This window comes from Callionymus lyra, chromosome 18 (genome assembly GCF_982586985.1).
Source record: "Callionymus lyra chromosome 18, fCalLyr1.hap1.1, whole genome shotgun sequence".
Classification (NCBI taxonomy): domain Eukaryota; kingdom Metazoa; phylum Chordata; class Actinopteri; order Syngnathiformes; family Callionymidae; genus Callionymus; species Callionymus lyra.
The window spans coordinates 4,824,789-4,887,397 of record NC_141835.1 but is presented as its reverse complement, the minus strand read 5'-3'; the positions used below and the strand labels follow the sequence as shown (position 1 = coordinate 4,887,397).

Below are 62,609 nucleotides of genomic sequence, written 5' to 3'. Positions count from 1 at the left end.
ATATCATTAAAAACAAAGTTATTTATTTTTTATCGTTTCCACCAGTCGTGCTGAATATTGTTGTTTTCTTTGGTCTAAATCATTACGAAAACAACACAATAAAAAGGGTGATTTGCAAACAAAAACGTTACATTATTGTGATTAAAAAAAACAAGTGTAATTAATTAATTAATCGCCATAATGTGTCGCGATACATGTTGACGTCGATCCCTCAAAACAAATCATGTCTCGGTCGTAAATCAAAAATAATGTTGTTCAAAATATGCCATCGATGCGTCACATCACACCTAGTCCTGTGTGTGTGTGTGTGTGTGTGTGTGTGTGTGTGTGTGTGTAAGACAAGTAGCTGATAAGCAGGGAGGAGAGTGAGACACTGAACACACACGTCAGATCAAACGCACACAAAACAGAATCACCTTCATCCGTGTGCACGACTCTCACAGACACTTATTCAGACTTGTAAAAACATATTTCCTACATCAGCGAGAGTTCTCCTGAATAGACGTGTGTGTGTGTGTGTGTGTGTGTGTGTGTGTGTGTGTGTGTGTGTGTGTGTGTGTGTGTGGGAGGGCCAGGAGGGGATCAGGGGCCAGGATCTGAGACTTGACTAGTGAGTCTGTGCTTCTTAAAACCAACTTTGCCATACCTTCACTCAAAGTGAAGTGACTTAAAGTGTGTAACTTTAATCATCGTCCAGACCAGAAGGTAAAGCTTCAGTGTGTAGTTTTTTTGTGTAACATTTTTCTTTCATCTTGGCTCAGTTTGTTCTTATTTTAGTTACAAAGAACCTTTAAGTTTGAAATGATTATTTCACATTAACTGACTGATAATAATGATGATTAAATTGTGTATTAAATGTCGTTATTTATGGTTCAAATCGATCGTTGTGGAATAAACAAACAATCATATAATTAAAATGTATATGTTTAAATCCCTTTTATAATGAAAAAGACAATTTTATTTTATTTTAAATATGTTGATTATCTTTTTTAAACTGAAAATAAAATATATCTTCTGGTTCTACTTAGGTGCACTGCTTGTTTTATTTTGAAAGAGCAGAAATGTAGTTCCTCCTTCATACAACTGAACTTTATCACTTTTAACGTGAAGCTCAACAACAAAAATCCCTTTAAAAAACGATAGTTTGATTTGTGAACCCCTGCTGGTGGGCGATCTCGTTTTCCTCAGGGGCCACATTTGATACGATCGATGTAAGGGACCATCAAGCAAAAACAAAGCAAATGAAAAAGAGTAAAATCCATAATTAAAATCAAGCCATATATGCTTATATTTTTAATTTTCTGAAATAAAAATATTTTTCTCAATATTTATTATATTAATTTGAAGGACAATAAATACTATCGTCCCTATCGTCAGTTTAAGAGACTAGAAATGAATAATAAGTAAGTAATTTTTATTTGTATAGCGGTTTTCTAGACCAGGGTCACAAAGCGCTTAAACAATCAAAACAATATTCAATAAAGTATATACTTTAAAGGTAAAGATAAAACTGATAACACAACGGCAGTAGAAATAAACACAAAATAAATGTGTTATTTCCTTCATGATATGTGACCTGATCATGAGGGCCACATAAATGCAGTCAAAGGGTCGCATGTGGCCCCTGGACCCTACTTTTCCCAGACCTGGCGTTATTGCTGTGACTTGAATGTTGTTGTTTTATTTTGAAAGGGCGGAAATGGAGCCCCTCGGTTGATCGATTTAACTTCATCTCATCAAACTGCAAGAGAAACATCCCACGTGACAATTGCAACGAGCGGCTCTTATTGTGAAGGAGAAGCGGGGAGTGGGTGCGCTCGTTCTCAATGGCTTGTTGTGGTGGGTGTGTTGGAGCGTGTGTAGGGGGGCGGGGTCAGCAGCAGGAGCGCTCGTGAGGATCTGGTCCGAGCCTCAGTCTGCAGGGAGCTGCAGGAGGAGCTCGAACCAGCGACCTCTGACCGTCCCAGCAGCACCAGTCACCAGACCGGGTCCAGCTGGACCTCAGACTCCAGGATCTACCGGACACTGAAACAAACTCTCAGGATATTTCTTTTTTTTTTTCCAAGTATTTTCTCTTGACTTGAAAACTGCGCGAGATGACCCGGAACACCCGACCTGAGCTCGGTTGAGTCCTTAAGGTGGACTATGATGTTGAGCGGAACCAGCCGGCGGGACGTCGCCGCGGACGCGGCGGAGCGTCAGCGCGCGGTTCGAGAGCGACTGGACGCGGTCGTGTCCGGCATCGGCGAGTTGGACCAGCGACGGCAGCGCCAGGGGGTTCTGGTCCGGGCGGCTCTGGGGCTGCGAGAGGAGTCGGACCAGCAGCCGCGGCCGCTGAGGCGCAGCTCCGAGGAGAAGCTCCTGGAGGAGAACATCCTGCTGCTCCGGAAACAGCTGGTAGGTCCTGACCCGGACCCGGGTCCTCAATCCTAGTCTGGGGCGAGGAGAGGGGTTGGGGGGGGGGGGGGGGCTCAGGTGTGTGCAGAGGTGAAAGGTCAGGGGTGATGGCAAGGTCAGCGGTTTTTAATGAAGAGTCTCGGGTAATAACGCCTTGATCCATTATATTGACCCGACATGTCCCGGGCGTTGAACCATCACTTCATTTGTCAGCGTTAATGAGCAAATGATGCGCGAGTGACGTCACAGAAATCGATTTCCAAGACGATAATTGCATTATAATATTAAACGGATTATTAAGAAGGAGAAAAAAAACTACATTTTTGATGATTTTAAAAGGTCCTAAAGTGGATCCCTGAGGTGTCCCACCGCTGACTCAGTTTACACAAACAAGCGAACAAATTAGTTTTGGTCTTTGTCTGAGGATTAACACACTTCCTACTGTAAAGACAATGATGTCATACATATGCATGTGTGTCAGGGGGGGGGGCAGTCTGACCCAAATTAACACCGGAGTCTGAGCCGCCCAGAGAGGATGCTGGGTAACCGGAGCTCCGAGGTTAACCAGTGACTGTGTGTGTGTCTGCGTGAATCCGAAAACACACGCTATCAATTAAAGAGGTGTGATGTGCCAGCGAGTCCCGAGGCGTCCGAGCGAGAATAAACAAATTCCTCAGCTGTGCCGGGACGTGATTGGTCGAGGGCGGGATGTTGTGATCCAGGAGCGTCGCTCGGCGTTGTCGCGGAAACAAACGAGCCGTCGCAAAGGTCAACGTTGACTGACCTTCTGTCAATCCTGGACGAGACGAGTCGGTTCGTCAAGAACTTGATTGACGTTTCAACAGACGTCTGGTCCGTTCCATGATCTCGCAAAAATATATAAAAAAAAGTTACTTTAAATGTTTCAAAGCGGTGTCAGGAGTTGCATCATGAATTCTCAAATGTCATTTAAACATTATTATAAGTTAATAAAAAAAAAGTTGTATTGTTTCAAAGTCACAAATAATTAAATACATGTAAAAAGTATATTTGTAACTGTAAAGGAAAGTTTAAAGCTAAATGCTATTAGTGCTAGAATTAATAATGCTATATATCGGTATATAAAAGTAAAAATAATGAAGGTTTTAAACTGTTCTACAAAGTGTGTGAAACTTTCAGTTGACAAATGCTATGGATGCTAGCCATAGCAATGCTAGCTGCAGTCATTCTGAGATGAAATAAAACGTTAAATAATTATCTAAAAATAAAATGTATCAAAATATTTTAAACGTTTTAATGGGTTTTTTTTTGTCCAAATGTTTTCTAAAAAATGTTTTCAACTGTGAGTAAGACGTTCAGTTGCTAAATGCTATGGATGCTAGCAATAACACTGCTAGCTGCACTCATTCTGAGGTGAAATACATTTTAAAAAAAAACATTAAATTAAGTCTTCTCTCTTGTCTTGTAGTTGTCCAATCAAATTTTATTTCAACTCCTATATTGATCGAGTTTAGCAAAATGCTATGGTTGTTAGCGATAACAACGCTAGCTACATAGGTGAAATAATAACAATAATAAGGTATAATTTATTAAAGATTTAAGAATATTTTTCCTTTTCTGCACTTTTGCAATAAAATCTTTTTGTACTGGTAGGTCAAATAAAAAAGTTCTCAGCTAAATGCTATGGATGCTAGCAACAGCAATGCTTATTGTAGTCATTCTAAGGGGGGGTGGGGAGTATAATTTATAAATTATTCTAAAAAATATATACATTTTTTCTTGTTCTGAAGTTTCTTTTAACTGTTAAATTCAAAGTTAATTTTAGCAAAACGCTACGGTTGCTAGCAATAACAGTGCTAGCAACTATAGCCTTAATTCTGACGTGAAATAAAAGTATTTTTAATTAAAGATTTAGTTTTTCCCCTCTTGTAATACAGTTGTCGTATCACAAAATACTATTAGCGGAGGAAAGTTGCTATGGTTGCTAGCGTTAGCATTGCTAGCGTTAGCGTTCCTAAAAGATGGCAGAACATTTCGTATAGAAACATCTTAAGACGTTTCTATTTGTTCAGGCTTTTCCTTGAATTTCTCGAACTCCTGTGTTGTTCTCGGTGTTGTCTTGATCTTTGAAGTATGTACTGTTTTGAGTATTGTTTTGATTGTTAAAGCGCTTTGTGACCCTGGTCTCGAAAAGCGCTATATAAATATATATTACTTACTTACTTACTTACTTACAAACATCTAAGCAGTGGCGCCTCTCTTAGCTCCGCCTCTTCTTAGCTCCGCCTCCTCTTAGCTCCGCCTTCTCCTCCTGGACGAACAAATGGAGATTCAGCTGCTGGAAACTGAAGATCAACTTTCAGACTCCAGATCACAGGAGAGGATTCTCCGGCACGATTCCCAGAGGAACAAGAACTGGTAACTCGAATGAGGTTTCGTTTCCCGTGTCGCGTCCCCGAACAAGTCACCTTTGACCAATCAGGAATGGACGCGTCGCGGCCGAAGCTCACGGTTCAGACGACGACGAAGACACTCGGCTCTTTGTTCCTGTCGGTCCAGACTTGTGTTTACGTGTCATGGACGTCCAAGTTTCACATGATCTGGACCAGCATCAGCACCGCGTGTTTCTCAGGCTTCTGTGGGAAGATGCTGGAAAAAGTCTTACATCAGACTTGACTTATCGTTAAGACGTCGGTTGCTACGACGCCGCAGGATCAGACGTTCTCTGGAGGGTTCCTGAGCTCCGAGCTACGCCGCGTCGCTAACACCCGCTCGTCTCATTAGCTCCATGTTGTAGCTTCTCGTCCGCACGTTTATTTCGACGTTTTCATCTCCATATAAGTTAAGATCTCTATGATAAAGTAAGATTGAGCGCCTGATATCTGGCTCCCCCTGTTGTCAGAACAGTAGAATTGCAACCTCCGTCGCAACATTCCGCAAATAAATAGGTTAACGAACGAAAAAGAGAGGTTCTAGTATCTTCTCCAGTATCTTCTAGAACTCTCGTAGTGCTTCAACTAGGCTCTACCGAGGCTTGACTCCTGAAAATGAATCCTGACGATACGAGAGTAAACAAAGTAAAAAGTCACGTGGTGCGGCTTTAAGCGACAGGAAACAGTCGGATTAGTTGATCCACAAAGGATTGAGCGAGTCGTGGAAGTGATGCCTTCACTGACCCGGACGAGCGTTTAGTCGGGTCTGATCGCTGGAATGTTGTTGTCCATGTGTTTACGCTGGAGACTCGTGTCAGTTAGCAACATGGCTAACGCTAGTTCAGACGGTCAAAGCAATAGATCACAATATCAATCTTTATTATGACAAATAACTTTACAAAGTGGAGATTGACTAGAGCAATCATATTAATACACATTATGTATGAACTAAATAAAGATTTTTATTTCGGTTTGAGTGTTAAAATGATGCTAACACGGATGCTAACCCCATGCTAACGGCTAAATGGCTAATCTGAGTTCTCTTGCCAGCGAAGATTTGTTCACATCTGTTAGTGTGACTTTTATCTGGTTAAATTAATAATAACAACACTTTATCTGAAAGTAATGAGGTAATAAATTCCCAGTGAATCACTTTTAAACAAAACCGCGAATAGCTTCAGTTTTTTCCGGGCTGTGGGTGAGGTGCATGATGGGATGTATTCCAGCAGATAAAAGCTGATAGACGAGGCAGCTATAAAAAGATGACTTCCTCCTGCTGGTCCAGTTGATGGTGAAGATGATCGCGACTGTCAGACAGAGGTCAGAGGTCACGCTTTGGTATGAGGAAGGGTTAAGGAGGGGGTTCAGCTGTGGCTCTGGAGGGGGGGGCAGTCAGCTGGTTGATTGACAGGACAAACAGCTGGACAGGCGTCAATTTGTGTTTGAACAAGCTGCCATTCCAGGCAACAGCTGCACACACACACACACACACACACACACACACACACACACACACACACACACACACACACACACACACACACACACACACACACACACACACACACACACACACACACCTATGAAGATACATTAACGGATCCAAACGTCCTCAGATGTTCCGACGTCGACCCAAACATTGTGACCTCATCACTCACTTTACGATGTGTGATCCATTTATTAAGTTAACAAGTTACTGTGAGTTTTAACAAATAACTTTTTTAACCAGTATTTTTATTCTACCCGTCTAATGACTATTAAATCCACAAAGATGTTAGAAAAAGTGACTTTGTTGAGGTGATTAATTATAAAATAAAACATAAAGAGATACAATATAATAAAATAAAACAATTGATTCTTACATTCAAGTTATTAAACTAAAACTAAATAAATAGATAAAACTTTATTGATATTGTCATCATTCAAGGTGTATCTAGTGTTGTTTGGATCACGTTTGTTTCTTATAGTACTGCAATATTTTACGCTCGATTGTCCGTCAAGATTGACTCTTGACTGTCGTTTGAATAAAGGTTCATCAATTGAGCACCTTGGCAGAGGTATGCATTGTTTTAGTGCTTTTTAAAAGTTGCTAACAATTCAACTGATTTACAATCAATACTACGTCCATGTCACTGTGGACGAATGAGGATTTCAAAGTTAATTTGGTGTTTTGTTCACAGCTGGGATTCGCACCAGCAACCTGGAAAAAAAAACAAACATCTAGTTTCTTGATCCCCCCGCGACTCTGTGAGCAGTTGAAGTATCTATAATAAATGAACTGTCGTCGTTCACTGGAATAAATCAAGGACGTCTTAAAGCGATGAAGCCACAGAAGGTTTTAGCACCGACAACCCCCTCAGACCTCAGTGATATATACATGCAGCACTTTATTTATGTTCCTCCGCAGCTCTGTCGCAGGAATGCAGCACATGACCTTCAAGCAGCATAACCTGCATGTTTTCCATCCCACGAGTGTGTGTGTGTGTGTGTGTGTGTGTGTGTGTGTAACGTCCTGAAATAAGCAGTTATTTAAAGGGACATGCTTTCATCGGCTCCTTCTCTTCAGCTGCCGGACTCTTAATAAAAACGGCGGTTTGTGTTTCAGAACTGTCTGCGCAGGCGAGACGCCGGACTCATCAGCCAGCTGCAGGAGCTGGACCGACAGATCAGCGACCTCCGGCTGGACACCGAGGCGTCGCACGACCCGCTGGAGGTGGACAGCAGGCCCAGTTCAGGTGAGTTCGTCTTTTTTATTTTTTATAAAACCAGCGGTTTAAAGAAAAAAGGAAAAAAAAAAAGTGTTTCCCACTGATGAAGGTGTGTGTTCAGGTTTCTACGAGCTGAGCGACGCGGCGTCCGGTTCTCTGTCCAACTCGTCCAACTCCGTCTTCAGCGAGTGTTTCTGCTCCACCACAGATGTTGACGGACGCCTGACGTACTCAGGTACTTTAAGAAGGTTCTTACGGAAGTACATCAGTGCCACAATATTTAATACATTTACGAAGTTGAAACTTGACGTTTATTTATTGGCGTGTTGTTGGTTTCTTAAACCCTTGTGTTGTCTCAGGGTCAAAGGATACCAAAAACATTTTTGTTTTCAGGTCTTTGGGTCACCTTGACCCAGAGACAACAAAAGGGATACCACAAACACATTTGTTTTCAGGCCTTTGGGTCTCCTTGACCCAGAGACAACACAAGGGATACCACAAACACATTTGTTTTCAGGCCTTTGGGTCTCCTTGACCCAGAGACAACACAAGGGATACCACAAACACATTTGTTTTTAGGCCTTTGGGTCTCCTTGACCCAGAGACAACACAAGGGATACCACAAACACATTTGTTTTCAGGCCTTTGGGTCTCCTTGACCCAGAGACAACACAAGGGATACCACAAACACATTTGTTTTCAGGCCTTTGGGTCTCCTTGACCCAGAGACAACACAAGGGATACCACAAACACATTTGTTTTCAGGCCTTTGGGTCTCCTTGACCCAGAGACAACACAAGGGATACCACAAACACATTTGTTTTCAGGCCTTCGGGTCTCCTTGACCCAGAGACAACACAAGGGATACCACAAACACATTTGTTTTCAGGCCTTTGGGTCTCCTTGACCCAGAGACAACACAAGGGATACCACAAACACATTTGTTTTCAGGCCTTCGGGTCTCCTTGACCCAGAGACAACACAAGGGATACCACAAACACATTCGTTTTCAGGCCTTTGGGTCTCCTTGACCCAGAGACAACACAAGGGATACCACAAACACATTTGTTTTCAGGCCTTTGGGTCTCCTTGACCCAGAGACAACACAAGGGATACCACAAACACATTTGTTTTCAGGCCTTTGGGTCTCCTTGACCCAGAGACAACACAAGGGATACCACAAACACATTTGTTTTCAGGCCTTTGGGTCTCCTTGACCCAGACACAACACAAGGGATACCACAAACACATTTGTTTTCAGGCCTTTGGGTCTCCTTGACCCAGAGACAAAACAAGGGATACCACAAACACATTTGTTTTCAGGCCTTCGGGTCTCCTTGACCCAGAGACAACACAAGGGATACCTCAAACACATTTGTTTTCAGGCCTTCGGGTCTCCTTGACCCAGAGACAACACAAGGGATACCACAAACACATTTGTTTTCAGGCCTTTGGGTCTCCTTGACCCAGAGACAACACAAGGGATACCACAAACACATTTGTTTTCAGGCCTTCGGGTCTCCTTGACCCAGAGACAACACAAGGGATACCACAAACACATTCGTTTTCAGGCCTTTGGGTCTCCTTGACCCAGAGACAACACAAGGGATACCACAAACACATTTGTTTTCAGGCCTTTGGGTCTCCTTGACCCAGAGACAACACAAGGGATACCACAAACACATTTGTTTTCAGGCCTTTGGGTCTCCTTGACCCAGAGACAACACAAGGGATACCACAAACACATTTGTTTTCAGGCCTTTGGGTCTCCTTGACCCAGACACAACACAAGGGATACCACAAACACATTTGTTTTCAGGCCTTTGGGTCTCCTTGACCCAGAGACAAAACAAGGGATACCACAAACACATTTGTTTTCAGGCCTTCGGGTCTCCTTGACCCAGAGACAACACAAGGGATACCACAAACACATTTGTTTTCAGGCCTTCGGGTCTCCTTGACCCAGAGACAACACAAGGGATACCACAAACACATTTGTTTTCAGGCCTTCGGGTCTCCTTGACCCAGAGACAACACAAGGGATACCACAAACACATTTGTTTTCAGGCCTTTGGGTCTCCTTGAGCCAGAGACAACACAAGGGATACCACAAACACATTTGTTTTCAGGCCTTTGGGTCTCCTTGACCCAGAGACAACACAAGGGATACCACAAACACATTTGTTTTCAGGCCTTCGGGTCTCCTTGACCCAGAGACAACACAAGGGATACCACAAACACATTTGTTTTCAGGCCTTTGGGTCTCCTTGACCCAGAGACAACACAAGGGATACCACAAACACATTTGTTTTCAGGCTTTTGGGTCTCCTTGACCCAGAGACAACACAAGGGATACCACAAACACATTTGTTTTCAGGTCTTTGGGTCTCCTTGACCCAGAGAAAACACAAGGGATACCACAAACACATTTGTTTTCAGGCCTTTGGGTCTGCTTGACCCAGAGACAACACAAGGGATACCACAAACACATTTGTTTTCAGGCCTTTGGGTCTCCTTGACCCAGAGACAACACAAGGGATACCACAAACACATTTGTTTTCAGGCCTTCGGGTCTCCTTGACCCAGAGACAACACAAGGGATACCACAAACACATTTGTTTTCAGGCCTTTGGGTCTCCTTGACCCAGAGACAACACAAGGGATACCACAAACACATTTGTTTTCAGGCCTTCGGGTCTCCTTGACCCAGAGACAACACAAGGGATACCACAAACACATTTGTTTTCAGGCCTTTGGGTCTCCTTGACCCAGAGACAACACAAGGGATACCACAAACACATTTGTTTTCAGGCTTTTGGGTCTCCTTGACCCAGAGACAACACAAGGGATACCACAAACACATTTGTTTTCAGGTCTTTGGGTCTCCTTGACCCAGAGAAAACACAAGGGATACCACAAACACATTTGTTTTCAGGCCTTTGGGGTTGCTTGACCCAGAGACAACACAAGGGATACCACAAACACATTTGTTTTCAGGCCTTTGGGTCTCCTTGACCCAGAGACAACACAAGGGATACCACAAACACATTTGTTTTCAGGCCTTCGGGTCTTCTTGACCCAGAGACAATACAAGGGATACCTGTAGAAAATGTACGTGTGAAAAATGTCTTTCATTAAGAAAATATTAAATTGCTGTTATTCAATAAAAAAAAAAGTTCAATATTTCAATAAACAAATGATCAAAATCAATGACACAAATGTAAAAATGAGGAAAAGAACCTGAAATGCTCTGAAATTCCTCCATAATCGTTCGTCTGTGCAAACCTTCCCGACGCAAACAGTTAATTTGCTGAAGCACTGAAAGTATTTTCCACAGCTGAACGTTTGCTCGGCTGCCAAACCCGAGAGTTGTTTCAACATTCAGCTGACTGTTTTACCAGAACACGTCTGCTGGAACCTCAGCTGTGGACCTTCTAGCAGAGAAAACTGAACCCTCTTTATTCTTCGATCGTATCGCGACCGAGTCACAACATCTGAGAACAATCTGCTGCCGTTTGCTCACGAGCTGCTCTCTTGTTCCAGATGAGCTCAGCTGTTTGGAGTGTGACGGACTGGTGGGAGGATTCTGTGACGACCTGTCTTTCTCCGGAGCGGTCCGCCGTTCTTACTCGGCTCCTCAGCCGCCCACCACCCTGGACCCGGCCTCCCCGGGGGCCTCCGTCGACTTCCAGTCAAAGTACCAAAGCGACCTCATCAACTACGAGGGGTTCCTGTACCAGAGTCCCCTGCACGCGGTCGCGGCCCAGAGCCCCGTCTATCGCCCGAGAGTGGAAAGCAAAGACATTCCCAGAAGTGGGGATGTTGTGGGTGCACTCAAACCAGATTCCTCCCCGACTCTCGGTTCCGTTTCAGCTCCTCTTGTGCCTCAAAGCTTCTCCTGGCCTGCCTCCCAATCTACTACCCACAAGCGCCTCGACAACTACATCCACGGGCTTCTTCAGCGCCGAGCCCAGCCCATCAGGACGGGCCGGCCGAGGACGAGCATCAGCACTGAACCATCTAAAAGTATTTTGAGGCAGAACAGCATCGGTACCAGGCAGATGTGCGGGCCCGGTTACACTGCTGGTTTAGGAACTCTGAGGGCCTCGGATATTAAAACCTCTTGTGCCGCCGCAGTAGACCACTATGGCTTCTCTTCACCTCAGAGACAGTTCTCGGTGGAAAGTAAAGGCGAGGACCAAGACATCCAGAATGGCTTTCACAGTCAGATCTCAACATTTGACCTGGACGAAGAACATGTTCCCCGAAAGCAGATCGACAAAGACAAGGCCCTCCAGAGTGGTTCTCTGTTGAGAAAGAAAAGCGTGGAATTTCCCTCGGCGAACTTCAGAGACCTTGAATGCCCGGAATCCACTTCCTGCCCCAAAGAACTTAAGCAGTCTTATGTTCCATGTCTGCTCGAGCCAAGTTTCAACTCAACTGCCAAGAAACAAGCGAGTCGTCAAGCAGATCCTGCAAAGAAAAAGGCCCCAAAAGTTTCTCAGAAACAACTCAGAGATGGAGGAGACAGAGGAGTTCCTGAAGAAGCCTACTTTTCCGCTGATCAGTCAAGTGTCAAACACAGCAAGGGTGGCAGGAAGAAAAGTAAGAGTCAGTCGTCACATCACAGTAGAGTTCCATCGGAAACTAGGGGCGATAAATCGAAACACCTTTCGAAGAGATCCTGGATGCTGGAAGATGGAGGCTCTACATACATCAAGGTCTCCAAACGAGCGTCAGCAGGCGGCGCCCGTGGATCCTCCTCCAGGTACAAACAGCTTCCTGCCTCCATTCCAGAGGGGAGAGCTGTGGACCGACATGTGGCATCCGTGCGACAGCATCATCGCGGAAGCCGTCACAATCTCAGCGTCAGTAACCATCATGGACGCGACCAGGTCGTCGTCAAGCCCAAGCACAAGCGGCACGACTACCGGAAGGTGCGGGCGGTCATCGAGGTTCCGCTCAATGAGGCTCAGAGGCGCCACCTGGAGGAGCCACGGAACGGTGAAATGCACAGCCCTTACGCTCTAGTGGCCGCCAGCGACTCCGAGTATTCGGCCGAGTGCGCTTCTCTCTTCCACTCCACCATCGTGGACACCAGCGAGGACGAGAGATCCAACTATACCACCAACTGCTTCGGAGACAGCGAGTCCAGTCAGGAGGAGTATTTTGACGACACGTCCAGCGATACAGAGGAGGGCGCCGGTAGACCGGCCGGGGGCAGGTCCGGGACCCTGAAGTCAAGAGGGCAGAAAGTGTCTCCGGCGGAGGCGAAGGCCATCGTGAAGATCAAGGCCTCTCATAACCTGAAGAGGAAGATCCTGCGGTTCAGATCCGGCTCGCTAAGACTGATGACCACCGTTTGAATGGCGGACACCTTGGGTGACTTCACAAGCACTTCTGGTCACGATCTAAAACCCTTGTGCAACTTTATTGGCAGGACGGTTCTGCACTTCCAATCTTTTTCCACCACGCAAGCAAAGAACAATTCAATGTAAATAAACCTGACGTTCTACGATGTATTGTCATGGTCTTGACGACTCTAAGGTACTTCTTGTTCAGCTCTTTTTTGGGGGGAGGGGACCCCTAAACTCGCGGTTCCCTGCTCATGTATTAGTGGATTGTGGTTTCTTAACACACCAGATTGATCCACCACATGTCAGGGCCGCGTTAAATGCTTGTGTTTATGGTTCAATTAAATCGGCCTTCCTCACCCGACAAGTGCCTCACGTGGGTCACACGACACCTGAAGAGGCCGTTCTCGACTGTAGCGCCTCCCGGGATAACGCTTTCATCCGTTTTTATCTTTCATCGAGTCAAGAGTCTCCGAGCTGCCTTGAGACGTGACTCACCTCCCAAGATTTTCAGCAACAGTTTCATAATCGCTGACCTGGTCCCAGGAGTCTGTTTCTGTGGTCGTTTCTTTCTCAACGGGAACTTTTCCAGGCGTCTAATCCTGCGAGAATGTGGCTCGGAGATAACCAGCCCAATGTTTTCCAGATTGTTTCCATTTCGCTGAGATTTAACGAGCCTGTAGTTTGTATCGCGCCACGGTCTGACCTTTTTATTTCCAGCACTTTTTTCAAGACGAAAACTGACAACGCGTGGTCAACCTAGTTTTGTATTTATTGGACCCGCTGACGAGGCGGTCGCCCTCGTAACACGCCAGAATGTCTTTGTCAACCGATTCAATTTCATGTTTAATAAAAGTCAAAGTGTTTCCTACGGTGTGTGTGTCATAGTGAAGACATATCGTCGATCGTCCGGTCGCCCTCGACCTTCACCATCAATCTTTGGTCAGCGTGAAGGAGATGATGTCGTGTTCTCCTCCATTAAGCCGTGACCTCAGACTACCCTCCAGGTCATCATTCTCAGTTGGAAACGTGTGATGTCAGCTGCAGGTTGTGAAAGCGACCCGGCCACTAGATGGCGCGAGTGAGTTCTCTTCCTCAAGTGGTGCCATGTTTTCTTGAGTCACCTGGTCATAATACCTTTATTTTCTACGATATTAACGATTTCTAAAGGCAACAGTCCAAGAAACGAGGCAGAGTTGTCTTGACCAAGACGGCAAAAGTCAAGTGATCGCAAACTTTACTTCGGATTTCCTGCGTTTTCTTGAAGTCGAGAATTGACACAATTACTCAAAAGGTAACTATTGCAGGGCTTTTTTTCTCGATGTTTGGTTCTAGAAGTCGCCTGACAAGTTAACTCTGAGAAAACAACCTTAAACGGAAGCACCTTCAAAGAATAATTGTCAAATTTCTTACGAAATATTCGCAAAAAAACAAGAGACTTTTATTGCACGAGCAAGACTGAAACTGGAGAGTCCAGACACACTACTGAAGGAAACACAATATGCGGGTAACTACTTGATGCTAATTAGTTTACTCGAAGGTGGGAAATTAGATTGACTCGTTAAGTCTAGGTCTTTGCCTTTTGGCTCAGCTCTTTTTATTCCATAAATGCATCTCTAGAGCGCCGGTTCTGGACCAGAATTGCCGAACGTTATGAACAACACACAAGCTAAAGAAGAGCCATTGGGTCATGTTTGTGTCTTCTCGTTGCGACTATTGTAACAGTTTATTTTGGAGTCTCAACAAGAAGGAGCCTGCAGTTCATACAAAACTCTGCCGCTCTAGTAGAAGAACTCACATTTCCCCTGATCCTTCAAACTCTTCACTGGCTGCCAGTTTCTTTCAGGATCAACTTTAAAATTCTAGTTCTTACTTTCAGATCTATTCATGGTCAGACCTTCCATCAGTGATCTGCTTGGGTCTATGACGTCCCCTGCCTTTCACCCCGTGTAGCTGGGACAGGCTTCAGGCATTCCCGTGAGGGAAATATGTCCAAACGGCGAGCGATATTGAAAGTTATGTGATGGAGGTTCCTGGGCCTCAGTAGTAGCTGGCGTCCGCCGCTCAGCCTCGTCACATGACGCCGAGGGCGAGCGCTAAAGCCGCCGCACACTCGCGCGACTGTTTCAACCTCATTTCGTTTGAACACTCGCCACGGTTGGTCGACTCTGAGTCCACACTAATCACTCGTCCACGCCGGTGTGCGTTTGATCCGAGGGTTCAGACCCAAAATATCTTGTTAATCAGATTAAACCAGATGTTAATAACTTCAGCTGAAGAAAATAAAAGCTTTTATTTCAACTCACAGGATGTGAAGATTATCGGAGTAAGAACGTTTTTTTTTAAACTATATCGTTGATTTAGGTAGATGGATTAAAGTCTTAGTTAGGATGACATTAAAAAAATAATGATAATTAAAACACTTTTGGGCACATTTTGTTTTCAAAGTGAAGTCAAAAACATGTCCTGCTCCAGCAACATAACAAAGATGTCTAATCACGTGAGGTTTTTTGTCTTTTGTTCAAGATCAATAAATAGCAAAACTTAAAGAAAAAAATGTTTTCTAAAGTTCTTAAAACGACTAATTACGTGCGAAACCAATAAATATAGGGTTTCTTTTCTCCTTAAAAACTTCTTAAACATACATTTTCAGAATAAACACCATAAAAATGTAATGTTTGGTTTGTATAATAGTATATATTAGTATATATCAACGACATGTTTTAAAGTGTGCAGGGAAGAAAAGACAAAAGTCAGAAAGAAAAGTATATCAATAAAATAAAATAAATGTAATTTTGTGGGACAAGAATATACTAATACTTTGGTACAAAGATAAAGTTAAAAAAAAAAAAAAATCAATTATAAAGACTGTAAATATGTTGATTAAATATATATTTTTCTATTTTAATGGCGTTCATTTAAGGAAACGGCAACACTTTGACTGAATCTATGAATATTTTGGAAATTTTAAACCAGACAGGGAGTTGCTTATGAGTAAGTTTTATCTTTTATTTATTATCTTTTAGGTTTTTAATTGTGTTTTCTTTTATCTCTACTAAAATGTCACTCAGAGTTATTATCATCGGTATTATTGTGAAAATATTCTGCACTAATGTATTTCCTGTCATGTTTTCTCATGTCTGTCCATCATCAGAGAACAAGTAGAGACTAAAGAAGCTCCAGATATTCCTCGACCTCAATAATTCAATGAAAAGACTGATTTCATCTCATTTGACCCGAATCTTTTCCCCGACACAAGAGCGTCGTTTGTGTTGATCAAACAAGGAATTTCATTGTTTGGACTTTGAAGAGACTCGAACCGTTAAAACTGTTTGACGCCGAAACTTTGTTTGATGTCAAACAAATATTTAGTGTCATTATGAGGACGACAAATCATCGTCGCGTCGGGTCCGGGCGGTTCAGACGGAGTTCAGAACCAGACCCTTCTCAGAACCGCTCTCATAAATAACCTTATGTGACTTTATTTTCATTACATGTTGTGAACTTTTGTTTTATCTGAAAGTCAACAATTCTCGACTCAATGAGCTTCTGCTGCCAAACATCCAATTTGTTTGGTTTTCTCTTGTGTTTTGCCAACAGAACATGAAGATAAATGAGGTTCGAGTCCATTTAAAACAAACGTTTTCATGTTAAAATGCATTTTTTTAAAGAGGAAACTTTATTTGGTTTAAGAGGTAGAAGCTCAAGATCAGAGGTTTTGTCTGTTTTTTTTGTTTTTTTTTATCAGTTTCAGTAAAATGTTTCTCTTTTAAAACAACTAAACTTCAATCGTTTTATTGTTTTGTAAAAATCCGTCTCGTACATCAAAGAATCTTTAATAACAACCATACACTTTAAACTGAAGTCTGTTGTAAACAATAGTACATGTCGATCCACACACATGTTTTTTTATGTTTGTGTTCATCATAAACACAATCATATACACTTCAATTTCAAGAAGATATTGATGCCTGCCTTGGACCTTGGCTCCAGCAGGGGTTTGATTTATGTGACTTCATTCCCGGATTGTTAAAAAACAACTTTTGGACAAATATTTTAAGAAAATAAACATATATAGTAGTATCATAGTATTAAGAACTTCATTTAAACGATACAATTGACATAAGTGCTAATATTAGCACTAAGCTAAGCCAACATTAAACACTAACATTAGATAGAGTGGCTAAGCTAACATTAGAGCTTATATTAGCTCTAATGTTAGCTAGAGTTGCTCAGCTAAACTTAGTGCTAATATTAGCACTAATGTTAGCTAACATTAAACAATAATGTAAGATAGAGTGGCTAAGCTACTTAGCTGATATTTGAATTAATGTTAGATAGACTGGTTAATCTAACATTAGTGCTAATATTATCACTTATAATAGATAGAGTGGCAAAGCTAACATTAGTGCTAATACTAGAACTAATATAAAATAACATTAAGCACTAATGTTAGCTTACATTAGTTCTAATATTAGAACTGATGTTAGATAGAGTGGCTAAGCTAACATTAGTGCTAATATTAGCACAAATGTTAGATAGAGTGGCTAAGCTAACAATAGTGCTAATATTATCACTAATGTTAGATAGAGTGGCAAAGCTAACATTATTGCTAATATTAGCACTTATAATAGATAGAGTGGCAAAGCTAACATTATTGCTAATACTAGAACTAATATAAGCTAATATTAAGCACAAATGTTAGCTTACATTAGTTCTAATATTAGAACTAATGTTAGATGCAGTGGCTAAGCTAACAATAGTGCTAATAATAGCACAAATGTTAGATAGAGTGGCTTAGCTAATATAAGTGCTAATATTAGCACTAAAAATAGATAGAGTGGCAAAGCTAACATTAGTGCTAATATTACTAGCTTAGCTTGATGCTATGTGTTCTCTACTCTTAAGTGTCCTCTCTGAAGACCTTCTAAAAGACCTTCCTCGGCCTCTGTGACGTCCCGGTCTCGCGCTCGATGGAAAAGTTAAAAGAATCGAGTAATAAACTTCTGTCCGCCGCTACTCTCTGTTAGCTCGGATTAGCATCGAGATTTGTATCCCCGGCAACCGTTGGAACGAGCAGAAGAGCGAACGATAAAGATCTCAAACAAACATCCCGGCTCTTATTTTCCCTTCGCTCCAGACACACCTTTGCACGCCAGCATGTGGCCCAGAACTGTCCCGGTTCTGTTCTGCTGATCCGGCAGATCTGCCGCGAGGAGAGCAACACACTCTGGAGACGCACAAGCCATTTGTCTTGTTTGACACCCACAGACGCACACAGTCCCTGCTGCCCTTCATGTGTGTGTGTGTGCGTGTGTGCATGTGTGTGTGTGTGTGTGTGTGTGTGTGTCGTCAACAACACTTTAGTTGAAGCTCCGCGTCTACAGATGACTGAACCCGGATCACCGGTTGAAATCCCTCTCGACAGTTGGAGAAATGTTTCCACGATCCTTGACCTCTGACCTCCAGGAAAGAGGGATGAGGAGCGAGAAAGAGGAGGAAGTAGAAATCCTCTTTGAAGCGTTTGTGTGAACCACGAGCGGATCGGAACCAGAACATCTGGATGAGTCATCAGTTCATGGACGGGAGCTGAAGGACTTTATTTTTTTGTTGCTTCGATGAAGATCCAAACACGACGGAAATAACCGAGACTGGAAATCGACGCGACTGAATGTTTCACCTCCAGAGATGGAGAATCACAGTCGGTCTGCAGGCGAAGACGCCCACACAGTCATTCATGTGTGTGTGTGTGTGTGTGTGTGTGTGTGTGTGTGTGTGTGTGTGTGTGTGTGAATCCTCTGGACACAAACATTTCCAACCACATCTTGAACATGTTTGTTTACCAGAGGCAGAAGCGATGGTCGTAACTCACTGATGTCCTTGTACTGCAGGTGTGCGTCTCCGCAGACACACAACCACCAGCTACACACCGGCTACACACCATCTCCATGGTGATGACGTGGACGTGTTTCCTTTTTTTTCTTTTTCTGTGGAATATAAAACTGTCTCTTTCTTATCGTCTCCATCTGCTAGACTTCATTTCCTCCTCACGCCTGGATTGACGACGGACGAGCTGGTGGTTTTAGAACCGTCGACTTTAAATGTTGTCGCCTTGTGCTCTACTCTCAGTCTCGTCTGGATGACCTAGCTTAACTCGACGACTGCAGAAGGTTGCATGTCTTTATCTCCGCCCCCCACTGGTAGAATGATGCAACTGCGGCAATATGTCATAAAAACTGAAGCGCCTCTAGCTTCACAAGCATAAAGACTTGCTTCCCTCAGTAGTTTAGCCATAATGTAAACAAATGCAACTGCCGTCTCCAACATGCTAAAGTAGTTTGACACCGGAAAAAACTATTCAAGACTAAAGAAATAGTGACAGAAACTCGACAATTCTTCGCCGGTAAACCGCGAGATTGGTTCTGTATGTTTGGACCCGTGACGCAAACACTATGAAAGCTACAAAAGAGTCAAATCCCACGTTGATAATCTAGACTTTTATCTACGTTTTAAACTTCGAATTGTGTTTCTATGTGAACGTATGTCAGAGCAGGACATGTTTGAAAAACGTCTCAAAACTGCTTCCTCGCCCTCGCCAAGCACAGCTCTCCACCTCCAAGGGTTGTTACAATATATATTCAGTTTTTATAATATATATATTTAAATATTTTTTATCTATATATATTTTATAAAACTTAAATGTTGTTCACAGGGAGATGGAAAACAAATGCATTTTAATGTATTGCAGATCAGGCGCCTGATTAGCAGCCCCTGCGAGCTACAGTGGTCTGTAGGTGTCAAATATGACTTTTCTTTAAAATGTTCTTATCTTCAAATCTAAACAAACACATCCGGCCAAACGATCAATACAAAAATACAATTTGAAAAATACTAAATTACAGAAACTTTTTTTTTTTTCGTAGTTACTTTTAACAAAAAGTCATGATGCTGTGATCACAGAAAATAGTGAAACATTTCGCAACAGAGAGAGAGAGAGAGAGAGATAGATAGAGAGAGAGAGAGTGAGCGAGAGAGAGACAGAGAGAGAGAGAGAGAGGGAGAGGGAGACACAGACAGAGACACTGAGAGAGAGAGACAGACAGAGACAGAGACAGAGAGAGAGAGAGAGAGAGAGAGAGAGAGAGACACTGAGAGAGAGAGACAGACACAGACAGAGAGACAGAGAGAGAGAGCGAGCAAGAGAGAGAGAGACACAGACACAGACAGAGACACTGAGAGAGAGAGACAGACAGAGACAGAGAGACAGACTTAGAGAGAGAGGGAGAGACAGAGAGAGAGACAGACAGACAGACAGAGACAGACAGAGACAGAGAGACGGAGAGACAGACAGACAGACTAAGAGAGAGAGAGAGAGGGAGAGACAGAGAGAGAGAGAGAGAGGGAGAGAGAGAGAGAGAGTGAGCGAGAGAGAGACAGACAGAGACAGAGACAGAGAGAAAGAGAGAGAGGGAGAGACAGAGAGAGAGAGAGAGGGAGAGAGAGAGAGAGTGAGAGTGAGAGAGAGACAGAGAGTGACAGAGAGACAGAGACAGAGAGTGAGACAGAGACAGAGAGTGAGAGTGAGAGAGAGACAGAGAGTGACAGAGAGACAGAGACAGAGAGTGAGACAGAGACAGAGAGTGAGAGAGAGAGAGAGAGAGAGAGAAACAGAGAGAGAGACAGAGAGTGACAGAGAGACAGAGACAGAGAGTGAGACAGAGACAGAGAGTGAGACAGAGAGTGAGAGAGAGACAGAGAGTGACAGAGAGACAGAGACAGAGAGTGAGACAGAGACAGAGACAGAGACAGAGACAGACAGACAGACAGACAGACAGAGAGAGAGAGAGAGAGAGAGAGATAGATACAGTAGATAGATAGATAGATAGATAGATAGATAGATAGATAGATAGATAGATAGATAGATAGATAGATAGATAGATAGATAGATAGATAGATAGATAGATAGATAGATAGATAGATAGATAGATAGATAGATAGATAGATAGATAGATAGATAGATAGATAGATAGATAGATAGATAGATAGATAGATAGATAGATAGATAGATAGATAGATAGATAGATAGATAGATAGATAGATAGATAGATAGATAGATAGATAGATAGATAGATAGATAGATAGATAGATAGATAGATAGATAGATAGATAAACAAGTCAAGCCAACATAAGCCACTGTGGAAATGAAGGCAACTGCTGTCTCCAAGCGATGCTGTAGTTTGGTGGCGACGCAGATGAAGTCACGACTGTTAAACACTGAAGCAAAACTAAACGAAATATAGTTTAAATCAACAAAATGCTATAAATGAAGTTTTTAAAACCTGAACTCATAACATGAGATGAAAATATAATCTGAGACAGTTTTGGTACATTTTCATTTACTTTGATATAAATCAACCGTTGGTCAGAATCACAAGTGTCTTGATCCTCAGCAGACGGGTCTCAGTGACCCGACCATTGAGCAGGACGTCAGCATGACTGGCTTGAAGTGCAGAACATTACAAGCCTGCGGTCATTCAGGCGACAAGACGGAGGAGGTTGTCGGGTCGATTCCCCGCAAGTATTCTCCCTCTAATCCCGCCGCTGCTCATGGGAAATGTGCTGACCTCCCTGGAAGACCATCTGCTGAGTCATCATCCGCGGATGTTGAACGACCAGGTCGATACTTGTTCTCCTGCTACGACCAGCTAGCAGAGGTCAGAGGTCAGAGGTCGTCCATAGTGAGGGCAGCGTTAATGCTAATACATTATTATTGGATGTTTTCTAGAACCAACTTATAAGGATGAGATTGTGAGTCATTTTAGTCACAAGATTTCAGAATAAGATTTTTGTTTAATAATATTATTATTTGGTTCATTTCTTTGTAGTTAAATCATAATTATTTATTGTTGTGTACAATAAACTCATATCTAGCATCTGTACGACATGTCGACGCACAATAATATATGAAAAATATATATAAATACATTAAATAAACAAACATAAATATTATTTTATAACAGTATTATTTAACATATGATAACAAATGTCATTATAAAAAAAAGAGGGAAAATAAAGTATAAAATATAAGATAAAACAGGAAAAAGTATTTCTAAAAAGATACAAATACAAAAAAACCCCGCAAAAACATATTTACAATGTACAGTGTACAATAATAACAATAATATTTTAATTTCAATTATTTAATATTTTTTAAATTTGATCTAAATAAAAAAAACGGTGCCTTTTAAATTCATTCGACTGTTTCCTCGTTGTTTTGATACTCAGACATATGTTGCTTTTTTTCTAGTTGAACATCTTTCCACTGATAAAGTGAACTTTTGATCACTTTCACTGATTTGCTGTAACCGTGATTCTTATAGATCTTATTCTGATGCTGGTCGTTGTTAAACCTCGACGTTCATCTGACGAGTTAAAGCTGAATTTATGAATATTTATGAATCAATCTTTTAACAAACACATGTTGTGTTGTGTGTGAAAATACATGATGTGAACCATCATTTCATCATTTCTTCTCCTTCTGCACAGAATAAGGTAAGGTAAGGTAAAACTTTATTGATCCCTCAGGAGAATGAATCACAGTCAGAATTTATTGTCATTGACTTAATTCAAACCACATGAAAGTTCATCATCCAGACGGTGCACATGACGACACATAAGTAAAAATATAAAAGAAGGGTTAAAAAGACGTATAAAAAGTAAGAAAAAAAGATCAATAGAGACGCAGCAGAGGTCAGAGGTTTTATAACATTGTCTCGTTATTTAATGTGTTGTTTTTCTCTCTGAGATGTGAACCAATGTCTTTATTGATCCTTATTTGTGTTTATTCAGTTCAAAAACTGATCCTGAGTCTGTTTGTGTTCGAGGGACCTGAAGCGTCAGAGGGCAACAGGTGATCAGGTGAGGAACAGGTTAGCAAGGGTTCAGGATGTCGGAGGCAGCGAGAGGTCAAGATGTCACTCTGGGTGGGCAGAGGTCAGTGTTGAAGACCCTCCGTAGTCCTGTCCTGATTCACTCACTTTTATGCTATTATATACCTTTAAACTATGTTAATGTGATGTGTTTAAAAGTGCCAGAATTAACTGATAAAAGTGAAAAGGTAAATTGAATGAAGCAATAATTATGTTTTTATTGCATTAAAATACTTTGAATCATGTGAGTTCACAACCGTTTCCGTTGTTCACACCTGAGGAAGCCAACAGGAAGTTGACGCAGAACATCCTCCTGATGTTATCGTGTAGTTCCAGCAATCGTAGGCGAGAAGCTGCTGATGTGGAAGAGATTGACATCATGAAGTCGCAGCAGAGTCGACTCTCACTCACAGACGAAGACATGGCTGCACAGATCCTGCTGCTGGTGACGTTCTTCTCCAACAACATCCTCGCTGAGATCCTCAAGAAAGAAGGAACGCCTCATCACTTCATCCTGGACAAACCCGTTGACTTCTGCTTGATCTCAAGACGGATCGGTGAGGAGAAGGAACTTCTGTGGAACTCTTCACAGGATTATGGCTCCAGGCTGCAGAGAGAAGTTTATTATGAAATATACTCTCTGGAGGTTTCAGACTCGGGTCAGTACCAAGAACAGTGCTGGACCCAGAACAGCGTGACGCAGCAGAGGAACTCCACTCTCCTGGTATGTGACACACGAAAGATGAGGTTTCAACCTATTCACCCTTATGATGGACAGACACTGGAGCTGAACTGTGACGGTGTGGGACCAAACCAGAGTGTCCAGTGGGCTTTACATCAATCTAACCACAGAACAAGAAATTATGAATTAGCTTTAATCGATGATGAAACATCTTCAATGTACAAACTACAGCAGGTGAAGAACAAACCATCTCTTCTGGTAACGTTTGGCGTCAGTTCTGGTTCGTTCTATTATTGTCTGGAGAAGAACCATCAGAGCTGTGAACTACTGGAGGAGTTTTATGTTTCTATTCAGCCAAATCACATTCACAGCTGGGTGGGAGAGAGTCTGGAGCTGAACTGCTCTGACATCAGTGGAAACAAACCACATGTGTGGATCCTTAATTCAGTGACGAAATATGAAGTGAGTCACAACTACACTCTGATGTTTCCATCACTGACCTTGAACCACACAGGTAGTTACACCTGTGATCGCAGTGATCAGGATCGTGTTTATTACGACCTGTATGTGTGTCCTGAGTCTGACCCGCCTGCTGTTGTGTTCTTCACTGGAGGAGAGAACGTGACTCTACAATGTGGCGAGTGGAAACAGCCTGTTGACATTGACTGGTTCATGAAGACAAGCAGTACTGAAGGAAGAACATCACGCTTATATCAAGAACATGAAGAAAGAATCTATCTCTCTGACACGAGCCTGATGATCACTAACATCTCTCTGGAAAACAGCGGAGAGTTCTGGTGTGTGATTATGAAAGACGGAAGTTGTGTGTTCACATGTAAGACCCTTGTAATGTTTGAAGAGCCAAAGGTTGATCACCATCTAGTGAGGTCTGTGATGCTCAGTGTCGTGATCTTCATGATGTGTGTTGTTGTTGTTGTTGTTGTTGTTGTTGTTGTGGTCTGGAGGAGCAGGAGTAGAGAGCAGCTCCCAGTACCTGTGGAGGAAGTGGAGATGTTGGACGTGTCTCCAGCGACAGCAGATGTTCAGCCAGAGACTCTCTGAGGCGTCAACATGATCCACGTGTGTTTGGATGAATCTTTCTTTGACTGTTTGTAATCATTGTGACTCTTGTTTCCTCTTCAGTGTCAATAAAAGACAGTTTTCTTTCTGTAGAGATGAAGTCGCTGAGTGTACATCACATATTATTCTGCCTTTTTTCTTCTTGTTTTCCTCCTTTCTGCTCCTCAGTCTGGTTCTCTACATGTTACTCAATGATGTCTCTTCTCTTTTCAAATATGTTCTCCAGAAAATAAGGTCAATAATCTCCTTTTTAATCTCCTTTCTGATCACAACTGCTTCAATAATGATGTATTTGACACGAGAACGCAGTACATGTTTCTAAATGTCTCTCATCTTTCTGAGCAAAAGCAAAAAAACATTTCTACACTTGTAAATGCAAGGATTTTTAATGCTTTTATTTTGTTACGTGTTCTATTATTTTGAAAACTTTTAACCAGAAGTTGAAGTCGTTGCTTTCCGCGCGAGTGTCAAAAGACAGAAAAGTTTATGTTCATGAGCAGCAACTCTTGGTAACATGAGGTGAGAGACAAAGATGTTCCAGAGAATCCAGTGTCGACGCTTGATAAGGAGAACAAAGGGGTTTTTTTTATGTGTGTTTGTAACATCTTTACCTTTGTTGATAATGTTGTTTATTCTCTTCAAAATAAAGTTGACAGTTAACATCAGTAAAAAGTCTGAAATACGAAGCCTTTTAAAGTCATCATAACAGAGTCACCAGACAAAACCAAACGACTGCTGCATCAATTTAGATATTTTCAGTGGCAAGGCCTTTATTTTTAATAAATAAGTATTAAATTATTCCTCAAAGTCTTTTCTCTTCATTTCATTTCTTCCCTTCCGCGCGCGCAAGTCGTTCATCCAATCATATTTGAGCTGTCACTTGTGGCCTGAAGAAATGTACCCGAGGCCTTCAGTCGTTTCAGAAGTGGCTCTTGTCCATTGAAATCAAGGGCAGCCGAAGGATTGTGTTAACCAATCAGATTCGAGTTAGCGACACAAGTTCAGCGCTTTGGAAGCTACATGCGTCACAGCTTCCACGACACTGAACTTGTTGAGCGCCTTGAACATGTGACACGTTCATGTCCTCTGATTGGATACTGAGACTCGTCACATGGATCGAAGACGATGACGATGAGTTCATTTAACTGTTTGTCTTTCAACACAAGAGCTTGATCTGGTCACGGATATACTTGCAAAGCCATTTTCAAGAAGAACTTTTCAAGAAAAGCTGGACGTTGTTCAGAAAGTTATGCTAACTCCGAGACGAGTCTTTCACGAGTTTCAAATGATTGATTTATTTCCTCCATGAACTACGTGAGTAAATGCATTTTTTTCTAAATAATGTTGCGCTTTATGAGATCAATAGTGGTGCTTGTGTGTGTGTCGCTTTAGCATGTGTGTGTGTCGCTGAAGAGCGTAGTGTGTGTGTGTGGGGGGGGGGGGGGGGGGGGAAGCAGAGAGTGTGTCGTGGCCATGGAAACCACGCAGACTGTAGGGGGAGTGATATTTTGATATAATGCACTTCTGTTAATTTGATGATGAATGTCTTATTGACGTTTAACAGTTCACGCTCAGATCCCTGTGGTGTATAAAGAACCTTAAAGTAGTTATTGAGACGTGGATTCATTCAAACGTGCGCCACTCACGGCCTTTTTGTGAAATGCACGGCTCGCCACTGGATATTTTCACATCAACTTTGTTTTAACTTCTGGAGTTCAAACATCTCTACTTCCATAAAGACTCCGGTGAGTTTGATCTTCTAATCACTAATGCTACTCGCAGCCACTGGGGGCGCTATCTCAAGCTAGCGGGAGTAGAAGTAAGTAATTTATATTTAGCTGACTGTTCATTTGTGTTACGCCTGCGAAAATTCTGACAAAAATAAACTGTGTGTGTCTATCATTAGAGTTGTGGAGCTTTTATTTTGACAGGTGCTCCGGCAGGTAAAGCAGCAGGTGTGACTCCACCTGCGTGTTTCTCTCACAACACAAACACATCACAAACAAATAAACATTGTGTGTTTCAGAGCTCAGGACAAGCACATCAATGGAGAGACACGAAGATGTTCATGGCTGAAGCGTAAACGAAAGCGACCCTCGCAGGAAAAGCGCTTGACTAATAGTCGAGGGAAGCCCGCCCCCTGCTGGGTGGCGGGTGCATCGATCGTCTCAGTGGCGGATGAATCTGGTCTGAATGTCGCTTGAAATGTCTAAATAAACACTATTAAAGATGGATAATTGTTATTATGGTTGGGTCAGGGTTTGAAAATACGTACTTTTATAATAACTGTGTAGTTTAATAGTATTTCCTATGAATTGATTGTTTGTTTTCACCTCACACCAGCCTCGCGGTCGCTCTGTCAGTCATCCTGCTGATTCAGTTTCCATGGAAACATGAGAAAGCATCGATACAGTTCTGTCTCTTTATGTGTGTGTGTGTGTGTGTGTGTGTGTGTGTGTGTTTGTGAGTCAACATGTGATCAACACAGGTGCACAAAGAGAGGAGGATTGATCACAACATTTATTAATGGGTTGTGCAGGCGAGTATTTCGTCAGACATAGTTTTCCACACGGGCAGGTCGAGGCCGGTCGCACCAGGATGGAAGCGTCAGGAATAGACGAGCGTTTGTGACCTTTGATCCACTCAAATCCAGCTCCGGAGCCCGAAGACTCCAGACGTGCATCCTGGAGTCTGGATCGGCTCCAGATCAGCTGATAAGATGTTTCCATCTCTTCACGTCCATATTTTGAGGAGCGCTTGAGGAGCGAGGGGTCAAAGGTCACAGGTCAATGGAGACGGATGAATGTGTTTCCATTTTCTCGTAGACCTTCTGGCTCCTTCAGTTATGACAACCTGGTTGAGTGTCCTCGAGGGGCTTCACACTCTGAGGGACACTTGCTAAAACCTGCTTAAAATGAGGTGAAAAAAAATGTATTTAGTTGATTTTCAACATCACCATTAAAACCTTCTTCTTCTTCTGCTCGTCCAACAACAGCGAGCAGGTGGATCTTAATCCCACCAGCAGGTGACCAGCGACATATGGTCGTGATCGAGAACACAGGGTTGCCAAATACCAGATAAATACCTCGATGGCCTTTAAAGAGATTTTCCTCGACCATTTTTTATTGCAGCTAAAAATGTACATATATATATTTGAACGTAGCCATTAGTCCAGTCCTGTACACCTGTGGAAGAAACACAAAGAGACATGACATAAATTTAAAAATAAAATAAAAATGAAGAAAAGACTCTGGTTATTTGAAAATATATATATATATATATTTCGTCCTACCAGTTTAAAACAGAATAATAAAAAAGCCTGTAATATATTTAATCATCCTAAGACTAAAGTAAAGAGATTTGTTTTTGGTAGATTATTTCTTTGTTGTAACAATGATTCCAGGAAATAAAGGTCACAGGTGCTGCAGATCAGGCGCCAGATTGGCTGCACCTGTGAGCTACAATGACCTGAAAAAAACTAAAAAACTAAAAAACTCAATCAACGCAGAGACTGTTATATTCTGAAAATGTTAAATGTTATTTTTACTTTTTTTTATCAGGTAAAGAAAACAAGTCCGGCCGAGAAATCTGAAAAAAATTGTGACAGAACATTTTCTGCGCAGACAAAACATTTCTTTCTTTATTTCTTAAACGTATTTCTTTGTTGCTATTGACTCTTTTTTAACCTTCAGGTAATTCCAGGTGTCGCCAATCAGGCGCCTGATTTTCTTTATGACTTTTTTAATTTTCACTAACAATTAACATTTTTGTCCTTTTATCCTCCACAGCTAAAGGAAGAATGAGGCGATGACTGAGGACGAGAGGATATAGTGATGACTGAGTATAAGAAGATACAGTGAGTCCAGCAGTTTTTAAAGCTGATGTTTGGACATATTTTTGTTAGAAAACAAATGAAAGTAGTTACGACTTCGTCAAGAGTCATGTGGTCTGTAAATACTACAACACCAGAGTCAAGTACTGGACAATACTACACATATAAACTTGTTACTACACTATCACAACACCAGAGTCAAGTACTGGACAATATTACACATATATACTTGTTACTACACTATCGCAACACCAGAGTCAAGTACTGGACAATACTACACATATATACTTGTTACTACACTATCACAACACCAGAGTCAAGTACTGGACAATACTACACATATATACTTGTTACTACACTATCACAACACCAGAGTCAAGTACTGGACAATACTACACATATATACTTGTTACTACACTATCACAACACCAGAGTCAAGTACTGGACAATACTACACATATATACTTGTTACTACACTATCACAACACCAGAGTCAAGTACTGGACAATACTACACATATATACTTGTTACTACACTATCACAACACCAGAGTCAAGTACTGGACAATACTACACATATATACTTGTTACTGCACTATCACAATACCAGAGTCAAGTACTGAACAATACTACACATATATACTTGTTACTGCACTATCACAATACCAGAGTCAAGTACTGGACAATACTACACATATATACTTGTTACTACACTATCACAACACCAGAGTCAAGTACTGGGCAATACTACACATATATACTTGTTACTACACTATCACAACACCAGAGTCAAGTACTGGACAATACTACACATATATACTTGTTACTGCACTATCACAATACCAGAGTCAAGTACTGGACAATACTACACATATATACTTGTTACTACACTATCACAACACCAGAGTCAAGTACTGGACAATACTACACATATATACTTGTTACTACACTATCACAACACCAGAGTCAAGTACTGGACAATACTACACATATATACTTGTTACTACACTATCACAACACCAGAGTCAAGTACTGGACAATACTACACATATATACTTGTTACTGCACTATCACAACATCAGAGTCAAGTACTCGACAATACTACACATATATACTTGTTACTACACTATCACAACACCAGAGTCAAGTACTGGGCAATACTTCACATACAGTATATACTTGTTACTACAGTATCACAACACCAGAGTCAAGTACTGGACAATACTACACATATATACGTGTTACTACACTATCACAACACCAGAGTCAAGTACTGGACAATACTACACATATATACTTGTTACTACACTATCACAACACCAGAGTCAAGTACTGGACAATACTACACATATATACTTGTTACTGCACTATCACAACATCAGAGTCAAGTACTCGACAATACTACACATATATACTTGTTACTACACTATCACAACACCAGAGTCAAGTACTGGGCAATACTTCACATACAGTATATACTTGTTACTACAGTATCACAACACCAGAGTCAAGTACTGGACAATACTACACATATATACGTGTTACTACACTATCACAACACCAGAGTCAAGTACTGGACAATACTACACATATATACTTGTTACTACACTATCACAACACCAGAGTCAAGTACTGGACAATACTACACATACAGTGCCTTGTGAAAGTATTCGGCCCCTTGAACATTTCAACATTTCGCCACATTTCAGGCTTCAAACATAAAGATATAAAATTTTAATTTTTTGTCAAGAATCAACAACAAGTGGGACACAATAGTGAAGTGGAACGAAATTTATTGGATAATTTAAACTTTTTTAACAAATAAAAAACTGAAAAGTGGGGCGTGCAATATTATTCGGCGCTAATACCTTGTAGCGCCACCTTTTGCTGCAATTACAGCTGCAAGTCTCTTGGGGTATGTCTCTATCAGTTTTGCACATCGAGAGACTGGAATTCTTGCCCATTCTTCCTTGCAAAACAGCTGGAGCTCAGTGAGGTTGGATGGAGAGCGTTTGTGAACAGCAGTGTTCAGCTCTTTCCACAGATTCTCGATTGGATTCAGGTCTGGACTTTGACTTGGCCATTCTAACACCTGGATACGTCTATTTGTGAACCATTCCATTGTAGATTTGGCTTTATGTTTTGGATCATTGTCCTGTTGGAAGATAAATCTCCGTCCCAGTCTCAGGTCTTTTGCAGACTCCAACAGGTTTTCTTCCAGAATGGTCCTGTATTTGGCTCCATCCATCTTCCCATCAATTTTAGCCATCTTCCCTGTCCCTGCTGAAAAAAAGCAGGCCCAAACCATGATGCTGCCACCACCATGTTTGACAGTGGGGATGGTGTGTTCAGGGTGATGAGCTGTGTTGCTTTTACGCCAAACATATCGATTTGCATTGTGGCCAAAAAGTTCGATTTTGGTTTCATCTGACCAGAGCACCTTCTTCCACATGTTTGGTGTGTCTCCCAGGTGGCTTGTGGCAAACTTTAAACAAGACTTTTTATGGATATCTTTGAGAAATGTCTTTCTTCTTGCCACTCTTCCATAAAGGCCAGATATACTTGTTACTACACTATCACAACACCAGAGTCAAGTACTGGACAATATTACACATATATACTTGTTACTACACTATCACAACACCAGAGTCAAGTACTGGACAATATTACACATATATACTTGTTACTACACTATCACAACACCAGAGTCAAGTACTGGACAATATTACACATATATACTTGTTACTACACTATCACAACACCAGAGTCAAGTACTCGACAATACTACACAATATTTTGTATCGTTGAAACTGTATCATATCAAAAGATTGTTTTCAATACACAGCCCAGTCAGTTGGTGCAAAAAGAAATCCAGTAATTCAAAAAACAAAATCAGGAAATGAATAAAAATACAAATTTAGAAATGTGACGTTTATTAAAAAAAAAAAAATCATAAAAAGACGATAGAATAATGCAAAAATAACTATTGTGAAAATGTTGAAAACATCAGTTTGTTTCAGTGGATTCATTGTGTAACTAGACGTGTCTCCTCTTCATCACCAGCTGCTTCCACACAAACCAAGGTCAGCTTGTGTGGGAGTCTCATCTGCTTCTGCTCCATGAATCCATGAATCCAGCCCGTAAACCCAAACACATAAATCTTGATGAATATTCACGAGCTTCAGTGGGCGGAGTCTCCCGAGACCGTCGTTCGAATATCAAACAGTCCGAGGGAGTCTAACGGGTCTCAAGGTGAGGGGTCTGAGCAGCTGCAGGCCTGTTAGTGGTCTTGATCCAGGAGGACCCGCACCTGAGACCCTCATGGTTTAAAGATCCTGCGGCAGAAACATGCGACGATGGAATAACACATCCATATGTGAAGATCTTTGCCTTTCAGCTCAGCTCTTTTGTCACCATAAAAACCTATGCAACCATTTTTGTATACACAGTTTTTTTGTGTGTAGTACGCAGAGTTACTTTTTTAGTACCTGCTCCGCTCTGGTTCCAAGAGAACCGACTGAGAAAGTCACGTCAAATGACTGCCGGACAATGATTGGTCAGAGAGTGACATCACTGGAGTATAGAGCTGCATGATATTGGAAATAAGTGCGATAATGATATTATTGTCTTAAAGTGCGATATCGATATTAATGCGATATATTTTTTCTTTCACCTAAAAATGTAGCCGTAGGAGCGAGTACTGTATTGTAGGTTCAGGGGTTTATAGAAGGAAAACGATGCAATTTTCCCTTTCATTTATTTCCGTGCTTCGGTGCCGACATGATCGTAGAAAAAGTATCACTTCTAACGCTCAGTCTCGCGGGACTTGCATCAGTTTCCAACCAAATTGAGCGACATCAGAGAGGAGCCGCCGGCGCGTCGCGGTATCACCAAAACAAAAATAAATCCACCTCCTTGTACACGCACACATAACACTTTATAACGCTAACAACTTAGCTCGTTAGCATACGGTGAAGACGGACAGGTTCACACTTGTTTATAACACTTTCTAAATGACGCTAACAACTTAGCTCGTTAGCATACGGTGAAGACGGACAGGTTTGTTTGGAAGTTCACGATCTTCTAAGAAAACAACTGAGACGAGATGAAAAGTTCTTACAATATGTTGCTTTAACAAAGGAGGTTGAAAGAGACGAGTGACTGGATCACTAGTGTTTGACTAGATCATAAGTTAGTATTACTTCACTGGATCACTAGTGTTTGACTAGATCAGGAGTTAGTATTACTTCACTGGATCACTAGTGTTTGACTAGATCATAAGTTAGTATTACTTCACTGGATCACTAGTGTTTGACTAGATCAGGAGTTAGTATTACGTCGCCATAGCAACCGAGCCTAACAAGCTGCGCCGCACAGTTCACAGACAGACGGAGACGTAAACAACAACGAGACATAGAAGTACAAATTGACAACTTTACAGAACGTGACACTGATTGGTCGAAGTGTGTATTTAAGAAATGCTTGATTTATACAACAAAAAATGATTATCAATTATCAATTATCGCAGGTTTTCCATGTACGTATCGCCGAGCCAATATCAAGATATTGATATTTTTTCGATATCTATTGTCTCTATATACTCGTCTCAGTCTTAAACTGGAGCCTGAGGCATTTAAAAAACCATCAAATTCAAGAAATATGGTTTGAGGTAAAAGATAATATGAATGACAGATCAAGTGTCACGGACGGACGACGAGGTGGGTTGCCAGGGATCAGACGAGCAGAGAAAGAGAAACAGACACAGAACTGCGATGAGACGTCTGTCCAAGAATGATACTGATAATGTATTACGTCTATTTTTGACATTAAAAGAGTTTATTCTATTTCAGTTAAGGCAGCTGTGTAACATGCGCAAAAAGAAATTATATTTATAAATGTGTTATAATTCCTGTAGAAGTTAAACTATCATTATTAATAATATTTATAATATTAATGTGAAATATAAGACAAATACAGATATTCCCACTACTGTATGTACATCTATAAATTGAAACAAATATTTACCTTCAAAATCTCGTCTCCATGTAACGAGTTAAGAGTATTTTTCTTTCATTTTCTTCCTTCGTCGCACAAACAACATTTTTTTAAACCATATAATAATAATAATATTGCTATTCTTTAAATAGTGAGTCATTTCATATTATCGTCGACATTTTATTTTTTTTTATACGAAAACAACGGTCATGAAACGGTGACAAACGATGCAACAGTGACTCCCGCTGGACAGGAGGCGCAACTACATTCATCATAACCACATACAACGAACAGTGCATTCAAATAAAACGCGTCCCAAGGTCAACGGTAGCTTTGGATGCTGGGAACAGTCGAGAGCTTCTTCAAGGTGCACGAAATAGTGTTTAACGAACTTTTTGTGCGTCACAGTTAAGACAGAGATAATGAATTCTAGCTTTTCTATCGTGTCGCGCAACTCTGACGTCACCGCCGGAACTGCGCTTGGCTCATGTCAACTATATATAATACTCGCGGTGTGTCTGTCATGCTCGATGAATTAATGCAAGAATAGTAACGTAAAAAAACAATATTTAGTTGCATATTTCGTCACGACTGTAAGTAGAGATACATAAAATAAAGGCAAACATAATAAAACTGTGGTATTCTTTCGATAAAACAAATAAATTAATAAAGTTTCTGTAGTATTTCATGTTGAGGCAAAAGATTATTTGACACAAAATTAAACCTGATGCTTTACATTCATGACGCTTTCTCAAAGTACACTTCATTAAATACACAATCTTTGACTCGAGGGATTTTGTGTTTCTTGGTGAATTGAACTGTGAACACGGTGACGAGTAAAAGTACAAATGATGCGATCGTTGCTTCAGTCACGACCAGAACCCGGCTAGCTGGGACGATTCTTTGGAGCGGCCCACCTCGGGCCTGCAGAGGGCCACGGTCCCGTCTCGACTCTGCCCCTCGTCCTGCTGGTCCAGCAGGTTCCTGCGGGGCGGGGAGGGGTCCAGAGGGGTGGGCGGCACCGCCGGGTTCTTCCCGAACTCCAGCGTGGGCGGAGTCTCTGTGCTCGTGGTGTGGGCGGGCGAGTCGCCCTCGCCGAGGCCCAGCTCCCGGCAGCGGAACACGTCGCAGCGGGTGCGGGCGGAGGGTCGGGGTCGCGCCACGAAGTCCAAGGTTTTGGGCCTTTCTGGTGCACAGCGGCGCCGCGGGGTCGGGGGAAAGACCAGGTCCGGGTCTGGAAGACGAGGCACCTCAGGAGGGTCTTCCTTGAATCTAAAGCCTCCTGTGACCAAATAAAGTGGATTTAAACATTTAAAAATTGAAACTTTTTATTATTTTTTTTTAAATCTAACATATAAAGTAAGTAAGTAAGTAAGTGATTTGTATTTATATGGCGCTTTTCCAGACCAGGGTCACAAAGCGCTTAAACAATCAAAACAATATTCAATAAAATAAATACTTTAAAGATCAAGATAATACTGAGAACAACACAGGAGTTCCAGAAAATCAAGGAAAAGCCTGAACAAATAAAAGTGTTTTCAGATGTTTCTTGAAGGAACCATCAGTAGATTCTGATCCACAGACCTCAGAGCCCGAGCTGGGGTGTAAGTCTGGATCAGAATCTACTGATGGAAGGTCTGACCATGAATAGATCTGAAAGTAAGAACCAGAATTTTAAAGTTGATCCTGAAAGAAACTGGCAGCCAGTGAAGAGTTTTAAGGATCGGAGAAATGTGAGTTCTTCTACTAGAGCGGCTCAGAATTCTGGCTGCAGAGTTTTGTATGAACTAAAGTCAGTGATTCACAACCATATAAACCCACCTGAGTTCTCCAAGGCGGATCTCTCGAGCAGAGGTTCCAGAGGAGGAAGGCAGATCTTCTTGATGGCTCCGTCTGACGGCGTGCGCCGCAGGACTCGGGAGGAACACGGGGCTGCTGGGACGTGGGTGGGCGTGAGCGACTGCCTGGTGTTCCTCTTGAAGCTCTCGATGGTCGTGTCGACCAGAGGGTTGAGCGGCGGCGGCGAAGCGCGTCGACGCGTCAGGACCTCCTCGCCGTCCGGACCCGCGGAACCGGACTCGCACATGGAGGACAGGAGGGTGTAGGGCGAGGTCACGGCCGGGTGCGAGGGCGAGGAGGGTTTCATCTGGAACAGACTCCATGTCTGCGGGCTGGTGCATCTCCTCTGACCCACCCTGTGGAAGAAGCCCTCCCACCTGGGCCTGGTGTTCTCCTCCAGGTGTGCCAGGGTCAGCAGGTCGCAGCCGAGTCCCGCCGCCGCCAGAAGAGCCCCGCAACCCAGCAGGACCAGGTCCGAGCGCCGGCCTCCTCCGGGACTCTTCTTGGGAGACGATCCCGGGACCAGACTCTTGGAGGAGTGGTCCTCTGGACCGGCGTCGGGGGGGCAGAGGAGCCCGGGATCCGGCCCCGGGTCGGCGGCGACGTCTTCGTTCTCTGGAAGAGTCACTCACGTTAGTCTCTGATCCCTGGTCCGGTTCAGGGTCACTGGCTCACCCATCTCCACTAGACTGGGCACCCCCGGCACGGCGGGACTGTGTCTCGGGGACCTCCGGAGGTTGGGGGCGCTGCAGGACCTCTGCCTGCTGCCCTCGTGGTGGGGCTTCACGCTGTGGCAGACTTCATCTCAGACCAGGATCTCAAGGTCAAAGGAGGAACTCACCTGTCGTCGGCGCTGTGCTCCCTCTGCGGGCCCAGACCACGAGACCGGCCCGGCTTCCTGGAGCCCCTCCGCCCGCTCTCCTCCTCCTCCAGCTGCAGGTCCGTGCAGCGCCCCCAGACACTGGCGCCCCCTCCTGGAGTGACTGTGCAGAGCCAAGGTTTTAATCAGTGAACTTTTTAAAAAGTTGAAATGTTGTATTGAAATGTGATGTTTTAAGCATTTTATTATTTAACAAAATAATTCAATAACTTTTTTATCGAAAGGTTGAATTTATTTATAAATACTATATATTAAAAATATACAATAATTATTAAAAATAATTAAAAAAAACAATGTTTAAATTTTTTTTTTTTTTTTATAAAAAGAGTTCAATATTCTTATCCTAATAGTTTAAAAAATACATTTTCTAAATTCAATATCTTTTAATTCGTAGTCTTTTAAATTAAATATAATATTGTTGGTATAATAGTGTCAACAAATAATATCAAAGGAGTACTGAGCTCTTGATATTATTATATTACATTTAAAAGGCTATGAATTTAAAAAATATTGAATTTAGAAAAAGTATTTTTGAATTATTGGAATAAGAATATCAAACTAAGTGTACAATTTTTGTATAATGAAAAAACAAAAATTTTCAAAATAAATCATTTTACACATAGAGTTTGATATTTTAATTCCAATAATTCAAAAATACATTTTCTAAACTCAATGTTTTTTCCTTTATAGACTTTTAAATTCAATATTGTGTTCAATATCAGACACGACTAATGGAGCACCGAGCTACTCGATCATGATGATTGACACTTTTATACCAACAATCTTTATATTGAATTTAAAAGACTACTAATTAGAATTAAATCAATTTTTTAAACGCATTTTTGAATTATTAGTATAAGAATATCAAATTCTAACTCTTATTTTAAAAAGCTAAATAAATTCAAAAATGAAATCTTTCTATATAAAAAGTATTTAAAATCAAAACAAAAACAACAATAAATAAGAAAAGGTTCAGCATTAAAATAATGAAGTGAGTAGTTTTATATTTAATATTAAAACATGTGTGAAGGTTCATTAAAATAAAACTTGTAAATATGTGTAGTTTTATATTTAATATTAAAACATGTGTGAAGGTTCATTAAAATAAAACTTGTAAATATGAAGTGAGTAGTTTTATATTTAATATTAAAACACGTGTGAAGGTTCATTAAAATAAAACTTGTAAATATGAAGTGAGTAGTTTTATATTTAATATTAAAACACGTGTGAAGGTTCATTAAAATAAAACTTGTAAATATGTGTAGTTTTATATTTAATATTAAAACATGTGTGAAGGTTCATTAAAATAAAACTTGTAAATATGAAGTGAGTAGTTTTATATTTAATATTAAAACACGTGTGAAGGTTCATTAAAATAAAACTTGTAAATATGTGTAGTTTTATATTAATATTAAAACATGTGTGAAGGTTCATTAAAATAAAACTTGTAAATATGTGTAGTTTTATATTTAATATTAAAACACGTGTGAAGGTTCATTAAAATAAAACTTGTAAATATGAAGTGAGTAGTTTTATATTTAATATTAAAACACGTGTGAAGGTTCATTAAAATAAAACTTGTAAATATGTGTAGTTTTATATTTAATATTAAAACATGTGTGAAGGTTCATTAAAATACTTGTAAATATGAAGTGAGTAGTTTTATATTTAATATTATAACACGTGTGAAGGTTCATTAAAATAAAACTTGTAAATATGTGTAGTTTTATATTTAATATTAAAACACGTGTGAAGGTTCATTAAAATACTTGTAAATATGTGTAGTTTTATATTTAATATGTAAACACGTGTGAAGGTTCATTAAAATACTTGTAAATATGTGTAGTTTTATATTTAATATTAAAACACGTGTGAAGGTTCATTAAAATACTTGTAAATATGTGTAGTTTTATATTTAATATGTAAACATGTGTGAAGGTTCATTAAAATACTTGTAAATATGTGTAGTTTTATATTCAATATTAAAACACGTGTGAAGGTTCATTAAAATACTTGTAAATATGTGTAGTTTTATATCAAGGTTCTCACGCTGGATGGCTCTGAGTCGGGTGATGCCGGGGCTGCTGGGAGGACTGGAGCCGCTGCTCAGCAAACTCCTGCGCCGGTCATGTGACGGCGAGGCTTGAACCGTGATCTTGTGCTGAAAGTCTTAAAAAAAAAAAAAAATCGTTAGAAGATAAAAACTACGATCCAAGATGGCGGAGCAGTTCTACCCGACGGCAGGCTTATCCGGTTCCCGTCCTTGAGCTTGAGGCGGTGACGCCGGAACTTCCCGTGGCGACTCTCCACGCGAGGCTTCTCCTGGTACAGCTGGTGGATGATGATGTTGAGCTCTCGCTCCAGGATGTGGATCTCTCTCTCGGCCAGCTCCTGCTCTCGCCTCCTCAGCGCCTCCTCCTGGCACTTCTGCTGCAGCGCCGCCTGCGTCAGCTCCTCCTCCCACGAGCGCAGCTCCTGCAGACGGAGACGCCACGAGTCGTAACCAACTAACTAACTCACTCACTAACTCACTCACTCACTAACTCACTCACTAACTCACTCACTAACTCACTAACTAACTCACTAACTAACTCACTAATTCACTAACTAACTAACTAATTCACTAACTAACTAACTCACTCACTAACTCACTCACTCACTCACTCACTCACTCACTCACTCACTAACTCACTCACTAACTAACTCACTAACTCACTAACTAATTCACTAACTAACTAACTCACTCACTAACTAATTCACTAACTCACTCACTAACTCACTCACTAACTCACTCACTAACTAACTCACTAACTAACTCACTAACTAACTCACTAACTAACTCACTCACTAACTAACTCACTAACTGACTAACTGACTAACTCACTCACTAACTGACAAACTCACTCACTAACTCACTCACTAACTCACTAACTCACTCAGTAACTCACTAACTCACTAACTAACTAACTCACTAACTAACTCACTAACTAACTCACTCACTAACTCACTAACTAACTCACTCACTAACTAACTCACTCACTAACTAACTCACTAACTCACTCACTAACTCACTCACTAACTCACTCACTAACGTAAACCACTATTATCTCTCAATAATTGAACATATGTAATCTATGTTTACAGTACTGAGTACATGTTCAATATTTTAAGTACATCAGAGTCATCAGAAGATTGTACATTTGAATTTTTTTTTAAATAAAAATGTTGAGTTTTTTTTTAAATAATTGAATTAAATCATTTATATTTTTAAAGGATTTTTTTTTTTTAATTTTTTTAAATAATTATATTAACAAAAAATAAATGTTGTCGTTTCAAGCCTTGAATTATTTAAATATATATTTGTATATTGAAAAGTTGAATTTGTCAAATTATTAATAATTGAATTTAAAAAACAAGAATATTTTTTAAAAATGTATTTTTAAACCTAATGTTATTCTTTTTCTAATAATTCAAAAATACATTTTCTAAACTAAATATTTTTGAATTCTCTTTTAAATTCAACATCAAATTGTTGGTATAAAAGTGTCAATCAAATGAATGCCTTAAAAGGTTTGATGGAGCAGCTCTGGGCTCCATTAGTAATGTCTGCTGACACTTTTATATTGAATTTAAAAGTCTATGAATTAAAAAATATTGAGTTTAGAAAATGTATTTTTGAATTATTGGAATTAGAATATCAAACTCTATGTGTAAAGTTATTTAGAAAATATTCTATACATTTTTTTAATTCATTTTTTAACTAATAAAATATAATCTTTCAGTAAATAACTATATTAAATACAATAAATAAAAAACCAACAACATTTTCATCAAACGATTCAAATATTAAATTAAACGATTAAATATTGTCAAAAACTTCCATAGACAAGCAATTGATTTAAATTCTAACTTTTTGTTCAACAATTCAACCAAATTCATATTAATAGTTAAACATAATGAATTAGTGAAGATGTTATTTTATCTTTTGTTCTTGTAAAATACTTGTAAATATGTGTAGTTTTATATTTAATATTAAAACACGTGTGAAGGTTCATTAAAATACTTGTAAATATGTGTAGTTTTATATTTAATATGTAAACACGTGTGAAGGTTCATTAAAATACTTGTAAATATGTGTAGTTTTATATTTAATATTGAAACACGTGTGAAGGTTCATTAAAATACTTGTAAATATGTGTAGTTTTATATTTAATATTAAAACATGTGTGAAGGTTCATTCAAATACTTGTAAATATGTGTAGTTTTATATTTAATATTAATATATACATTTTTTTAATTCATTTTTTAACTAATAAAATGTAATCTTTCACTAAATAGATATAATAAATGCAATAAATAAAAAAACAACAACATTTTCATCAAACGATTCAAATATTAAATTAAACGATTAAATATTGTCTAAAACTTCCATAGACAAGTTATTGATTTAAATTCTAACTTTTTGTTCAACAATTCAACCAAATTCATATTAATAGTTAAACAGAATTAATTAGTGAAGATGTTATTTTATCTTTTGTTCTTGTAAAATACTTGTAAATATGTGTAGTTTTATATTTAATATGTAAACACGTGTGAAGGTTCATTAAAATACCACTTGTAAATATGTGTAGTTATATATTTAATATTAAAACATGTGTGAAGGTTCATTAAAATACTTGTAAATATGTGTAGTTTTATATTTAATATGTAAACACGTGTGAAGGTTCATTAAAATACTTGTAAATATGTGTAGTTTTATATTTAATATTAATATATACATTTTTTTAAATTCATTTTTTAACTAATAAAATGTAATTTTTCACTAAATAAATATAATAAATGCAATAAATAAAAAAACAACAACATTTTCATCAAACGATTCAAATATTAAATTAAACGATTAAATATTGTCAAAAACTTCCATAGACAAGTAATTGATTTAAATTCTAACTTTTTGTTCAACAATTCAACCAAATTCATATTAATAGTTAAACATAATGAATTAGTGAAGATGTTATTTTATCTTTTGTTCTTGTAAAATACTTGTAAATATGTGTAGTTTTATATTTAATATGTAAACACGTGTGAAGGTTCATTAAAATACTTGTAAATATGTGTAGTTATATATTTAATATTAAAACATGTGTGAAGGTTCATTAAAATACTTGTAAATATGTGTAGTTATATATTTAATATTAAAACATGTGTGAAGGTTCATTAAAATACTTGTAAATATGTGTAGTTTTATATTTAATATTAAAACACGTGTGAAGGTTCATTAAAATACTTGTAAATATGTGTAGTTTTATATTTAATATTAATATATACATTTTTTTAATTCATTTTTTAACTAATAAAATGTAATTTTTCACCAAATAAATATAATAAATGCAATAAATAAAAAAACAACAACATTTTCATCAAACAATTCAAATATTAAATTAAACAATTAAATATTGTCAAAAACTTCCATAGACAAGTAATTGATTTAAATTCTAACTTTTTGTTCAACAATTCAACCAAATTCATATTAATAGTTAAACATAATGAATTAGTGAAGATGTTATTTTATCTTTTGTTCTCACTCAATATTTACATATGCATCAGATTTCAGTCATTTAAAAATTTTAAAAAGACCTTCTCTTTGGTCCTGAGCTGGTCGAACATGTCCTGGATCTCCAGCTTCCAGTCGTCCTGCAGCGAGTGGAACGACTTGTCCGGCATCTCGAAGAAGCCCGACTCCTCGATGGCGGTCAGCTGGTCCAAGACGGCGGCGAAGCTGGGCCGACGGTGCGGGTCCTGACTCCAGCAGTCTGTAAGGGGGGGGGGAAACACTGAGGGTCAGAGGTCACACGAGGGCCGGGGGTGGGCTCACCTTCCATCAGGCGCACGAAGGGCTCGGGGCAGGTGGACGGGACGGGCAGAGACAGCTTGTTCATGGCGACCCCGTACGCCACCGCCAGACTGTCGATGCCCCGGAACGGCACCTGGCCGGTCAGCAGCTCCCACAGCAGGACCCCGTAGCTGTGGACGAGAGACCCGTCAGTCCCCGCCGCAGACCGCCCCCTTTGTCAAGTCTTCTGCCAGTGCCGCGGCAACGGATGCGACCAGAACTCCGGCGACCCCTTCCCTGTGCCCACCTCCACACGTCGCTACCCTTGGAGTAAGTGGACGAGCGGATGACCTCCGGCGCCATCCAGGCGTAGGTCCCGGCCGCGCTCATCTTGGTGGTCCGGTGCCACTCCCGGGCCAGACCGAAGTCCGTGATCTTCAAGGTCTTGTTGCTCAGATCCTCCAGCTCTACTCGCTCCAGGATGAGGACTGCGACCAGCAGGGGGCGCCCACGGTCAAAAGTAATGGGGTGGGGACACGAACGCGAGGGGGGGGGGGGGGGGAAGGGCAAAGGATTGTGGGTAGGATTGTCGGCGGGGCGGGTTCGGGGCAAAAGTAAACGTGTGGTAACGGTTGGATCGAAACAGAAAAGTGTTGATGAACGACAGGAAGACAAGAAAGAGACAAAGAGAGAAGATCAAAGACAGGACAACAGTTGTAAGTACACTCAGTCCGACTGTAGCAGGAAGTGATGTCACAGTCGTGTGTGAGACAGGAAGAGGTAGACTCGTGTGACATCATCACCTCCGGCGAGGAGGTCGTGTTTTTGATAAACGCATTTTTGGTTGATTACCATCTGGATCCAGGAATGTTTTGCGGTACTGTCTGTTGAGAACGCCGTGATGCGTTCAGGGACAAACTGGGATTTTAAGTGAAACATGGTATGGATCGACTCGAACCTTGTTGTTGTTGCCGAGCAACAAGAACTTTAGTTCAACGTTGTTTAAGGCTTGATAAGAAGAAGCTCGTCGTGACTTGAACCTGGTTTTTCCCGACGCCACCTGAACGCAGCGTCATTTCCTGTTTCCACAAAATGCCTTTTGATCAATTTTACGTGGACAAAATATTCAGACCAAAGTAGTCGCTCAAACAGGAAGTGTCTCTCACTGATAATGATTAACCCTCACAGATATTTGTTATTGTTAGAAATGTATATTTGTATTTGTAAGTAATAATAAATACATGTTTTTACAAATATAAATAAACTAAATAATAAAGTTCAGCCAATCAGGCGATCACGTTCATAAAGCTTCACCTGCTTCTGGATCAAAAGTTTCTTGGAACGTCAATCATGAACTTGATGATGTGAACCGACCAATGACGGAGCAGAGACCAGTCACATGACCAAGTACTTTCACTTTGATCTTGTTGAACAGAAATGCTCATTAATTTCTATCTTCTTCAGCTTCTATCATTTGTAAATTTCTATCTTCCTCAGCTTCTTTCATTAATTCATTTCTATCTTCTTCAGCTTCTATCATTTGTTAATTTCTATCTTCTTCATCTTCTATCATTTGTTCATTTCTATCTTCCTCAGCTTCTTTCATTAATTCATTTCTATCTTCTTCAGCTTCTATCATTTGTTAATTTCTCTTCTTCAGCTTATCTTCTTCAGCTTCTATCATTTGTTAATTTCTATCTTCTTCATCTTCTATCATTTGTTAATTTCTATCTTCTTCAAGCTTCTATCATTTGTTAATTTCTCTTCTTCTTCAGCTTCTATCCCGCGTTCATTTCTATCTTCTTCAGCTTCTATCATTTGTTAATTTCTCTTCTTCAGCTTCTATCATTTGTTAATTTCTATCTTCTTCATCTTTTATAATTCGTTCAATTCTATCTTCTTCAGCTTCTTTCATTAATTCATTTCCATCTTCTTCAGCTTCTATCATTTGTTAATTTCTATCTTCTTCATCTTCTATAATTCTTTCATTTCTATCTTCTTCAGCTTCTTTCATTAATTCATTTCTATCTTCTTCAGCTTCTATCATTTGTTAATTTCTATCTTCTTCATCTTCTATAATTCGTTCATTTCTATCTTCTTCAGCTTCTTTCATTCATTCATTTCCATCTTCTTCAGCTACTATCATTTGTTAATTTCTATCTTCTTCATCTTCTTTCATTAATTCATTTCCATCTTCTTCAGCTTCTATCATTTGTTAATTTCTATCTTCTTCAGCTTCTATCATTTGTTAATTTCCATCTTCTTCATCTTCTTTCATTAATTCATTTCCATCTTCTTCAGCTTCTATCATTTGTTAATTTCTATCTTCTTCATCTTCTTTCATTCATTCATTTCCATCTTCTTTAGCTTCTATCATTTGTTAATTTCTATCTTCTTCAGCTTCTTTCATTCATTCATTTCCATCTTCTTCAGCTTCTATCATTTGTTAATTTCCATCTTCTTCAGCTTCTATCATTTGTTAATTTCTATCTTCTTCATCTTCTATAACTCGTTCATTTCTATCTTCTTCAGCTTCTTTCATTAATTCATTTCTATCTTCTTCAGCTTCTATCATTTGTTAATTTCTATCTTCTTCATCTTCTTTCATTAATTCATTTCCATCTTCTTCAGCTTCTTTCATTAATTCATTTCCATCTTCTTCAGCTTCTATCATTAATTCATTTCTATCTTCTTCAGCTTCTATCATTTGTTAATTTCTATCTTCCTCAGCTTCTTTCATTAATTCATTTCTATCTTCTTCAGCTTCTATCATTTGTTAATTTCTATCTTCTTCATCTTCTATCATTTGTTCATTTCTATCTTCCTCAGCTTCTTTCATTAATTCATTTCTATCTTCTTCAGCTTCTATCATTTGTTAATTTCTCTTCTTCAGCTTATCTTCTTCAGCTTCTATCATTTGTTAATTTCTATCTTCTTCATCTTCTATCATTTGTTAATTTCTATCTTCTTCAAGCTTCTATCATTTGTTAATTTCTCTTCTTCTTCAGCTTCTATCCCGCGTTCATTTCTATCTTCTTCAGCTTCTATCATTTGTTAATTTCTCTTCTTCAGCTTCTATCATTTGTTAATTTCTATCTTCTTCATCTTTTATAATTCGTTCAATTCTATCTTCTTCAGCTTCTTTCATTAATTCATTTCCATCTTCTTCAGCTTCTATCATTTGTTAATTTCTATCTTCTTCATCTTCTATAATTCTTTCATTTCTATCTTCTTCAGCTTCTTTCATTAATTCATTTCTATCTTCTTCAGCTTCTATCATTTGTTAATTTCTATCTTCTTCATCTTCTATAATTCGTTCATTTCTATCTTCTTCAGCTTCTTTCATTCATTCATTTCCATCTTCTTCAGCTACTATCATTTGTTAATTTCTATCTTCTTCATCTTCTTTCATTAATTCATTTCCATCTTCTTCAGCTTCTATCATTTGTTAATTTCTATCTTCTTCAGCTTCTATCATTTGTTAATTTCCATCTTCTTCATCTTCTTTCATTAATTCATTTCCATCTTCTTCAGCTTCTATCATTTGTTAATTTCTATCTTCTTCATCTTCTTTCATTCATTCATTTCCATCTTCTTTAGCTTCTATCATTTGTTAATTTCTATCTTCTTCAGCTTCTTTCATTCATTCATTTCCATCTTCTTCAGCTTCTATCATTTGTTAATTTCCATCTTCTTCAGCTTCTATCATTTGTTAATTTCTATCTTCTTCATCTTCTATAACTCGTTCATTTCTATCTTCTTCAGCTTCTTTCATTAATTCATTTCTATCTTCTTCAGCTTCTATCATTTGTTAATTTCTATCTTCTTCATCTTCTTTCATTAATTCATTTCCATCTTCTTCAGCTTCTTTCATTAATTCATTTCCATCTTCTTCAGCTTCTATCATTAATTCATTTCTATCTTCTTCAGCTTCTATCATTTGTTAATTTCTATCTTCCTCAGCTTCTTTCATTAATTCATTTCTATCTTCTTCAGCTTCTATCATTTGTTAATTTCTATCTTCTTCATCTTCTATCATTTGTTCATTTCTATCTTCCTCAGCTTCTTTCATTAATTCATTTCTATCTTCTTCAGCTTCTATCATTTGTTAATTTCTCTTCTTCAGCTTATCTTCTTCAGCTTCTATCATTTGTTAATTTCTATCTTCTTCATCTTCTATCATTTGTTAATTTCTATCTTCTTCAAGCTTCTATCATTTGTTAATTTCTCTTCTTCTTCAGCTTCTATCCCGCGTTCATTTCTATCTTCTTCAGCTTCTATCATTTGTTAATTTCTCTTCTTCAGCTTCTATCATTTGTTAATTTCTATCTTCTTCATCTTCTATAATTCGTTCAATTCTATCTTCTTCAGCTTCTTTCATTAATTCATTTCCATCTTCTTCAGCTTCTATCATTTGTTAATTTCTATCTTCTTCATCTTCTATAATTCTTTCATTTCTATCTTCTTCAGCTTCTTTCATTAATTCATTTCTATCTTCTTCAGCTTCTATCATTTGTTAATTTCTATCTTCTTCATCTTCTATAATTCGTTCATTTCTATCTTCTTCAGCTTCTTTCATTCATTCATTTCCATCTTCTTCAGCTACTATCATTTGTTAATTTCTATCTTCTTCATCTTCTTTCATTAATTCATTTCCATCTTCTTCAGCTTCTATCATTTGTTAATTTCTATCTTCTTCAGCTTCTATCATTTGTTAATTTCCATCTTCTTCATCTTCTTTCATTAATTCATTTCCATCTTCTTCAGCTTCTATCATTTGTTAATTTCTATCTTCTTCATCTTCTTTCATTCATTCATTTCCATCTTCTTTAGCTTCTATCATTTGTTAATTTCTATCTTCTTCAGCTTCTTTCATTCATTCATTTCCATCTTCTTCAGCTTCTATCATTTGTTAATTTCCATCTTCTTCAGCTTCTATCATTTGTTAATTTCTATCTTCTTCATCTTCTATAACTCGTTCATTTCTATCTTCTTCAGCTTCTTTCATTAATTCATTTCTATCTTCTTCAGCTTCTATCATTTGTTAATTTCTATCTTCTTCATCTTCTTTCATTAATTCATTTCCATCTTCTTCAGCTTCTTTCATTAATTCATTTCCATCTTCTTCAGCTTCTATCATTTGTTAATTTCTATCTTCTTCAGATTCTATCATTTGTTAATTTCTATCTTCTTCATCTTCTATCATTCGTTCATTCCTATCTTCTTCAGCTTCTTTCATTAATTCATTTCCATCTTCTTCAGCTTCTATCATTAATTCATTTCCATCTTCTTCAGCTTCTATGATTTGTAAATTTCTATCTTCTTCAGCTTCTATCATTTGTTCATTTCTATCTTCTTCAGCTTCTATCATTTGTTAATTTCTATCTTCCTCAGCTTCTTTCATTAATTCATTTCCATCTTCTTCAGCTTCTATCCCTCGTTCATTACTCGTCTTTCTTGGAGTCCAAACATGGAGAATCTTACTGTTGCTGGACTTGAGGTCCCGGTGGATGACGGGCACCAGGGCCTCACAGTGCAGGTACAACATGCCGCGGGCGATCTGGACGGCCCAGTCCACCAGGGTCCGCGGCGGGATCCGTTTCCCGGCCAGGGCCCGGTTGAGGGCGCCGCCCCGGGCGAACTCCATGACCAGACACAGGTGCGGCTCCTGCAGGCAGACGCCCAGCAGCGCCATGATGTTGGCGTGGCTCAGCATGGCGAAGAGTTTGGCCTCCTGGCGGACGCTCTCCAGGGTCTGCGCCGGGTCCTCGTCCGGGTCGCGCCGCGCCGCCTTCACCGCCACCTCGGAGCCTCGCCACACGGCCCGGTACACTTTCCCGAAGCCGCCGATGCCGATGATTTCCTCCAGCGTCAGCTCGGAAAAATCGATATCTGGGAGAGAAGAGGTCAGAGGTCATGGCGCTCCAGGGATCGGTTCCTGAAGAAGTCGTCGACGACCTCAGGTTTCCCGCCGTCTGTGAGGCAGACCGACCTTGATGAATATTTTAGACGTGAAAGTAGGTCAAGATGAGAAACTTTCTAGCGTCAGGACGATCAAACATCGGCTCTGGTCTAATTTTAGAGTAGATCTTTGTCGGAACAAAAGCTTCAAATCACAGATAATGTTTACTTTAAATAGTGAATCAATAGAAATAAGGATCGTTTTAATTTTGATGCAGTTCTATCAACAAAAATACACAATAAACTGAGTTAAACATGTTTTAAATAAGTTCTAATCTAACAACTTTTCATTTTAACTTTAGAAACATTTGATAAATTAGGATTTATTGCTTTATATTTTTCTTCAATGTTTTTTATTGAAAACTATTCAAAACACTTGTTTACTTTGGTTCATTTTTGTGTTATTAATCATCCGACTACTGGTTGGCAGCAGTTGATGATACAATAGAGTCACACATCACAACAACACACTGATGATACAATAGAGTCACACATCACAACAACACACTGATGATACAATAGAGTCACACATCACAAAAACACACACTGATGATACAATGATACAACACACACACTGATGATACAATAGAGTCACACATCACAACAACACACACACCGATGATACGATAGAGTCACACATCACAACACACACACACACTGATGATACAATAGAGTCACACATCACAGCAACACACACACGCATGATACAATAGAGTCACACATCACAACAACACACTGATGATACAATAGAGTCACACATCACAACAACACGCTGATGATACAATAGAGTCACACATCACAACAACACACACTGATGATACAATAGAGTCACACATCACAACACACACACTGATGATACAATAGAGTCACACATCACAACAACACACACACACTGATGATACAATAGAGTCACACATCACAGCAACACACACACCGATGATACGATAGAGTCACACATCACAACAACAGCACACTGATGATACAATAGAGTCACACATCACAACAACACACACACCGACGATACAATAGAGTCACACATCACAGCAACACACACACACTGACGATACAATAGATACACACATCACAACAACACACACACTGATGACACAATAGAGTCACACATCACAGCAACACACACACACTGATGATACAATAGAGTCACACATCACAACAACACACACACTGATGACACAATAGAGTCACACATCACAACAACACACACACACCAATGATACAATAGAGACACACATCACAACAACACACACACGCTGATGATACGATAGAGTCACACATCACAACAAAACACACTGATGATATAATATAGTCACACATCACAACAACACACACACTGATGATACAATAGAGTCACACGTCACAACAACACACACACACTAATGATACAATAGAGTCACACATCACAACAACATACACACACACACTGATGATACAATAGAGTCACACATCACAACAACACACACTCTGATGATACAATAGAGTCACACATCACAACAACACACACACTGAAGATACAATAGAGTCACACATCACAACAACACACACACACTGATGATACAATAGAGTCACACATCACAACAACACACACACACTGATGATACAATAGAGTCACACATCACAACAACACACACACACTGATGATACAATAGAGTCACACATCACAACAACACACACACACCAATGATACAATAGAGTCACACATCACAACAACACACACACGCTGATGATACGATAGAGTCACACATCACAACAAAACACACTGATGATACAATAGACTCACACATCACAACAACACACACACACTGATGATACAATAGAGTCACACATCACAACAACACACACACTGATGATATAATAGAGTCACACATCACAACAACACACACACTGATGATACAATAGAGTCACACGTCACAACAACATACACACACTGATGATACAATAGAGTCACACGTCACAACAACATACACACACACACTGATGATACAATAGAGTCACACATCACAACAACATACACACACTGATGATACAATAGAGTCACACGTCACAACAACATACACACACTGATGATACAATAGAGTCACACGTCACAACAACATACACACACACACTGATGATACAATAGAGTCACACATCACAACAACATACACACACTGATGATACAATAGAGTCACACATCACAACAACATACACACACTGATGATACAATAGAGTCACACGTCACAACAACATACACACACACACTGATGATATAATAGAGTCACACATCACAACAACACACACACTGATGATACAATAGAGTCACACGTCACAACAACATACACACACTGATGATACAATAGAGTCACACGTCACAACAACATACACACACACACTGATGATACAATAGAGTCACACATCACAACAACATACACACACTGATGATACAATAGAGTCACACATCACAACAACATACACACACTGATGATACAATAGAGTCACACGTCACAACAACATACACACACACACTGATGATACAATAGAGTCACACATCACAACAACATACACACACTGATGATACAATAGAGTCACACGTCACAACAACATACACACACACTCTGATGATATAATAGAGTCACACATCACAACAACACACACACTGATGATACAATAGAGTCACACGTCACAACAACATACACACACACACTGATGATACAATAGAGTCACACATCACAACAACACACACACTAATGATACAATAGAGTCACACATCACAACAACATACACACACACACTGATGATACAATAGAGTCACACATCACAACAACATACACACACACACTGATGATACAATAGAGTCACACATCACAACAACACACACTGATGATACAATAGAGTCACACATCACAACAACACACACACTGATGATACAATAGAGTCACACATCACAACAACACACACACACTGATGATACAATAGAGTCACACATCACAACAACACACACACACAGATGCTACAATAGAGTCACACATCACAACAACACACACACACTGATGATACAATAGAGTCACACATCACAGCAACACACACACACTGATGATACAATAGAGTCATACATCACAACAGCACGTACACACTGATGATACAATAGAGTCACACATCACAACAACATACACACTGATGATACAATAGAGTCACACATCACAACAACACACACACTGATGACACAATAGAGTCACACATCACAACAACACACACACTGATGACACAATAGAGTCACACATCACAACAACACACACACACTGATGATACAATAGAGTCACACATCACAGCAACACACACACACTGATGATACAATAGAGTCACACATCACAACAACACACACACACTAATGATGCAGATGCAGTGAAACATGGACCTGGATCTGCAGCAACAGTGACACAGCACTCACTCGCACACACACACACACACACAGGTCAGCACTTTAACTCACACTCACACTCTCACACACACACACACACACACACACACACACACACACACACACACACACACACACACACACACACACACACTCACACTCACACTCACACACACAGGTCAGCACTTTAACACACACTCACACACACACACACACAGCATCACACTCACGGTGCAGAGCAGGAACCGGAAGCTCCGAGCTCTCCTCCGGGATGCGCCCTCTGCTGACGTAGTTGCTGGGGAAGATGCCGACCCGCTCCGCGATCATCCCGGTCCACCAGCCCTCGTCCCCGGACACCAGGGAGTCCCTGGAAAGCACCTCCACCTGCTCGCCCCGCCGCAGGCTGAGCTCGTCCTCGGCCGCAGCCTCGTAGTCGAACACGGCCGTCCAGCACGTGACGTCATCGCTGTTCTGCCGCCACCGGAACACACCTGTGTCCGCCGAGGAGGAGCCGCACAGGTGTGGACTCAGACTGTCGTCCAGGGCGGGCTTGAAGACGTCCATGGACCTGATCCATAGAGACCACCTGCTCAGGCACGGCTAATCGATCCCGGAGCTTCTTCATGCGGAGCAAGATGTCCGGGTTTTGAAGTCACACTCAGTTATTTAGTTTAATCCATCTATTGATCCATCTATTGATCCATCCGAGCAGCAACACGATTCATCTCGAGACGTCCTGGAGGACCAGAGATCGTCCGGTCCATCTTTAAGCCAGACCAGCCACTGCACTTCCTACTTTGACTCCTATTGGCTGAGCGACGCGTCTGCAGGGATAAGCCCCGCCCCCTTTAAACGTCACCAGCGTAAACCAGCGACTGTATACTGTTTTATTTAATAATAAACCTGCTTTAATCGCAAATAAAAACTAAATAGATTAAAATAAAACACACATGTCCGAAGTTTTTTTTTTCTCTAGATTTGAAAATATTATTATTTGTCGTTTTATTGCCGTTTTGTTTTTGTAATTTTCCAATGTCTTTCGTCTCTTAAACAATCGATAGTATTGTTTAATTGGCTTTTGTCCATACACCAATCATAATATTATATAAATATAAATAAACATAAAAGATATTCCTTTATTATTTTTGTTAGTTGTCGAAGCAGGACTAACCATTATATTATTATACATTGCACTTATTAAAAAACAATAATATATAATTATTAATCAGTGTTTCTTAAATATTTGGAATGTATGTTATTAACATAACCTACATTTTTAATATAAATATATAAATAATAATATAAATTCTTACACTTAACTCGAGTATTTATTTGTGTACAAGCCGGGATCACCTTATACAAAAATTAATAATAAAAACAATATTTCTTAAGACTATCATTTGCTTGTGAATGAGTTTATTGAAGAGTGAAGGATCCAAAAGTAAGTAAGTAATTAGTATTTATATAGCGCTTTTCTAGACCAGGGTCACAAAGCGCTTAAACAATCAAAACAATATACAATAAAGTATATATTTTAAAGATCAAGATAATACTGAGAACAACACAGGAGTTCCAGAAAATCAAGGAAAAGCCTGAACAAATCAAAACGTCTTAAGATGTTTCTTGAAAGAAGTTCTTGTGAAAAACATGGTGGACTTTGAGAAATAAGTATTTTTTATTATGACATCTCATTGCAGGCCAGGGAAACATAACTATTTATTTAAACTGTGCCCCTTTTTTTCTGTTACATGAAAAGTAAAACAACATCAGTGAAGCTTTCACCGTCACCATCATCATCTTCATCATCACCATCATCTTCACTGCCAGAAAAAAAAGAAAAATACTGGTGCCATCGTGAAGTGACGTCTTCAACTCTATTAAGACCTTTAAGATTTGTGACGACATCACTGTGAGTGCAAAGAGGAACTCATGCACAGTTACACAAACACACACCAGCTCACCCCGGCAGGTCAAAGTAACACAAAGGTGGGCACTTCCTGGTCGTCGCGACGCCATCATTACCGAGGGGGGGGGGGAACAAAAAACTGATGGAGGATCTGCTGCCGGTGACTTTTCCTGTGACCGTGTCTCCCTCCCACGACACGAGTGTTGTGTCTTTTTGTAAACATACACCAGAGTTATGTACACGGTGTGAGGTGCAGCAGCGACAGCGGCCTTCATGAGTGGCGAGCGGGTCAGCGGGTCCAGGACCAGCATCGCTTTAATATCCACGAGACGTATTTACAGCTTCGCCCGCTGAGGGCCGACGCTCCGAAGGAAGAGGGCGAGACGCTCAAGACCAGTCGCTGACCTCTTTGGTAGCCTCCCATCAACATCTGAGCCTCAGGAATCTAGAAATGTTTTTTTTTTCTCAAAACGTCTTTAAGAAACAAAGCACCAGTCGTGAGTGAGACAGCATTTAAGATCAGGTCGAGTGGACCTGGAGCTACTCGCTGCTTTCTTTCCAGCTCCCACGACCTTCACTGAAGACTTTCTTTTGGGATGAATCGGAAAATCATCCTCCGACCGCAGCTCGTCTCAGGATTTATGTGTATTTATTTTAACTTTTTACTGCAAGTTACTGTATAATTGTTGGATTTTCTGTAGTAAAAACATCAATATATTTTAAAGATTTCCAACAAATTCAGTTCATTCATCAGTTTCTTTTAAATTAAGTGAAAATTGAGAAATGCTAAAACTTAAAATGGCTGCCGTATTTGTGACGGCTAACGGCCAATGTTAGCCACATTGCTGCCACGAGCTAATAGTGGTAGCATCATTGTTGATATTTGAAGAAGAAAAGCAGGATGATTCAAAAGTAAGAAAGTAAGACTTAAGTAAGTTAAAGTCTGACTTTGGTGTGTTCTTTAAACCTTTCTTTTTAACGTTCTGCAGATAATCAGATACAAATGCTAAGTTGCTAGCTGTGAAATGCTAATCCTTCATCCATGAATTTAAGGGATGCAAATGGATATTGTGGACTATAACTAGTATTCTGTCTTGAAGTATATTAAGAAATAGTATTTAATAATCAAAATGAATTTAATATTAGTCATACAATGTGGATTAATCTGGGTGGCTAACTATGCTAACGCTAACGTTGAGGAAATCAATTGCTAGTTTAGAAGTGATTTGAGCCAGTAATGCTAGTTTAAAATGGTTATTAAATTTCTAAAAATCTAGTGTAATCTAAGAGAAAATAATACATTGAAGTTACATTATTTTCAAATGTTGCTAATTGTTCGTAAACAAGTGCCGCAAGAAACCGTTTAAAAAAGATTTAAACGGCAAATGTTAAAGTTGCGAGATTGAAGCGTTGAAAAAAAAAAAAGAACGTCTTCAGTGGACGGTCGTGAGACTCGAAGAACTTCCGATCGTAGCCTTTCGACAACTGCACTCGTTTCTAAGTCTCCGTAAATAGATCTGCGTCAAAGTGCATGGAAGGACGAGTAGAAAAATACCTTTGATCTCTGCAGCAACAGGGTTTCTCCCGGGAGGCCATGAAACCATGACGAGTAAATAAATGATCTTAAGATACTTTTGAAAAAGAAAAAAAGGTTCCAGTGTTTTGTCCACAGAAGAAGAAGAAGAAGAAGAAGAAGTGAGCGCACACGGGGACGGGTTCTCAAAATATACATAAAAAGGATGGAAATATACGGTTATAGATGGAAGCGAGAAGAGAGTCCCGGGGCAGGTCCAGCGGGTCCTGGGCTCGGGACCTGGGCTCGGGTCCTGGGCTCGGGTCCTGGGCTCGGGTCCTGGGCTCGGGACCTGGGCTCGGGACCTGGGCTCGGGTCCCTGCCTCCTTCTCGTCGCTGCTACTCGGGGAAACTACTGAAAAATACTAAAACCCATCCTGCTCTCACACCACCACATAAATCCATCGTTAGAATCTCCTGCGTGGATCAGAAAATAGTTATTTGATTCAAATTTGTGTTGTTTTTTTTTTTTACGTATTTTATCCCTAAAATACTTTTTAGAAAAAAGTCATTCCCATCAAACATTGAGAAAAATATAGACTTCTGGTTAACACAACTCTGCGCGGGTATATAAGACGGCAGTCTCTTCCAAGTGGAATGCACGACTGCCCCTTGGCATCTTCAGGTTTCTTTCCCAAACCCGTCTGTAAGCACTCGTGCACGTGTCGAGGACGGCGTTTGACCGACCAGCGTGTGGCGCCAGAGAGCGGGAAAACTACCTCTCGGCGTTCTTACAGAAGGGGTTGAGGGGGGTAGGTCCGTACGAGACCCCGTGTCCACAGTGAGGAGTCCCAGGTTCCCCCAGGTCTTCAGAAGCCTTCTATATGACAGTAGGCCTCCAGGCTGGAGAACAGGATGTAGAGGAACCACAGGCTGAAGAAGAAGGCGGACGTGGCCAGTCTGTGTCCCCGCGGACCCCCCAGTTCTCCCCCGATGTGAGCCCGGCGTCGGTACAGCAGCACGGACACGGCCAGCAAGGCGAAAACGGTGAACAAGGTGACGGAGAACGCCAGGGAGCCGGCCTGCACCCGGAAAGGTTTCCCCTGGACGCGCCAGTAGATGGCGGCCACGGACCAGGCCACGCCGATCCCCAGGAAGACGTTGACGGCGTTGCTGCCCGTGACGTTCCCGATGGAAGCGTCGGCGTACGTGTCCTGAACCGCCGCCACCTTGCTAGCAAAAGTGTCTGCGGAGAAAAACACAATGGAGACGAGTCGTGAGATAAGATTTGACGTTAGATTGTGTTTGTGTGGCTTGAGAACTAGTTCAAGTTAATGTTTTTTTTCATATTGTGCTGATTTTGTATAGTGTTTGTTTAGCATTGTTGATCTCTAACGTAGTACTTCTTTGGCAGTATGCTTATTTAACATAGTACTTCTTTAGCAAACTGTTTTTTTTAGCATTGTTTATCTTTAAAGTAGTACTTCTTTAGCAGTATGCTTATCTAACAAAGTACTTATTTAGCAAACTGTGTCTTAAGCATTGTTAATCTTTAAAGTAGTAGTTCTTTAGCAAACTGTTTCTTTAGCATTGTTAATCTTTAAAGTAGTAGTTCTTTAGCAAACTGTTTCTTTAGCATTGTTTATCTTTAAAGTAGTAGTTCTTTAGCAAACTGTTTCTTTAGCATTGTTAATCTTTAAAGTAGTAGTTCTTTAGCAAACTGTTTCTTTAGCATTGTTTATCTCTATCATAGTACTTCTTTAGCAAACGGTTTCTTTAGCATTGTTTATCTTTAAAGTAGTAGTTCTTTAGCAAAACGTTTTTTAGCATTACTCTTTGTTAGCATAATCCTTCTTCGGCATTGTGCTTCTTTAGCATATTGTTTATTAGCTTTTACGTAGTAGTTCTTTAGCAAACTGTTTCTTTAGCATTGTTTATCTCTATCATAGTACTTCTTTAGCAAACGGTTTCTTTAGCATTGTTTATCTTTAAAGTAGTAGTTCTTTAGCAAAACGTTTTTTAGCATTACTCTTCGTTAGCATAATCCTTCTTCGGCATTGTGCTTCTTTAGCATATTGTTTATTAGCTTTTACGTAGTACTTCTTTAGCAAACTGTTTTTTTTAGCATTGTTTATCTTTAAAGTAGTACTTCTTTAGCAGTATGCTTATCTAACAAAGTACTTATTTAGCAAACTGTGTCTTAAGCATTGTTAATCTTTAAAGTAGTAGTTCTTTAGCAAACTGTTTCTTTAGCATTGTTTATCTTTAAAGTAGTAGTTCTTTAGCAAACTGTTTCTTTAGCATTGTTAATCTTTAAAGTAGTAGTTCTTAAGCAAACTGTTTCTTTAGCATTGTTTATCTCTATCATAGTACTTCTTTAGCAAACGGTTTCTTTAGCATTGTTTATCTTTAAAGTAGTAGTTCTTTAGCAAAACGTTTTTTTAGCATTACTCTTCGTTAGCATAATCCTTCTTCGGCATTGTGCTTCTTTAGCATATTGTTTATTAGCTTTTACGAAGTACTTCTTTAGCAAACTGTTTCTTTAGCATTGTTTATCTCTATCATAGTACTTCTTTAGCAAACGGTTTCTTTAGCATTGTTTATCTTTAAAGTAGTAGTTCTTTAGCAAAACGTTTTTTAGCATTACTCTTCATTAGCATAATCCTTCTTCGGCATTGTGCTTCTTTAGCATATTGTTTATTAGCTTTTACGTAGAACTTCTTTAGCAAACAGTTTCTTTAGCATTGTTTATCTTTATCAAAATACTTTTTTATAAACCTGTTTTTTAAGCATTGCGCTTCATTAGCATAATATTTCTTTAGCATATTGTTTCTTTAGCTTTATGCTTCTTTAGCATTGTTTATCTTTAACGCAGTACTTCTTTAGCAAACTGTTTCTTAAGCATTGTGCATCTTTAGCGAAATGTTTTTTTGCATTGCGTTTCGTTAGCATTATATGTCTTTAGCATTGTGCTTCTTTAGCACATTGTTACTTTAGCATTGTGCATCTTTAGCAAAACGTTTTTTAGCATTATGCTTCGTTAGCATAATTCTTCTTCTGCATTGTGCTTCTTTAGCATATGGTTTCTTTAGCTTTATGCTTCTTTAGCCTTGTTTATTAGCTTTAACGTAGTACTTCTTTAGCAAACTGTTTCTTTAGCATTGTTTATTTTTAACGTAGTACTTCTTTAGCAAACTGTTTCTTTAGCATTGTTTATTTTTAACGTAGTACTTCTTAAGCAAACTGTTTCTTTAGCATTGTTTATTTTTAACGTAGTACTTCTTAAGCAGACTGTTTCTTTAGCATTGTTTATTTTTAACGTAGTACTTCTTTAGCAAACTGTTTCTTTAGTATTGTTTATTTTTAACGTAGTACTTCTTAAGCAAACTGTTTCTTTAGTATTGTTTATTTTTAACGTAGTACTTCTTTAGCAAACTGTTTCTTTAGCATTGTTTATTTTTAACGTAGTACTTCTTAAGCAAACTGTTCTTTAGCATTGTTTATTTTTAACGTAGTACTTCTTAAGCAAACTGTTTCTTTAGCATTGTTTATTTTTAAAGTAGTACTTCTTAAGGAAACTGTTTCTTTAGCATTGTTTATCTTCAATGTAGTACTTCTTAAGCAAACTGTTTCTTTAGTATTGTTTATTTTTAATGTAGTACTTCTTTAGCAAACTGTTTCTTTAGTATTGTTTATTTTTAACGTAGTACTTCTTTAGGAAACTGTTTCTTTAGAATTGTTTATCTTCAATGTAGTACTTCTTTAGCAAACTGTTTCTTTAGCATTGTTTATTTTTAACGTAGTACTTCTTAAGCAAACTGTTTCTTTAGCATTGTTTATCTTTAACGTAGTACTTCTTAAGCAGACTGTTTCTTTAGCATTGTTTATTTTTAACGTAGTACTTCTTAAGCAAACTGTTTCTTTAGCGTTGTTTATTTTTAACGTAGTACTTCTTAAGCAAACTGTTTCTTTAGCATTGTTTATTTTTAACGTAGTACTTCTTAAGCAAACTGTTTCTTTAGCATTGTTTATTTTTAACATAGTACTTCTTAAGGAAACTGTTTCTTTAGCATTGTTTATTTTTAACGTAGTACTTCTTAAGCAAACTGTTTCTTTAGCATTGTTTATTTTTAACGTAGTACTTCTTAAGCAGACTGTTTCTTTAGCATTGTTTATTTTTAACGTAGTACTTCTTTAGCAAACTGTTTCTTTAGCATTGTTTATTTTTAACGTAGTACTTCTTAAGCAAAATGTTTCTTTAGTATTGTTTATTTTTTACGTAGTACTTCTTTAGCAAACTGTTTCTTTAGCATTGTTTATTTTCAACGTAGTACTTCTTAAGCAAACTGTTTCTTTAGCATTGTTTATTTTTAACGTAGTACTTCTTAAGCAAACTGTTTCTTTAGAATTGTTTATCTTCAATGTAGTACTTCTTTAGCAAACTGTTTCTTTAGCATTGTTTATTTTTAACGTAGTACTTCTTAAGCAAACTGTTTCTTTAGCATTGTTTATCTTTAACGTAGTACTTCTTAAGCAGACTGTTTCTTTAGCATTGTTTATTTTTAACGTAGTACTTCTTAAGCAAACTGTTTCTTTAGCATTGTTTATTTTTAACGTAGTACTTCTTAAGCAAACTGTTTCTTTAGCATTGTTTATTTTTAACGTAGTACTTCTTAAGCAAACTGTTTCTTTAGCATTGTTTATTTTTAACATAGTACTTCTTAAGGAAACTGTTTCTTTAGCATTGTTTATTTTTAACGTAGTACTTCTTAAGCAAACTGTTTCTTTAGCATTGTTTATTTTTAACGTAGTACTTCTTAAGCAGACTGTTTCTTTAGCATTGTTTATTTTTAACGTAGTACTTCTTTAGCAAACTGTTTCTTTAGCATTGTTTATTTTTAACGTAGTACTTCTTAAGCAAAATGTTTCTTTAGTATTGTTTATTTTTTACGTAGTACTTCTTTAGCAAACTGTTTCTTTAGCATTGTTTATTTTCAACGTAGTACTTCTTAAGCAAACTGTTTCTTTAGCATTGTTTATTTTTAACGTAGTACTTCTTAAGCAAACTGTTTCTTTAGAATTGTTTATCTTCAATGTAGTACTTCTTTAGCAAACTGTTTCTTTAGCATTGTTTATTTTTAACGTAGTACTTCTTAAGCAAACTGTTTCTTTAGCATTGTTTATCTTTAACGTAGTACTTCTTAAGCAGACTGTTTCTTTAGCATTGTTTATTTTTAACGTAGTACTTCTTAAGCAAACTGTTTCTTTAGCATTGTTTATTTTTAACGTAGTACTTCTTAAGCAAACTGTTTCTTTAGCATTGTTTATTTTTAACGTAGTACTTCTTAAGCAAACTGTTTCTTTAGCATTGTTTATTTTTAACATAGTACTTCTTAAGGAAACTGTTTCTTTAGCATTGTTTATCTTTAAAGTAGTAGCTCTTCATCAAACTGTTTTTTTATTAGCATTGTTTATCTTTAAAGTAGTAGTTCTTTAGCAAACTGTTTTTTTTTAGAATTGTTTATCTTTAAAGTAGAAGTTCTTTAGCAAAATGTTTCATTAGCATTGTGAATCTTGAGCAAAACGTTTTTTTAGCATTACGCTTCGTTAGCGTTATTCTTCTTCGGCATTGTGCTTCTTTAGCATATCATTTCATTAGTTTTATGCTTCTTTAGCATTGTTCATTAGCTTTAACGTATTACCTCTTTAGCAAACTGTTTCTTTAGCATTATGCTTCTTTAGAATAGTTTATCTTCAACGTAGTACTTTTTTAGCAAACTATACTTTAAGGATTATACATCTACAGCAAAACATTTTTGGGCATTTTGCTTCTTCAACATATCGTTTCTATAGCATTTTTAGCAAACCCTAATTTTAAGCATTATACTTCTTCGTTCTTTAGCGTTCCTATTCCAGGCAGCAGCAGAACCATGTCAAGCGTATCTTCAGCGGACTCACCTGGGACCGACGTGCCGAGAGCCACGAACACCACGGCGGTCACCGAGTCCTTCAGGCCGATGGTGCATCCGAAGTGAGACGCCAGGTCTCCGATGATGGCCGTGAGCACGCCGATGATGACGATGGAGATGACGAAGCAGGCCCATCCGTTCATGTAGTCGGTGGGAGGAACGCAGGCGAACAGCACCTTCCAGAAGACGGTGAGGAAGTGCATGACGTAGTCGAAGCACGACGGCAGCCGCTCCTCTCCTGAGTCGTCCTCGTCCTCGTCTGGATGACGGTGAGATGAACGTGAAGTAAGTAATAAAGTCATTTTTATTTGTATAGAGCTTTTCCAGACCAGGGTCACAAAGCGCTTAAACACTCAAAACAATATTCTATAAAGTATATACTTTAAAGGTCAAGATAGCACTGATAACACAACAGGAGTTCCAGAAAATCAAGGAAAAGCCTGAACAAATAAAAATGTTTTAAGATGTTTCTTGAAAGAGTCAGTAGATCCATCAAGAACAAAGAGAGAGAAAGATCGTTCCAAAGCTTAGGAGCAACAGTCTGGAAGGATTTCTCTCCTCTGGTCCGGAAGTTCAGGAACCATCAGTAGATTCTGATCCACAGACCTCAGAGCCCGAGCTGGGGTGTAAGGCTGGATCAGATCACTGATGGAAGGTCTGACCATGAAAAGATCGGAATGTAAGAACCAGAATTTTAAAGTTGATCCTGAAAGAAACTGGCAGCCAGTGAAGAGTCTTAAGGAGAAATGTGAGTTCTTCTACTAGAGCGGCTCAGAATTCTCGCCGCAGAGTTTTGTATGAACTGCAGGCGAGACACATCCTTCTTGTTAAGACATGAAAATAAACTGTTGCAGTAGTCCAGGCGAGAAGACACTTAAAAGGATCTTAAAAGTGTGTATTTAGAGGCCGGTTTTCACTTCACGTTGCGAAGCCGAGGTTCATCCAAAGAGATCCTGGTCAGACTAACACCCCACACACCCCCGCAGCGCTTCTAACATCACACCGACGATCTCACCTGCAGCCCCGGAACGTACGTGTGAAGTGAACTCTTTTGCACACTTACCTGCACTGACAGTAATGGCCTCCAGGAACTGCTCCCTCCACGAGTTCGTCCCCACGACCAGAGCCAGGTTGGTCTTCTTGATCAGCTTGTCCACGGTGCTCTGACGACCAGAACCACAGGAAGAACCACCTTTAAATTCTTTGTAACTCACTTTATAATATACGTTATATCTATTAATAACATATGCATTTACCAACTAAGGAATTAGTTATAAAGTATATGATCAAGAACAAGGGTGTATGAAATCATCAAAAATAGTTTTGTCATTCCTATCTTTACCGCTTGATGGCAGCAGAGTAAAGCAGCAGAATCTTAATTGGCAACAGTTTTTTTTTTTGTTGTTGTTGGTGATTTAAATGATTTAAGTGATGTCGACGATGTTTTACACCAATAGATGAGCAGCTACTACCTTAAACTCGTACGATTCCTCAATAATAATCTCCACTTTGGCGTGTTCTCCCAACACAGGCTTCCCCAGCTCTGCGATGCGCTTGGCTTCCTCCTGGTCGGATGACAACTTCCGGTCGGGAACATCTGTGGAAAGAGGACAATTTAATTTTGCTTAAAAATATTTAAACTGTTTTTTTTGGTTGTTTTTTAACAATAAATCAGGCATCATGAGAAGAATTGGTTTTATATTTATTTTAGAATATTATGTGAAATGATTCCTCTTCCTTCAACTTCCTGTCTGGACTACAAAAGTTCAATGTTGTCAAATTCAAAGTCAAAAGTTCTTCCTCGTCTGATTCCACCTCACGCTGACTCGTCCTTTTCCCCGAGTCCCTGCTGCTCCGCGCTGACAACACATTCAATATTAATACTGTCATAAAAGATCTAAGATAGAGC

General features: G+C 39.4%; 4 protein-coding genes across 4 annotated transcripts in view; 2 read left to right on the top strand and 2 right to left on the bottom strand.

The window, feature by feature from the left end:
• The first annotated feature begins 1,930 nt into the window (after positions 1 to 1,930).
• Positions 1,931 to 13,741, top strand: dact1 (dishevelled-binding antagonist of beta-catenin 1). The gene is made up of 4 exons (XM_087780351.1): positions 1,931 to 2,397; positions 7,414 to 7,543; positions 7,638 to 7,751; positions 11,060 to 13,741. The coding sequence occupies exons 1-4, from the start codon at positions 2,146 to 2,148 to the stop codon at positions 12,880 to 12,882; spliced, it is 2,319 nt and encodes a 772-aa protein (XP_087636477.1). The 5' UTR covers positions 1,931 to 2,145; the 3' UTR covers positions 12,883 to 13,741.
• Positions 13,742 to 21,362: 7,621 nt separating this feature from the next.
• Positions 21,363 to 26,765, top strand: LOC148060175 (uncharacterized). Its single transcript, XM_087780389.1, has 4 exons — positions 21,363 to 21,591; positions 22,720 to 22,780; positions 23,853 to 24,494; positions 26,588 to 26,765. Exons 1-4 carry the CDS (start codon positions 21,363 to 21,365, stop codon positions 26,763 to 26,765), a joined length of 1,110 nt encoding a protein of 369 aa, XP_087636515.1.
• Positions 26,766 to 33,566: 6,801 nt separating this feature from the next.
• On the bottom strand, positions 33,567 to 52,145 carry map3k9 (mitogen-activated protein kinase kinase kinase 9). The gene is made up of 11 exons (XM_087779960.1): positions 51,543 to 52,145; positions 47,424 to 47,831; positions 42,247 to 42,427; positions 41,982 to 42,130; positions 41,744 to 41,919; positions 38,341 to 38,581; positions 38,156 to 38,275; positions 36,068 to 36,209; positions 35,902 to 36,014; positions 35,209 to 35,841; positions 33,567 to 34,669 (listed from the first exon to the last, which is right to left on the bottom strand). The coding sequence occupies exons 1-11, from the start codon at positions 51,874 to 51,876 to the stop codon at positions 34,257 to 34,259; spliced, it is 2,910 nt and encodes a 969-aa protein (XP_087636086.1). The 5' UTR covers positions 51,877 to 52,145; the 3' UTR covers positions 33,567 to 34,256.
• An 823-nt stretch (positions 52,146 to 52,968) lies between these two features.
• The window catches only part of slc8a3 (solute carrier family 8 member 3), a 118,653-nt gene continuing 109,012 nt past the window's right edge, over positions 52,969 to 62,609 (bottom strand). The window contains exons 4-7 of the mRNA XM_087779451.1: positions 62,173 to 62,297; positions 61,764 to 61,863; positions 60,690 to 60,959; positions 52,969 to 55,977 (exon numbers count right to left, since the gene is read on the bottom strand). Of these exons, the coding sequence (XP_087635577.1) occupies positions 55,601 to 55,977; positions 60,690 to 60,959; positions 61,764 to 61,863; positions 62,173 to 62,297 (872 nt within the window). The 3' untranslated portion in view covers positions 52,969 to 55,600. The remainder of the gene's footprint in view (positions 55,978 to 60,689; positions 60,960 to 61,763; positions 61,864 to 62,172; positions 62,298 to 62,609) is intronic.

What these genes read in the sequence shown, in the direction of transcription:
- dact1 (XM_087780351.1), top strand. Translation starts at nt 2,146, where the DNA reads ATGATGTTGAGCGGAACCAGCCGGCGGGACGTCGCCGCGGACGCGGCG. An exon ending in TGCTGCTCCGGAAACAGCTG is followed by an intron (nt 2,398 to 7,413) that starts GTAGGTCCTGAC and finishes TTTGTGTTTCAG; the next exon opens with AACTGTCTGCGCAGGCGAGA. An exon ending in CGGACGCCTGACGTACTCAG is followed by an intron (nt 7,752 to 11,059) that starts GTACTTTAAGAA and finishes CTCTTGTTCCAG; the next exon opens with ATGAGCTCAGCTGTTTGGAG.
- LOC148060175 (XM_087780389.1), top strand. Translation starts at nt 21,363, where the DNA reads ATGACTGGCTTGAAGTGCAGAACATTACAAGCCTGCGGTCATTCAGGC. An exon ending in CCAGCTAGCAGAGGTCAGAG is followed by an intron (nt 21,592 to 22,719) that starts GTCAGAGGTCGT and finishes GTGTTTATTCAG; the next exon opens with TTCAAAAACTGATCCTGAGT. An exon ending in GAAGCGTCAGAGGGCAACAG is followed by an intron (nt 22,781 to 23,852) that starts GTGATCAGGTGA and finishes TCACATTCACAG; the next exon opens with CTGGGTGGGAGAGAGTCTGG.
- map3k9 (XM_087779960.1), bottom strand. Translation starts at nt 51,876, where the DNA reads ATGGACGTCTTCAAGCCCGCCCTGGACGACAGTCTGAGTCCACACCTG. An exon ending in TCCGGTTCCTGCTCTGCACC is followed by an intron (nt 47,832 to 51,542) that starts GTGAGTGTGATG and finishes CTTCTCTCCCAG; the next exon opens with ATATCGATTTTTCCGAGCTG. An exon ending in GAGCACAGCGCCGACGACAG is followed by an intron (nt 36,015 to 36,067) that starts GTGAGTTCCTCC and finishes AGTCTGCCACAG; the next exon opens with CGTGAAGCCCCACCACGAGG.